Below are 70748 nucleotides of genomic sequence, written 5' to 3' on the forward strand. Positions count from 1 at the left end.
AAGAGCGTCTGCTAAATGACTTAAATGTAAATGTGAGGGTATGTAAACTTCTGACCCACTGGGAATGTGATGAAAGAAATAAAAGCTGAAAAAAATAATTCGCTCTACTATTCTGATATTTCACATTCTTAAAATAAAGTGGTGATCCTAACTGACCTAAAACAGGGAATATTTACTAGGATTAAATGTCAGGAGTTGTGAAATGTCAGAATAACAGTAGAATTTATTTAAGCTTTTATTTCTTTCATCACATTCCCAGAGGTCAGAAGTTTACATACACTCAATTAGTATTTGGCAGCATTGCCTTTAAATTGTTGAACTTGGGTCAAACAGTTCAGATAGCCTTCCACAAGCTTCCCACAATAAGTTGGGTGAATTCTGGCCCATTCCTCCTGACAGAGCTGGTGTAACTGAGTCAGGTTTGTAGGCCTTCTTGCTCGCACACTCTTTTTCAGTTCTGTCCACAAATGTTCTATGTGATTGAGGCAGGGCTTTGTGATGGCCACTCCAATACCTTGACTTTGTTGTCCTTAATAAGCCATTTTGCCACAACTTTGGAAGTATTCTTGGGGTCATTGTCCATTTGGAAGACCCATTTGCGACCAAGTCTTGAGATGTTGCTTCAATATATCCACCTAATTTTCCTCCCTCATGATGCCATCTATTTTGTGAAGTGCACCAGTCCCTCCCGCAGCAAAGCACCCCCACAACATGATGCTGCCACCCTCGTGCTTCACGGTTGGGATGGTGTTCTTTGGCTTGCAAGCTTCCCACTTTTTCCTCCAAACATAACAATAGCTATTATGGCCAAACAGTTCTATTTTTGTTTCGTCAGACCAGAGGACATTTCTCCAAAAAGTAAGATCTTTGTCCCCATGTGCAGTTGCAAACCGTAGTCCGGCTTTTTTATGGCGGTTCAGGAGCAGTGGCTTCTTCCTTGCTGAGCGACCTTTCAGTTTATGTCAATATAGAACTCGTTTTACTGTGGATATAGATACTTTTGTACCTGTTCCCTCCAGCATCTTCACAAAGTCCTTTGCTGTTGTTCTGGGATTGATTTGCACTTTTCACACCAAAGTACGTTCATCTCTAGGAGACAGAAGGCGTCTCCTTCCTGAGCGGTATGACGGCTGCGTAGTCCCATGGTGTTAATACTTGCGTACTATTGTTTGTACAGATACACGTGGTACCTTCAGGTGTTTGGAAATTGCTCCCAAGGATGAACCAGACTTGTGGAGGTCTAAACATTTTTGTGGGGTATTTTCTGATTTCTTTGGATTTACCCAAGATGTCAAGCAAAGAGGCACTGAGTTTGAAGGTAGGCCTTGAAATACACCCACAGGTACACCTCCAATTGACTCAAATGATGTCAATCAGCCCATCAGAAGCTTCTACAACAATGACATAATTTTCTGGAATTTTCCAAGCTGTTTAAAGGCAGTCAACTCAGTGTATATAAACTTCTGACCCACTGGAATTGTGATAGTGAAAGAATCTGTAAACAATTGTTGGAAAAATTACTTGTGTCATACATAAGGTAAATGTCCTAACCGACTTGGCAAAACTATATTTTGTTAACAAGAAATTTGTGGAGTGGTTGAAAAAAGAGTTTTAATGACTCCCAACATAAGTGTATGTATCTCTATCTGTATGAAGGCGTCCCATACCCATGATGCCATAGCGGAGGCTGCTCAGCTGATGAGGGAGGCGGTGGATGACATCATGGTGACCCTGAACGAGGCCGCCAGCGAAGGGGGTATGGTGGGCGCCATGGTGGACTCCATTGCTGAGGCCATGGGCAGGGTGAGTGGGGTTGATGGGGGGCAGGATGAGTGGGGTATGGTGGATTCCATGGGCAGGATGAGTGGGGGTGACGGGGGCAGGATGAGTGGGGTATGGTGGATTCCATGGGCAGGGTGAGTGGGGGTGACGGGGGCAGGATGAGTGGGGTATGGTGGATTCCATGGGCAGGGTGAGTGGGGGTGACGGGGGGCAGGATGAGTGGGGTATGGTGGATTCCATGGGCAGGGTGAGTGGGGGTGACGGGGCAGGATGAGTGGGGTATGGTGGATTCCATGGGCAGGGTGAGTGGGGGTGACGGGGGCAGGATGAGTGGGGTATGGTGGATTCCATGGGCAGGATGAGTGGGGGTGACGGGGGGGCAGGATGAGTGGGGTATGGTGGATTCCATGGGCAGGATGAGTGGGGCAGGGTGGATGATGCAGCAACACCGCTCCATGTTGTAGGACTGACAAGGAGAGGGATAGAGAGTGCTTTTGCCATGATCAGTTGCATTGTAAAGATTCAATATATTTGGCTGTGTAGGAAGAAGAAGCCTCGAATGCTGAAACATCTTGTTGCATCTCTCTCTCAACAAGTGGTCTGGTCCAAGCTGTAGAATCTGACGTGCTGTGTTTGTCTCCAATCTGCATCTATACTGCGGTTTATGTCATTTTTATTTGATTTATTTATCTGTTATTTTACCAGATAAGTTGACTGAGAACACGTTCTCATTTGCAGCAACGACCTGGGGAATAGTTACAGGGGAGAGGAGGGGGATGAATGAGCCAATTGTAAACTGGGGTTTATTAGGTAAATTGGAATTTAGCCAGGACACCGGTGTTAACACCCCTACTCTCACGAAAAGTGCCATGGGATCTTTAATGACCTCAGAGTCAGGACACCCGTTTAACGTCCCATCCGAAAGACGGCACCCTACACAGGGCAGTGTCCCCAATCACTGCCCTGGGGCATTGGGATATTTTTTTAGACCAGAGGAAAGAGTGCCTCCTACTGGCCCTCCAACACCACTTCCAGCAGCATCTGGTCTCCCATCCAGGGACTGACCAGGACCAACACTGCTTAGCTTCAGATGCAAGCCAGCAGTGGTATGCAGGGTGGTATGCTGCTGACCAGGACCAACACTGCTTAGCTTCAGATGCAAGCCAGCAGTGGTATGCAGGGTGGTATGCTGCTGGCAAAAATCATGAATGTACATTCCTATGAACTCTGTATGAATGTGTCTGACTTGAATAAATGGGGATAATCTGTTGAGATAATTTTCTGAGATAACAGCGTTCTTTAACCGGCATTTGTAGTGGAGGTGAATTCCAGGATTTAACATAGTGGATACCAGTCTATCACTATTATCGTCAGTACACATTCCAGCCAGCGTGCCAGAAGCATCCAATGTGGGAACCATTTGTGTCTTACTCTGTGTTGTGGTAAAGTGGCTGACATCATAACGACGGGTGTCTAATAAGTGACAGTATATTTACAGACTGATATGCTAATGATGGATTGGAATGAGCTAATGTGCATATTCATGATCATATTCTGAAGGTGGATACTTTGCCAGGAAGACGTTAGTAAGGAACTATGTTAAAACAGTTCAGTATGCCAAGAGAGTTCATAATGCAGGTTGAATAAGGGTTGTATGTTTGGCTTAAGGGTTGTTTAAGGGTTGGTTTTTAGTTAGAATAAGGTTTTGTATGTTTGGTTGAAAAAGGGTTGATTTTTGTTTTTTGGGAGGGTTGGAATGTTATTTATTTTTTCACGTTTGAATGAGGGTTTATTTTTGGTTGAGTAAGGGTTTTCTATTTTTGTTTCCTCTCAGCTGGACGAGGGGACCTCTCCTGAACCAGAAGGATCGTTTGTAGACTACCAGACTACCATGGTGAAATACTCCAAGGCCATTGCGGTCACCGCCCAGGAAATGGTAAATTAGATTCAGATGGAAATACCGATTTTATTTTTGTTTAACAATTTATCTCTAGAGCGATCAATCAATATAATTGTATTTATAAAGCCCTCTTTACGACAACATTTGTCACAAAGTGCTTTGCGGTAACATAGCCAACATTCGTTATCCAAACGTCTTGTTTCAGGACTCAACCCCTTTTTCTTCCTGTGGACCACAAGTCATCCACAAACGTCCTCCAGCAGGCTCTGTGTTGTATAGTTTTCTCTATTCCTTTCAAGGATTCAGGAAGTCTGGGGTTAATGTTGACTGGTCTCTCTGTCCTCTAGATGACCAAGTCTGTGACGTGTCCAGAGGAGCTGGGGGGTCTGGCCTCTCGGGTGACCACAGACTACAGCCAGCTGGCCCTGCAGGGACGTCTGGCCGCGCACACTGCAGAACCCCAGGAGGTATCCAACCACTATAGTCAATCCCATCCATCTATCCACCCATCTCTATTGTACCAATTTGACTACTATGTCACTCTAATCTGCTTTCTACTCAACAAACCTGGTACCAGAATACCTGGATTCAAATGTACAACCAGAGAGATTAATTCAATCTTTATTTTGTCACCTTATTAGGTTAGTATTAAGTTATGTCTTGGGTTGATTGGTGTCTTCTATGCTGGTACTGTCTCCCTCCAGATTGGTTTCCAAATCAAGGCTGGTGTCCAGGAGCTGGGTCACGGCTGTATCTTCCTGGTGCAGAAGGCTGGAGCGCTGCAGATCACCCCCTCAGACAGTTACACCAAGAGAGAGCTCATAGAGTGTGCCCGCACTGTCACAGAGAAGGTACTGTACTGTAGGAGAGGTCTTCCATCGGAATAAGGGGTCACATACCTGGTTTACCATACACCTTCCTTTTCAACTCCCATCAATTCAATAAGTCAATTGGAATTTGAGTAATGAAAAGAAAAATCATCTTTAAAAATAAATGACATTTTCAGTTGTTGAATTGAAATAGAAATGTAGAGGTAACCTGAAAACTACGACATAATATCTTGGCCTGCCTACAGGGTTCCCATTGCAACTTTAAAGGAACGTCTAGTAGTACTTTAGGAACTTGTGTGACACCATTCCAGTTGACTTTAAGGCCTTCGGTAGAGCCAGGGTCTCCAGTCAATTCTGTTTAATGATACATGATAAGTATTCCACTGGCACTAAATTAATACAGTGAAACATGTCAAACAAAGAGCAGTGTAAAGGTACATACGCCAATAATCTGCTTTGATGTATTCGGTGTTTCTGCTGTTATCACAGATCATCCTCCTAGGAAGGAATGCTTTATGCTTTTCCAAGGACATTGCTAAAGTCTTTGTGTGAATGTGGTAGAATTTTATTGGCTCTGCTTTAAATATCCATGTAGGGAAATGGACAGATTCTCTGTCTCTGTGTCTGTCACTCTCACTGTCTGTCGCTCTCACTGTCTGTCGCTCTCACTGTCTGTCGCTCTCACTGTCTGTCGCTCTCACTGTCTGTCGCTCTCACTGTCTGTCGCTCTCACTGTCTGTCGCTCGCTCACTGTCTGTCGCTCTCACTGTCTGTCGCTCTCACTGTCTGTCGCTCTCACTGTCTGTCGCTCTCACTGTCTGTCGCTCTCACTGTCTGTCGCTCTCACTGTCTGTCGCTCTCACTGTCTGTCGCTCTCACTGTCTGTCGCTCTCACTGTCTGTCGCTCGCTCTCTCTCTGTCGCTCGCTCTCTCTCTGTCGCTCGCTCTCTCTCTGTCGCTCGCTCTCTCTCTGTCGCCGCTTCTCTCTGCTCGTCGCCGCTTTCTCTGTCGCCGCTTCCGCTCGCTGTCGCTCGCTGTCGCTCGCTCGCTTGTCTGTCTGGCGCCGCTCTGGCGCCTGGGCGCCGCTTGTCTGTCTGGCGCTCGCTCTGTCTGGCGCTCGCTCTGTCTGGCGCTCGCTCACTCTGTCGCTCGCTCACTCTGTCGCTCGCTCACTCTGTCGCTCGCCGCTCTCTCTGTCGCCGCGTCTGTCGCTTCTGTCGCCGCTGTCTCTGTCGCTCTGTCTGTCGCTCGCTCACTCTGTCGCCGCTTCTCTCTCTGTCGCCGCTCACTCACTTCTCTGTCGCCGCTCACTCACTCTTCTGTCGCCGCTCTGTCGCTCACTCACTGTCGCCGCCGCTTCTCTCGCTGTCGCCGCTTCACTCACTCTCTCTGTCGCCCGCTCACTCTCTCTGTCTGGCGCTCGCTCTGTCTGGCGCTCGCTCTCTCTGATTTGCCAGATATTCTCTCAGCTGAGTAGGTAGCAGAGGAAATAAGAGTGCCATGTAGCTGTCATTTTGACTGGACGGGTTCTCTAGTCCCTATGGTCTGCATCTGATATGGATAGACATTAGACCAACACATAAATACATCTGAGAGCACTGCAGTGACAGAAAACAAAAGGACACAAGAAAACACACCGACAGTCACACCAACTCCCTTTCTCTGATCTAGCCCCAGTGTCAATGGAGGCTGTGATCTGTGATTGTTTGTTTGTGGCTCCTACAGGAGTCCTCAGTGTGTGTTGTCTCTGCTTGTGTCTCTCTGGATGTATTAAACTGAGCAGCTTGACTGTATCTGTCCAGGTGTCGATGGTGCTGTCGGCCCTACAGGCTGGTAATAAGGGCACTCAGGCCTGCATCACAGCTGCCAGTGCTGTCTCTGGCATCATCGCTGAACTGGACACCACCATCATGTTCGCCTCCTCTGGCACACTCAACGCAGAGAATGACGAGTCCTTCGCTGACCACAGGTGTGTGTCACTACAAGAACAGTAATGAAACAAAACTTTGAATAACTGGGGACATTTTGTTAGTCCCCACAAGGTCATGTGCTATTTCTATGGGGTCTAGAGTTAGAATTAGTGTTAGGGTTAGAATTACATTAAGGATTAGGAGCTAGGGTTAGGTTTAGGATTAGGGTTAGGAGCTAGGGTTAAGGTTAGGAGCTAAGGTTAGGTATAGGGTTAGGAGCTAGGATTAGGTTTAGGGATAGGGCTAGGGCTAGGGTTAGGTTTAGGGTTCGGAGCTAGGGTTAGGTTTAGAGTTAGGAGCTAGGGTTAGTGCTCGGGTTAGTTTCAGGTTTAAGGTTAGGTTTTTGGGTTCTGGTAAGACGAACCATCAAACAGGCAACGCGTCAATACAGAACTAAGATGATGATTACCAGGACTTGAACTCAAAACATGTGCGGACCAACTGACAAGTGTCTTCATTGACATGTTCAAACTCTCCCTGACCGAGTCTGTAATACCTACATGTTTCAAACAGACCACCATAATCCCTGTGCCCAAGATAGCGAAGGTAACATGCCTAAATGATTTGAAAGGCTGGTCATAGCTCACATCAACACCATCATGCCAGAAACCCTAGACCCACTCCAATTTGCATACCACCCCCAACAGATCCACAGATGACTCAATCTCAATCGAACTCCACACTGCCCTTTCCCACCTGGACAAAAGGAACACCTCTGTGAGAATGCTGTTCATTGACTACAGCTCAGCGTTCAACACCATAGTGCCCACAAAGCTCATCACTAAGCTAAGGACCCTGGGACTAAACACCTCCCTCTGCAACTGGACCCTGGACTTTCTGACGATGACCCTCCTCCTGTACTCCCTGCTCACCCAAGACGTCATGGCCAAGCATGACTCCAACACCATCATTACGTTTGCTGATGACACAACAGTGGTAGGCCTTATCACCCACAACAATGAGACTGCCTATATGGAGGAGTTTAGAGACCTGGCAGTGTGATGTCAGGACAACAACCTCTCAATGTGAGCAAGACAAAGGAGCTGAGCGTGGACTATAGGAAAAGGAGGGCCGAACAGGCCTGCAATAACATCGACGGGGCTGTAGTGGAGCGGGTCGAGAGTTTCATTTTCCTTGGTGTCCAGATCACCAACAAACTATCATGGTCCAAACACACCAAGACAGTTCTGAAGAGGGCAAGATGAAGCCTTTCCCCCTCAGGACACTGAAAAGATTTGGCATGGGTCCCCAGATCCCCAAATGTCTACAGCTGCATCCTCACCGGTTGCATCACTGTATGGCAACTGCTCGGCATCTGACCGGAAGGCGCTACAGAAGGTAGTACATACGGCCAGATAAATCTCTACGGCCAAGCTTCCTGACATCGGAAACTATATACAGTGGGGCAAAAAGTATTTAGTCAGCCACCAATTGTCGAAGTTCTCCCACTTAAAAATATGAGGCCTGTAATTTTCATCACACTTCAACTATGACAGACAAAATGAGAAAAAAAATCCAGAAAATCACATTGTAGGATTTTTTTATTAATTTATTTGCAAATTATGGTGGAAAATAAGTATTTGGTCAATAACAAAAGTTTATCTCAATACTTTGTTATATACCCTTTGTTGGCAATGACAGAGGTCAAACGTTTTCTGTAAGTCTTCACAAGGTTTTCACACACTGTTGCTGGTATTTTTGCCCATTCCTCCATGCAGATCTCCTCTAAAGCAGTGATGTTTTGGGGCTGTTGCTGGGCAACACGGACTTTCAACTCCCTCCAAAGATTTTCTATGGGGTTGAGATCTGGAGACTGGCTAGGCCACTCCAGGACCTTGAAATGCTTCTTACGAAGCCACTCCTTCGTTGCCCGGGCAGTGTGTTTGGGATCATTGTCATGCTGAAAGACCCAGCCACGTTTCATCTTCAATGCCCTTGCTGATGGAAGGAGGTTTTCACTCAAAATCTCACGATACATGGCCCCATTCATTCTTTCCTTTACACGGATCAGTTGTCCTGGTCCCTTTACAGAAAAACAGCCCCAAAGCATGATGTTTTCACCCCCATGCTTCACAGTAGGTATGGTGTTCTTTGGATGCAACTCAGCATTCTTTGTCCTCCAAACACAACGAGTTGAGTTTTCACCAAAAAGTTATATTTTGGTTTCATCTGACCATATGACATTCTCCCAATCTTCTTCTGGATCATCCAAATGCTCTCTAGCAAACTTCAGACGGGCCTGGACATGTACTGTCTTAAGCAGGGAGACACGTCTGGCACTGCAGGATTTGAGTTACTGATGGTAGGCTTTGTTACTTTGGTCCAGCTCTCTGCAAGTCATTCACTAGGTCCCCTCGTGTGGTTCTTGGATTTTTGCTCACCGTTCTTGTGGTCATTTTGACCCCACGGGGTGAGATCTTGCGTGGAGCCCCAGATCGAGGGAGATTATCAGTGGTCTTGTATGTCTTCCATTTCCTAATAATTGCTCCCACAGTTGATTTCTTAAAACCAAGCTGCTTACCTATTGCAGATTCAGTCTTCCCAGCCTGGTGCAGGTCTACAATTTGGTTTCTGGTGTCCTTTGACAGCTCTTTGGTCTTGGCCATAGTGGAGTTTGGAGTGTGATTGAGGTTGTGGACAGGTGTCTTTTATACTGATAACAAGTTCAAACAGGTGCCATTAATAAAAGTAACGAGTGGAGGACAGAGGAGCCCCTTAAAGAAGAGCAAGACAGGTATGTGAGAGCCAGAAATCTTGCTTGTTTGTAGGTGACCAAATACTTATTTTCCACCATAATTTGCAAATAATTTCATAAAAAATCCTACAATGTGATTTTCTGGATTTTTTTCTCATTTTGTTTGTCATAGTTGAAGTGTACCTATGATGAAAATTACAGGCCTCTCTCATCTTTTTAAGTGGGAGAACTTTCACAATTGGTGGCTGACTAAATACTTTTTTCCCCCACTGTACTTGGCGGTGTCAGAAGAAGGCCCAAAGAATTTTCAGACTCCAGGCAACCAAGTCATGAACTGTTCTCTCTGCTTCCGCACTGCAAGCGGTACCGGTTCGCCAAGTCTTGGACCAAAAGGCTCCTTAACAGCTTCTACCCCCAAGCCATAAGACTGCTGAACAACTAAACTAATTGAATGGCCACCCAGACTATTTACATTGAGTACGGGTTAGGTTTAGAATTAGGGGTTAGTGAAAATAAGAGTTTGAATGGGACTGAATTGTGTCTTCCCACAAGGTTGTGTGTGACAGATACAGCTGGAATCAGGTCTTAGGCCAGGGGTGTCAAACTCATTCCACGGAGTCTGAGTGTCTGCGGGTTTTTGGTTTTTCCTTTCAATTAAGACCTAGACAACCAGGTGAGGGGAGTTCCTTACTCATCAGTGACCTTAATTAATCAATCAAGTACAAGGGTGGAGTGAAAACCTGCAGACACTTGGCCCTTCGTGGAATGAGTTTGAGACGTGCCTTAGGCCAACCTCCACCCCTGCACGCAGTAACAGGAAGACTTATAGCCTAGTGATCAGGCAGGAGGAAGTGTCTGGACTGGAGTCACATTACAAATCATTCAGACTGGGAGGAGAGGAAGTCGCTCAGTACTTCAGACCAAACCCTTGTATTAAACACTTCAGACCTCTGCTGACCTCTACCTGACCCCTGCCTCTGCAGATGCTCTGACAAAGATCAACCTTTGATATGGAAATCTCTGAAGGTTGAATGATGTCGTCTTTTAAACACTAGAACCGCTTGGCATCTATGGACCCCCTTCAAGCTAATGAGCAGTCATTTTGACTGCAACATTCTAACAGTGTAATTAATATATTTCATGTTATAGCAAAAATGATAATTTGGTTGTGTTAATGAAGGCCTTGGGTAACACGATGATCTGATTTGTATTTTATTTCAAATTACACAGCATTTTCCTTTACTGTGATGCTCAAGCACAAAAATTCTAGTTTTGAATACATTTGATTTGTTTAGTGGTTTGTTACATCTATGAAACAGAAAGCATATGCTTAGGAGCATGACAACAGCTTATTTTTAGAAAGACAAAAGAAAATACCCCAACCACCAAGAAGTAGGGTCAAAAGACGCACGATCAAATGATGACAACATCAGTAGCCTGAACATCATTAGAAGTAGGGTCAAAAGACACACGGTCAAATGATGACAACATCAGTAGACTGAACATCATTAGAAGTAGGGTCAAAAGACACATGGTCAAATGATGACAACATCAGTAGCCTGAACATCATTAGAAGTAGGGTCAAAAGACGCACGATCAAATGATGACAACATCAGTATCCTGAACATCATTATAGGCACCAAGTGGTCTTGATAAATAGTGAAACTTGGCACAACAGCAATAATGACATTACAATGAATATATGTTAATATGACAGTAGTCAAAAATAAACTATTATTGTCAGCTCGTACTTCATCAGTTGGGTTTCATTTAGCTAGTATCCCTTGTCCTAAGCAACTTTCACTTGCTTGACACACTTGGACATACCTTTGTTTGGTTGTAGTGCGTAATAGTATCCGGTTTTCTCTTGCTTGTGTCCCGTTGTCTTGTCATTCTTCAGCACTGTTGTTGAGTACAACAGCTGTGCAGGTTTCTTATTTTGCGCAGAGGCAGGGTGCTCCCATATCTGTTTGTTCATGGTGCCTGCCATACTTGTTTTCTTTGCAAGCAACTTGTTCGCCAATGACAGTGAAGTGAAGTAATTGTCCATGGTGACAGTTCTCTCCTTGCTAACGTAAGGTTCCACAAGCCTCATCACCCCATTCTCTGAAACTTGTGCCTGCTGCGAGATGTGCATATTTCCCCAGAGATTGAAAGCTGTTCAACAATTATGCTCTCACTGTGGAGCGTCCTCCAAGTTGTCCAGAGTAGTCTCATAAGACTGGTTGGATTTGTTTTGCTGATATAGGGAACATACCATTTTGAGATGATGATGATTACAATGGATCAATACAATAGAATGGCCCTCCCTGTTCTTCATTCACAATTAGTGATTACATTAGTAAACTTCTTTCGCTTCCCCTTTCTCATCAACTCACCCATTTTCCACATCATACTTTACTTCATTTATTTCATCTGTTGTGTGTGAAATTAATTTAGGTGTAGTTTAGGTTTAGTTTCAACTTTGGACTCCACTTTCAACTGTCGGAAGAAGGAGCAGAGCAGGCCCTCCTGTTGGGAGGAGGAGCAGAGCAGGCCCTCCTGTTGGGAGGAGGAGCAGAGCAGGCCCTACTGTTGGGAGGAGGAGCAGAGCAGGCCCTACTGTTGGGAGGAGGAGCAGAGCAGGCCCTACTGTTGGGAGGAGGGGCAGAGCAGGCCCTCCTGTTGGGAGGAGGAGCAGAGCAGGCCTTCCTGTTGGAAGGAGGAGCAGAGCAGGCCCTACTGTTGGGAGGAGGGGCAAGGGGGAAAAAACATTCAAAAAATGACATGCCCTCCTATAACTGGTTATTTACACCAGTTCTGTTTGTGATATTAAGATTCTAACAACGGCGGTGTTTGTAGACTTATTTAGGAAAAGTCAAGGACGGAGTGGGCAAGAGTTAATGGCAGAGTAATAAAAACCAAAAGGATAATGAACTGTCAAAATGACTGCTTTAGGGTTCTAGTGTTAAGAGCTATCATTTTGAATGGGTTAAAATAGTTTTGACATATCTTTGTGTTGGTGGAGGGTCGTCTCATAGCAGGGTTGTAATAATTAGACCATTGGAATAAAATAAAAACCGTAATGTTTAACCATGGCCCATGGTAACTCCTGTAGAAGTTTAGAGATTTTACCATCTCCTTCGGTCTCTCTTCGTCTGTCCGTCTCTCTCTCCTCCCTCTCACCGCACCCCCTCCCAGGGAGAACATATTGAAGACAGCGAAGGCTTTGGTGGAGGACACTAAGATGTTGGTGTCTGGAGCAGCGTCCGGTCAGGACAAACTAGCCCAAGCTGCCCAGTCCTCAGCTAAGACCATCACACAGCTCACTGACGTGGTCAAACTGGGCGCCGCCAGCATCGGCTCTGACGACCCAGAGACACAGGTGACCTATTTTTCATTTTAGGTGACATCTTCTGTTCCCAGAACATTCCTTAGTGGATGAAATTACTGTACCTGTTTTTAATTAATAAAACAAAGGCCTACTGTAACTTTCCTTTCAAAGAGACTGCTATTAAAAGTAGGAAGTACTGTAGCTAGTTAGGGGGACCTATTGATGCACCCAACCTGGGATGGACTCTACCCCAGGTTGTGTCCTTAATAAGCTGATGATATGTGTGTTCTGTATAGGTGGTTCTGATCAACGCCGTGAAAGACGTGGCCAAGGCCCTGGCTGAGCTCATAGGAGCCACTAAGTGTGCTGCGGGCAAGGCTGCAGACGACCCGTCCATGTACCAGCTGAAGAGTGCTGCCAAGGTAGGAGACCCAGTGAGACCCATATTGGACTCTAAGGCCACTGTCTCTAACAGGCATTGTTGCATCATCATCACTCCTGGCTGTAGCTTTTTATACAGTTATTATACATCTTCTTGACAGAGTGCTTTTTAGTCCAGCACTAGGCTTAATCTGTGTCCGGGAAACCAACCAATTCTGTTTGAACTCTGTCTAGTGCTCTGAAATAAAATATTGTAAGATGAAATCTTGTAATCTACGCCCAGTTGTCCCCCAGAGACATGGCAGAAGTGAACGGGATGCCTCCTCAGTCTGATATGTGCATAAAGGGTGTTCTGGTGAGCACTTCCACTACACCAGATGAAGGCATGCTGTCGTTGTGTGCCATAGCAGCAGATTTCTTCCCCCTCCTTTAGGCCTAGCCATTAATCAACATCCCATCTACCTCCCCATGCTCTAATCTCATCCAGCGCTAGTCAATGACTCATCCAAATGGAAAGGAAGCGAGATCTAAAATCACTGTTAGCCACTACCTACCTAGCGCATGCGGTGGAAATGTAGTTTAACAGACTGATGGGTTGTGTCCCAAATGGTATCCTATTCCCTATATAGTGCTCTACTTGGGGCCCTGGTTATAAGTAGTGCACTATATAAATCAAATCAAATTTATTTATACAGCCCTTCGTACATCAGCTGATATCTCAAAGTTCTCTATAGAAACCCAGCCTAAAACCCCAAACAGCAAGCAATGCAGGTGTAGAAGCACGGTGGCTAGGAAAAACTCCCTAGAAAGGCCAAAACCTAGAAAGAAACCTAGAGAGGAACCAGGCTATGTGGGGTGGCCAGTCCTCTTCTGGCTGTGCCGGGTGGAGATTATAACAGAACATGGCCAAGATGTTAAAATGTTCATAAATGACCAGCATGGTCGAATAATAATAAGGCAGAACAGTTGAAACTGGAGCAGCAGCACAGCCAGGTGGACTGGGAACAGCAAGGAGTCATCATGTCAGGTAGTCCTGGGGCATGGTCCTAGGGCTCAGGTCCTCCGGGAGAGAGAAAGAAAGAGAGAATTAGAGAGAGCACATGTGGGGTGGCCAGTCCTCTTCTGGCTGTGCCGTGTGGAGATTATAACAGAACATGGCCAAGATGTTCAAATGCTCATAAATGACCAGCATGGTCAAATAATAATAAGGCAGAACAGTTGAAACTGGAGCAGCAGCACGGCCAGGTGGACTGGGGACAGCAAGGAGTCATCATGTCAGGTAAATCCTGGGGCATGGTCCTAGGGCTCAGGTCCTCCGAGAGAAAGAAAGAGAGAAGGAGAGAATTAGAGAACGCACACTTAGATTCACACAGGACACCGAATAGGACAGGAGAAGTACTCCAGATATAACAAACTGACCCTAGCCCCCCGACACATGAACTACTGCAGCATAAATAGGGAATAGGATGCCATTTGGGACACAGTCATAGTAATCCAGGGCACTCCTTTTAACCTGCTTTTGGACCTTCTCCAAGCCCTGAGGCAGACAGACGGTAGATAACAGGTTAAGTTTGGCTTATATTAACTTCAGCTCAAGCTGCAGGGTGGTTCATGTTGATGGCTGTTGTGCTGCCTGTCTTTCAGTTCCATATGGTGTTTATGTACATAATACCAACAGCACACGCAAACTGTCAACAGAAAAAAATGTTCATCTCTCCGCCCACCAAAGGCAAGATGTCTCTCTGATGCCCCCAGTGCTGTCTCTCCCACTGACATCCATGGACCTGTCTCCCCCATTGTCCCCCCTCTGGTAACCCACCAGGTGATGGTGACCAACGTGACGTCCCTGCTGAAGACGGTGAAGGCTGTGGAGGACGAGGCCACGCGGGGGACCAGAGCCCTGGAGGCCACCATTGAATGTATTAAACAGGAACTCACGGTAAGCAGTCATCTATAAAGTGATTTATTTCATCAATGACTTGATTAGGATAGATGACAATGGACATGCTCTCTCACTTCCGCTTTGTGGCCGAAACGTGTCCTCAAGCTAAGCTGTAAATGCTGTATTAGTTATGTACTATAAAAGCATTGACATATTGAATCATCAACCATAACGGTTTATATACTCGTCACTAGATGAGCTCTGAACTCTAGAACGGCCCAGGCCCTGTGTTTTCCCTGCTATCCTTATCTTTAGTAACTGACAGAGGACCACAGATCTCCATTAGATTGTGGTTCCAGCTTCTAAGCTTTATCAGTACCCCCTCAGGACAGCCTCCTAGTGCAGAGAGCCTAGAGCCAACTAGAGCCTTGATCAAACACGGCTATTACCATGGGATCAATAAGATAAACCAGAGTTAAAACTCAACAACCAGTGTTGCCACATTGGGACACATTAGTATGTCTGTTGTGTGTTTGGTCATTATAGGACATAGCCCATTATATGGAGAGCTGTTTGATATATTAAATCAGTGAGATTTTTAAGAACATATTGAGTGTTGTATTTCTTCAGGTGTTCCAGTCTAAAGACGTCCCGGAGAAGTCGACCACGCCTGAAGAGTTCATCCGCATGACCAAGGGCATCACCACGGCAACAGCCAAAGCAGTGGCGGCTGGGAACTCTGCACGACAGGAGGATGTGATCTCCACAGCTAACCTGAGTCGCAAGGCCATCTTCGACATGCTGACCACATGCAAGGTTCTGATCAATACTCCTTACTAGGGAAGATGCCCCCTACCTTCTGTCCCCTACCCTCCTATCCTGTATACTTATACCCTGACCAGCACGGCCATTTTCAACATGCTGACTATATGCAAGGTTGTGATCATCCCTAGGCCCTAAACCGTGTGGATGTTAGAGGAAGAATACATATTGATATTACTTCTCATCTCATCAATACTGACCACCTGGAAAGTGGAACATCTGACTCCTAACACTGTGTGTCTGTGTCTCTCAGCAAGCAGCTTACCACCAGGAGGTGAACAAGGACGTACGGAGCAGAGCACTGCTCTACGGGACAGAGTGCACCACAGGTTACATTGACCTACTGGAGCATGTGCTGCTGGTAGGTTGGGTGGGTGTGTCTGTGATTTGAGAATAGAGTAATAGTGATGATGGGGATGTTTTCCTCAACCACCTCTACTCTGTGTGTATCTCCAGGTCCTCCAGGGGCCTACAGCAGAGCAGAAGCAGCAGCTGGTGTTCTACTCTAAACGTGTTGCTGGGGCTGTTACTGAACTCATCCAGACTGCTGAGGCCATGAAAGGTGAGAGGAGACACTTCACTGAACTACTGTACGCCTGGTTCATGATATAGGACAGTAATGATCATTTAGCAGATATACTGTATGTATCCAGAGTGTTCTATTAACAGTCTGTTCCTGCCTTCTTTGCCACAGATGGAGGTAAGTTAAGATGTAACCAGTTGTGATTCAGGGCCGACCGTTGAATTGTCCCTCTTTACAGGCCCGTTAGTCTAACAATATCCCCATTCATCCATCATGCTCTTCATTTTAGTTTCCTTCTCACCATAAAGACATTGTGAAATGCTCATCACCATGTCCATTGCAGTGTGGATGCTCTTCATTTGCGTATTTAATGTCACTGATAAGATGATTGCGATTCAATCTTAAACACACTTAATTTGCTGTGCATGCCGTGTCATGTGGCATTTGTTCTGTCTCTGTGGTCTTCATATTGTGAGGCATGCTCTGCTGTGTGTGTGGTAACTCACTGTGTGTGTGTTTCAGGCACAGAGTGGGTGGACCCAGAGGACCCCACAGTGATAGCAGAGACGGAGCTGTTGGGGGCGGCAGCGTCCATCGAAGCAGCAGCTAAGAAACTGGAGCAGCTGAAACCCAGAGCCAAGCCCAAGGTAGGAGACTACACCACCCACAACGCACCTCACAAGCCACATGGGTATTTTTAACCCCCAATTTCTACACTAATAACATAAATGGGATGCATAAGTTGGAGCAAGAATGACAATCCTGTCAGTAATTTTGTCCTGGTGCTTGTCTCTTTTGTTGTTTGTCATTATGTGGCTGTCTGTTTAGAGACAGTCTCTCATCAGTTTTGACACTAAGATTCTGTGGTGTTCAGTCGCCGTGAGTCAGTGTTAGATCCATAGGGTGATGCTCTATTCACTATTTGAATGTCTAATACTTGTATTGTCTCTCCTCACATACAGTGAAAGTAGTGGCAACCTCTCTGTCTCTGGATTTATTCATGTTTGTACGCCTGTATGTATGTACTTTGGTATGTCTACCAGTCTATCAGTCTGTCTGTAGCTGATATCATGTACATTGTTCAGGAGGAACCTCCTACTCTATTCTGACCTTCTGCTCACCGCTCCCTCCTCTCTCCCTCCTTCACTCTGTTCCTCTTTCAATCCCTTTCTCCCTCCCCTTCCTGCTGTCTGTTTCTAACCCTTCTGTTCCTCCCTCCTCCTTCCTTCTCACTCCTTCTCCCCCTTCTCTCTCTCTCCCCCTCTTTCTCCCTCTCTCCCCTTCACTCTTTTTCCTTCAATCTCCCTCTCTTTCTCCCTCCCCTTCACTCTTTTCCTCTTTCAATCCCTTTCTCCCTCCCCTTCCTGCTGTCTGTTTCTAACCCTTCTGTTCCTCCCTTCCTTCTCACTCACTCCCTCTCTCTCGCTCTCCCTCACTTTCTCTCTCCCTCCCCTTCACTCTTTTCCTCTTTCAATCCCTTTCTCCCCCCCTTCCTGCTGTCTATGTTCCTAACCCTTCTGTTCCTCCCTTCCTTCTCTCTCTCTCTTTCTCTCTCCCCCTCTTTCTTTCACTCTCTCCCTCCTGTCCTGTAGTTCTAGTTGTAACCCATCTGTCCCTATATACTGTAGAAGTACTCCTCTGATCAGAGTATAAACCCTCGAAGCCTTCGCTGCAGGCCTCTGTCTGATATGTTTGATATATTAGGTTGTTATTCAATCCAACTATATATCAAACATATTTCTACAGTGTCCCGCCCTGTCTACAGACTGTGTGTGTGAGGGACTGGTCTAATCTTGGAATGACTTGGCATAGAATAGTTGTAAGTGTTTTGTGTTCTTATTTCGTTTAGTTTGCCCCAAATAACAGATGTTACTGAGAAGTTTCTGTAGTCACAGTCAGGATTTGTAAACAAATCTGTGTCAGTGAACTATTTTGAAATGAACAAATGCCAACATCAAAACCATTACGTTTGCCATGTAATATGATTGCTGCCTATCTTTGTCTCGTCCTGTGAGACGTCTGAGTTGTGACTGTCTCGTCTCCCTCGTCCTGTGAGACGTCTGAGTTGTGACTGTCTCGTCTCCCTCGTCCTGTGAGACGTCTGAGTTGTGACTGTCTCGTCCTGTGAAACGTCTGAGTTGTGACTGTCTCGTCTCCCCTTCAGCAAGCAGATGAAACGCTGGACTTTGAGGAGCAGATCCTGGAAGCAGCTAAGTCCATCGCTGCGGCCACCAGTGCCCTGGTCAAGTCTGCCTCAGCTGCCCAGAGAGAGCTGGTGGCTCAGGGCAAGGTGGGCTCCATTCCAGCTAACGCAGTGGATGATGGTCAGTGGTCCCAGGGTCTCATCTCAGCGGTACGTACACACACCTACACACACAATCTAAATAAAGCCTCCCAATAATGTTTATCAATCCTTTTTTTGGAAGAGCTGGAATGAACACATCACTAATTCTAAGGGATTGCATCTTTGAAATATATATGAACCGTTCTCTCTGTGTTCTCTCCTACAGGCCCGGATGGTAGCAGCAGCCACCAGTAACCTGTGTGAGGCAGCTAATGCCTCGGTCCAGGGCCAAGCCAGCGAGGAGAAGCTGATCTCGTCAGCCAAGCAGGTGGCAGCCTCCACAGCCCAGCTCCTAGTGGCCTGTAAGGTTAAAGCTGACCAGGACTCTGAGGCCATGAGGAGACTGCAGGTACGAGGATGATGAATAACAAATGGCCCCCTGCCTCCTAGGCACTCCTGTAGGTCCTACACGTCTATCTAATTGTTTCAGATCTGGAGGGGTGCCGGGGGAGACGGGGCTCAGTGTAACCCCACAAACACACATCTTGTGATTAGCATTGTGTAATAGTTGTAACATGTTATGTGGTATGATATTGATGGACTGTCCTCCCAAAGGCTGCTGGTAACGCAGTAAAGAGGGCGTCGGACAACCTGGTCCGAGCGGCCCAGAAAGCTACGTTCCACAAGGCAGACGATGACAACGTGGTGGTCAAGACCAAGTTTGTGGGAGGAATCGCTCAGGTGAGACTTCAACGCTCTGGCAGACTCCACAGTGACATGTAGACTGTTCAAACCTGATTTACTCTTGTCAAGCCTTTCAGTTCTATAAGTGGAACAACTCCAAGCATTTATCAGGAGCTGACAGCACTGTACAGTATGTTCTACAGGCTGGTTTGAATCAGGTGTTGTGTAGTAACTGGTGCCTGTTCTATCCTAGTGTTAATTAGCTAGGTGTTGTGTAGTAACTGGCGCCTGTTCTATCCTAGTGTTAATTAGCTAGGTGTTGTGTAGTAACTGGTGCCTGTTCTATCCTAGTGTTAATTAGCTGGGTGTTGTGTAGTAACTGGTGCCTGTTTTATCCTAGTGTTAATTAGCTAGGTGTTGTGTAGTAACTGGTGCCTGTTCTATCCTAGTGTTAATTAGCTGGGTGTTGTGTAGTAACTGGTGCCTGTTCTATCCTAGTGTTAATTAGCAAGGTGTTGTGTAGTAACTGGTGCCTGTTCTATCCTAGTGTTAATTAGCTAGGTGTTGTGTAGTAACTGGCGCCTGTTCTATCCTAGTGTTAATTAGCTAGGTGTTGTGTAGTAACTGGTGCCTGTTCTATCCTAGTGTTAATTAGCTGGGTGTTGTGTAGTAACTGGTGCCTGTTTTATCCTAGTGTTAATTAGCTAGGTGTTGTGTAGTAACTGGTGCCTGTTCTATCCTAGTGTTAATTAGCTGGGTGTTGTGTAGTAACTGGTGCCTGTTTTATCCTAGTGTTAATTAGCTAGGTGTTGTGTAGTAACTGGTGCCTGTTCTATCCTAGTGTTAATTAGCTGGGTGTTGTGGAGTAACTGGTGCCTGTTCTATCCTAGTGTTAATTAGCTAGGTGTTGTGTAGTAACTGGTGCCTGTTCTATCCTAGTGTTAATTAGCTGGGTGTTGTGTAGTAACTGGTGCCTGTTGTATCCTAGTGTTAATTAGCTAGGTGTTGTGTAGTAACTGGCGCCTGTTCTATCCTAGTGTTAATTAGCTAGGTGTTGTGCAGTAACTGGTGCCTGTTCTATCCTAGTGTTAATTAGCTAGGTGTTGTGTAGTAACTGGTGCCTGTTCTATCCTAGTGTTAATTAGCTAGGTGTTGTGTAGTAACTGGTGCCTGTTCTATCCTAGTGTTAATTAGCTAGGTGTTGTGTAGTAACTGGTGCCTGTTCTATCCTAGTGTTAATTAGCTAGGTGTTGTGTAGTAACTGGTGCCTGTTCTATCCTAGTGTTAATTAGCTGGGTGTTGTGTAGTAACTGGCGCCTGTTCTATCCTAGTGTTAATTAGCTAGGTGTTGTGTAGTAACTGGTGCCTGTTCTATCCTAGTGTTAGTTAGCTAGGTGTTGTGTAGTAACTGGCGCCTGTTCTATCCTAGTGTTAATTAGCTAGGTGTTGTGTAGTAACTGGCGCCTGTTCTATCCTAGTGTTAATTAGCTAGGTGTTGTGTAGTAACTGGCGCCTGTTCTATCCTAGTGTTAATTAGCTAGGTGTTGTGTAGTAACTGGCGCCTGATCTATCCTAGTGTTAATTAGCTAGGTGTTGTGTAGTAACTGGCGCCTGTTCTATCCTAGTGTTAATTAGCTAGGTGTTGTGCAGTAACTGGTGCCTGTTCTATCCTAGTGTTAATTAGCTAGGTGTTGTGTAGTAACTGGTGCCTGTTCTATCCTAGTGTTAATTAGCTAGGTGTTGTGTAGTAACTGGTGCCTGTTCTATCCTAGTGTTAATTAGCTGGGTGTTGTGTAGTAACTGGTGCCTGTTCTATCCTAGTGTTAATTAGCTAGGTGTTGTGTAGTAACTGGTGCCTGTTCTATCCTAGTGTTAATTAGCTAGGTGTTGTGTAGTAACTGGCGCCTGTTCTATCCTAGTGTTAATTAGCTAGGTGTTGTGTAGTAACTGGCGCCTGTTCTATCCTAGTGTTAATTAGCTAGGTGTTGTGCAGTAACTGGTGCCTGTTCTATCCTAGTGTTAATTAGCTAGGTGTTGTGTAGTAACTGGTGCCTGTTCTATCCTAGTGTTAATTAGCTGGGTGTTGTGTAGTAACTGGCGCCTGTTGTATCCTGTGTCCAGATCATAGCAGCCCAGGAGGAGATGCTGAGGAAGGAGAGAGAGCTGGAGGAGGCCAGGAAGAAGCTGGCTCAGATCAGACAGCAGCAGTACAAGTTCTTACCCAGTGAACTACGGGAGGACGAGAACTGAGCTATACCCTGCTGCATTGCCATGCTGCCGCTGTGTGTGTGTGTGTGTGTGTGTATTGAGTGAATTTGTACCTGTGCGTCTATATGTAATATGTTACCACACACACGAGCGGTGGCCCAAATTGACTTTCCTAGTGTGCAACAACGTTAAGTTGGCCTTTTAATGTGCCCACTCAACCAGTGGGGTCAAGCCCAGAATGGGACATGGATAGCCACTGTCTACTACACCTGTAGGGGTCTTTAACTACCAGGAGTTGTCTACTACCACTATGACTTGGCTTGTGACGGTCTATTACCCTGCATTACCTGCCAGTTAACCTACACCGGGAAAAAGTATTCTCTAGAAGCAATGGATTTGTAACAGGTGAACAAGCTGAAAAATGTGCATCATAAAAGTTTGAATGTTTTTCTCTATGGAGCTATACTTTTGATGTGATTAGATACTAGTGTTGACATTGAATCTCCAAACTAAGGGGATATTTCTAGGTGTTAGCATGGTCTTAACCTTTTGGCCGGACTTTCTTTCATAAAGGAAGAAGAGTGTGATATGTTAGGTGCATACAGTACATTAGGCATTTACACACACATTGCTATTCATTTCCTTTTTTATGAGACAGGTGAGAAATTATAGCATTTCCTAGATATTACTAGTGTTTGAAATTCCACACTTGGGTGATTTGACACGTATGTCACCTTGTGGTCTATAAATATATATATATCTCCTCCTTGTCAGACAGCAAGTAATTCAGACAGTTGAGGTATTTGGAGCATATTGAAGAATAGCTTATGGATCTTATTTCAGGGAACCATTTTTTGTTGCATTGACCGATCGGCTTGCGTAGACACTTTAAAAAAATCCTTGTTTAGATGTGCTCTTGGCACTGAAGATTGAAATGTGCCTAGTGTTGATAAATGCTTTAAATGTGCGTAAAATTGCTCGAGACCTCTTTTACAACAACCTCTTGTGATGCATTACAATCTAGTACTTTATTATTTCTGTGATTTTGAGGCGAAGTTACTACAGAATAACATTTTTAGCAAGTTAAAATACTATGACATTTACAATAAGCTTAGTTAGTCTCATCCCTTCCACTACTACAGATCTCGTAGCCCTGCATAACCTGGACTGTGGACAGTCAGTTAACTGGCTTCCTTCTACTATTCTCATTAGTTTACAGTTGATATTGAGCCATACAGCTAGAACTGATGTTCATTAAGCAATACTATGAATGCGCTGTAGGGGGCAGTGTTGGTGTCCTCTGACATGCAATGTAATGAAATGCCCTCTTGCTTGATCTTTTCAAACCTCAAACACTACAAACACTGCACCTCTGAAAACCGTTCAGATACTGTAAGAAAAAATACTAATGTAGGAAACAACTGCTGGTCTTGAAAATGTATTATGATTTAAGTAGGAGTTTTTTAAAAACATCCAGGCAATCTGAAAATATTCTCATTGATAAAGCGTGATTTCTCTACAACTCATAATGCAATCTGAAATGGACGGCTCTGATATTGTAACACCCCAGACCTCTTGAATGAATGTGAAGCAGTAAATGTTTGTTGACTATACACAATGTACTGTGCTTCTGATGGTTACCCCTGCTGTCTTACACGGGGCAGAGTCCCCCATCCCTCCATAGGGGCCTGTTGGACCACTACAGTGGATCACGTCCTGTTGATGTTCACCTGTTGAATCCGTCTCACTCTAATGGTGCTTTGTGTACCTGTAGTGGGAAGTGCTACTATTGCACTATATTTACCTTCTGTTTGCCAGGCTTGTGTTCATTATGCACCGAAAGGAGGAAATCGGAGGAGGGATTACCTAGAATTTTCCAATGGAACAACAAAGAAATCCTAATGAACACAACCCAGGTTTGGTTCTAGCGTTTGGTTTTACTAGTTTTATGGACAGTCGGTGAGTGTGAAGTTAGCAAACAAATCATTATTGTGGGGTAAAGGTCTGTCAGATGGGCTTCTGGGTTCTATTATTTTTGTAACAGAAAATGCATCTACACGACGCACTGAATGGTATTGGTATTGTGAACTGCACATAAGGACAATAACCCCTAACAAACTGCAAACGGTCCATGCTAAACATGTTTTACTCCGTATTGATGTGTAACAGTAGGCTCTACAGTTCAAACGCTGGTACAGTTCTGTCAGAGTTCACGCATCTGGTCATTGTAGTATTATGTCATTAGTGCCTTAGTCTCTAGCTCATACAGCGTCTGGTCTGCTTGTGACAACTTATCTAGCTGGATAAAGGAGTGTGGTTGGTATGAATGAGTAGGGCCTTGAGTTGTTCTTGTCATAGCCTATTACCAATACTTTTAGGTCCCATAGAGATGAAAAACACGGCCTCACAGGTACTACGGCGTTGTCCTATAAACTGTACCTCTGTCCCCATCTCTCTGCCTGATGCACCCATGGCCTTGAGGGCAGAGATGAATGTGTCGCTGTGTAAAAAGTACCATCACTATATGTATATGATATATATGAAGACAACACATTTTTGTACTGCATTCCATGGGCATGTATCAAGATGCTTCTGAACTCTATCTATGACAGAATGGAGTCTGTCGTTCGGTTATTGTATGTTACAAGTAAATCATAGGATTCACACACTCCGAACAATAGGTCTGTACTCTGCTGTCTCACAAAAGTTTTATGGATTGACTTTTTTTTTGTTCTCTCTTTTAAGCCACGAGGAATCGTTGTTTTAAGGATAAATGTGATAAGGATATTAAGATGTATAGCTGTCACTGTTAATGTAGTGTGACACATTTCAATGGTAGGGAGAAACTGTTCATACCTGTGTGTTTGTCCCATAATGAATTCAATGATAATTAAAGTGCAGTTCTATAAGAAAGATAGATATAAAGTGACAATGACCTACAGTATGGAAACTATTTATCTGGCCACAAGAAAACAACATATTTTTTGTATTCACTGAAAATAAAGGGTTTCAAAGTAATATGGCCTGCAGAATTGTGTTTTTACCTGGTTTGTTTTTGTTGTCTTGTTGAATACAGGAGTGTGATCATGAATGGAAAGGCTAACATTGTGTCTGATTCCAGCAGCCTTCTCCTAGACTAATCTACATTCTCAGGTTCAGGCCAGCTGGAAATGAAGTCACAGATGACCGAGAAGTTGTTGTTTAAAGATGAGGTGAAAGCCTGTGACAGACTAATGACATGTATACTGTAGTAAAGCTTTAATAATCACACATCCTAGCATCACATCCTGCACATAAAAACATGCACTACTAGTGCAATAACAGAACATGATCCTGTGGTTTGAAGAGACCTACTGCTGTAGAGGTGAATTTTTCATGCAGGGTCCCTTTAAGCAGCTCCTCTGTCAGTGAAGGTAGATGGTATTTCTGAGTCAGCAGTGAGCCTTGTGCTATATTTAGCTGGGGTTGGTTAGAGCTGAGACAGGTACTAATTCTGGCCCGCTCTAAAATCTGAGGAGGGAGGTGATTTGTACATTTTTATTTTTTTATTTCACCTTTATTTAACCAGGTAGGCTAGTTGAGAACAAGTTCTCATTTGCAACTGCGACCTGGCTAAGATAAAGCATAGCAGTGTGAGCAGACAACACAGAGTTACACATGGAGTAAACAATTAACAAATCAATAACACAAAAGGAAAGAAAAAAAAAGGGGAGTCTATATACATTGTGTGCAAAAGGCATGAGGTAGGCGAATAATTACAATTTTGCAGATTAACACTGGAGTGATAAATGATCAGATGGTCATGTACAGGTAGAGATATTGGTGTGCAAAAGAGCAGAAAAGTAAATAAATAAAAACAGTATGGGGATGAGGTAGGTGAAAATGGGTGGGCTATTTGCCGATAGACTATGTACAGCTGCAGCGATCGGTTAGCTGCTCAGATAGCAGATGTTTGAAATTGGTGAGGGAGATAAAAGTCAGCAGAGAACTGGAACGAAAGGCGGCCAAATGAGGTGTTTGCTTTAGGGATGATCAGTGAGATACACCTGCTGGAGCGTGCTACGGATGGGTGTTGCCATCGTGACCAGTGAACTGAGATAAGGCGGAGCTTTACCTAGCATGGACTTGTAGATGACCTGGAGCCAGTGGGTCTGGCGACGAATATGTAGCGAGGGCCAGCCGACTAGAGAGTACAAGTCGCAGTGGTGGGTGGTATAAGGTGCTTTAGTGACAAAACGGATGGCACTGTGATAAACTGCATCCAGTTTGCTGAGTAGAGTGTTGGAAGCAATTTTGTAGATGACATCGTCGAGGATCGGTAGGATAGTCAGTTTTACTAGGGTAAGTTTGGCGGCGTGAGTGAAGGAGGCTTTGTTGCGGAATAGAAAGCCGACTCTTGATTTGATTTTCGATTGGAGATGTTTGATATGAGTCTGGAAGGAGAGTTTACAGTCTAGCCAGACACCTAGGTACTTATACTTAAATTACACTGGCACAGTGTACATGGGGCAGAGTCCCCATCCCTCCATAGGGGCCTGTTGGATAATACCCATACTTCTTGGGAGGAAGGGTGAATCGCAATACCATAATCACTGATCTCAAGGTGCTGGACAGGTGAAAGCAAAATGGCACCCATCCGATTCTTTAAATCAGTGAAGTAGGACAATCTACTGGTTCACAATTGGAGTTCTGTAGCCCCATAAAATACAAGCTTTATATGGTCATGTCTCGCGGGGCCGCCCAAATCTGGTCTTGTTGACACGTGAGAAGCCTGGGCTATATGTGGTTCAATGTGTTCCCTTCAATCAGTTTTGAAAGGTAACTTCTCTGTTAGAACATATTGGGAATTAAAAGACAAGAAGAGTGTAGGTCCTTTTTTTGAAATGTATAGTGCCACATGTCACAATAAAACTTCCTGAATCAGCTGTTGTCTTTTGTCTGAGGCAAGCTAACTCTTAGAATCCTCCAACCCCAACTCTTTGGCATACATGCTGCCACAGAGGGAAAATGAGACACCAATGACATAAAGTTCCCAGACCAGCTGCAGTCACCCTTTTGAATGCTGCACCAAGAGCTACACATAGACATCACACATGGATGTTATCTGTGGGTGGATGAGGTAGCAAGGTTCTGCTCCACCCAAACCACATTGTAAATGAGATGGGTAGCTGTTGTCAAGCAATCGTTTAGTGTGTCGGTCTCTGTCTTTCGAAGCACCCACATGGTGTGAAAATGAACAGGAATTGTTCAACTATTCTTGACATTGTGAAGATGAAATCATCTGCCTTTCTCAAAGAACTTAAACTACAGTGAAATGTGGGGGTTCGAAGAAAACCTCTCTGCACCCATGTGTTACAATACAGGCACATATGGAAGCCTTTGGAAGGAATATAATTTAGCTATTGATCCCATTGTGGAATTGTACTACCCTGAGAATGTAGACGGTCTACTGCATTTCAAGACCCTTTTCACCTGACCCATTGTGCTATTTTTAATAAAATACCAGAAAGTCCTGGTTAATGAAGAGGACTGCCAGAGGTCTGTAGGGTTCACATAGTTATTACCAGAGACCATTACACTGACACACTCACCCACAACCGCGTTACAACCGACCGCATTACAGGACGCATACTTCCCACCAGCCTGAGAATTCTAGCGATACTCTACTCACCCCAATGCTATTGTCAGACCAGTGGTGTGGGATTGAGGAGTATACTGTTATGATGGGCTTAGAGACATCAAGGAAGCACATGTATTACATGACTGACAGAGATACAGTACGTTTTATGTTATCCCAAATTCCCAGTAATGGAAGGCCATAGAATCATAGGGTCAGATACTTCAGTAGTAAAAGGGTTTATCACTTCCCCAGTAAGAATACCTAAATAGAATTGACACAGTTCAGTTAACTCTGTGTACATTTAATTCCATGTACTTTGTTTTGGTCCAGCCTGGTCCCTGAGCTATTTTGGAGTTGGCTATACAGCACAAACAGATCTGGGACCAGGATTTCAGAGTTCCTAGTGTCACGCCTTGGTCATAGTGTTTTGTGTTTTCGTTATATAGTTGGTCAGGCCAGGGTGTGACATGGGTTTATATGTTGTGTTTCATATTGGGGTTTGTATTATTTGGGATTGCGGCTGATTAGGGGTGTGGTATAGGTTTGGCTGCCTGAGGCGGTTCTCAATGAGAGTCAGGTGCTTCTCTTTGTCTCTGATTGGGAACCGTATTTAGGTAGCTTGAGTTCGCGTTGTATTTCGTGGGTGATTGTACCTGTCTTTGTGTATTCACCAGATAGGCTGTATAGTTTCACGTTCCGTTTGTTGTTTTGTATTCTCACAGTTATTTCATGTATCGCTATTTCCTTTATTAAAGCACATGAGTAACCTACACGCTGCATTTCGGTCCGACTCTCTTTCCACAAACGAAGAACGCCGTTACACCTAGATGCTTGGATAGACTTTCTAAAGCATTATGATGAGTTGGCCAGGTACTGTGTTTATGTATCTGTGTCTAGTATCTGTCTCCATTAGCCCCAAAGGTCCTGGGAAAGCATGGCTTCTGCTCTGAGCCTCTCTGATCTCAGTATGAGCGGTCTATGTGGTCTTTAATCTGTGTTTATGAGCGGCATGCTGTGCCTGGCAGCAGTTGGACAAAACCCAGGCTAACAAGAGAATGACAGCTGCCTGTGTAGTGCCTGCCATAACATGAGATGGGCAGACACCACAGGGAGAACATTAGTGATCACTGCAAACTATTCATCTAATGCTTTAGTTTGCTTCAAAGTACATACAGTGCCTTCAGAAAGTATTCATACCCCTTGACTTATTCCACATTTTGTTATGTTAGTCTTACTTTCTAAATGGATTCATTTTCTCACCCATCTATACACAATAACCCGCAAAGTGAAAACATGTTTTTAGAAATTATTGCAAATGTATTGAAAATGAAATGAAAGTATTCACACTACTCAGTCAATACTTTGTAGAAGCACCTTCGACAGTGATTACAGCTGTGAGTCTTTCTGGGTAAGTCTCTAAGAGCTTTCCACACCGGGATTGTGCAAAATTTGCACATTATTCTTTTAAAAATTCTAGGATTCCACCAGGATTTTTCCTCAAGGATTTGTCCTGTGCTTAGCTCCATTCTATTACTTCTTTATCCTGAAAAACTCCCCAGTCCTTAAAGATTACAAGAATTCCCATAACATGATGCAGCCACCAGTATGTTTGAAAATATAGAGAGTGGTACTCAGTAATGTGTTCTATTGGATTTGCACCAAACAACTCTTTGTATTCAGGACAAAAAGAGAATTGCTTTGCCACATTTTTGCAGTATTACTTTAGTGCCTCGTTGCAAACAGGTCTTTTGTAATATTGTTTTGGAGTAACTACAATGTTATTGATCAATCCTCAGTTTTCTCTGTAACTGTTTTAAATTCACCATTGGTAAAATCCCTGAGCGGTTTCCTAACCTAACAAGATTTATATATATATATATTATACAGTTAATTAACAAATGTGCACGACAGTATTCATACCTTGGTTTTTGTGGTAAATGTGAATAAAAAACTGTTCACTTTTGACAATGGTTTTTATACACATCCAGTTGATGTTGGAAGTTTACATACACTTAGGTTGGAGTCATTAAAACTCATTTTTCATCCACTCCACGCATTTCTTGTTAACAAACTATAGTTTTGGCAAGTCGGTTAGGACATCTACTTTGTGCATGACACAAGTAATTTTTCCAACAATTATTTACAGACAAATTTACAGGTCTGATGAAACAAAAATAGAACTGTTTGGCCATAATGACCATCGTTGTGTTTGGAGGAATAAGTGAGAAGCTTGTAAGCCAAATAACACCATCCCAACCGTGAAGCATGGGGATGGCAGCATCATGTTGTGGGGGTGCTTTGCTGCAGGAGGGACTGGTGCACTTCACAAATAGATGGAATCATGAGGGAGGAAAATTAGATGAATATATTGAAGCAACATCTTAAGACATCAGTCAGGAATTTAAAGCTTAGTCGCAAATGGATCTTCCAAATGGACAATGACCCCAAGCATACTTCCAAAGTTGTGGCAAAATGGCTTAAGGACAACAAAGTCAAGGTATTGGAGTGGCCATCACAAAGCCCTGACCTCAATCCTATAGAAAATTTGTGGGCAGAACTGAAAAAGCGTATGTGAGCAAGGAGGCCGACAAACCTGACTCAGTTACACCAGCTCTGTCAGGAGGAATGGACCAAAATTCACCCAACTTATTGTGGGAAGCTTGTGGAAAGCTACCCAAAATGTTTGATCCAAGTTAAACAATTTAAAGGCAATGCTACCAAATACTAATTGAGTGTATGCAAACTTCTGACCCACTGGGAATGTGATGGAAGAAATAACAGATTAAATCAATCATTGTCTCTCCTATTATTCTCACATTTGGTGATCCTAACTGACCTAAGTCAGGGACTTTTTACTGGAATTAAATGTCAGGGATTGTGAAAAACTGAGTTTAAATGTATTTGAGTTTAAATGTAAGGTGTATGTAAACTTCCGACATCAACTGTATTTGTAGTTGTCCACATAATATAAGTCAGAACCGTCCAGAGTAGTGATGCTATTCGGGCGGGAGGGTGCGAGCAGCAATCGGTTGAAGAGCATGCACTTAGTTTTACTTGCATTTAAAAGCAGTTGGAGGCCTCGGAAGGAGTGTTGTATGGCATTGAAGCTCGTTTGGAGGTTTGTTAGCACAGTGTCCAAAGAAGGGCCATATACAGAATGGTGTCGTCTGCGTAGAGATGGATCAGAGAATCACCAGCAGTGATTTGACACACTGAACTCTATCTGAGAAGTAGTTGATGAAGCAGGCGAGGCAGTCATTAGAGAAACCAAGGCTGTTGAGTCTGCCGATTAGAATGTGGTGATTGACAGAGTCGAAAGCCTTGGCCAGGTCTATGAAGACGGCTGCACAGTACTGTCTTTTATCGATGCTGGTTATGATATAGTTTAGGACCTTGAGCGTGGCTGAGGTGCACCCATGACCAGCTCAGAAACTAGATTGCATAGTGAAGGTGCGATGGGCCAACATGTGATCTGCATAACATTCATGCGACAAACCAATACCAATTGTACATACCTGTGTGTGCCTCCTCGTCAGTATACCTGCAGACACAGGCACACACAAATAAGTTGGCAGTTTAGTCATCTGCCCCTAATGCAGCTATAGCTTTCAACATATTCTTACATCTGTTGATTGACATCCACTGAATTGTGTCTATTTTCTGTTTTAGAACTAATTTTAAAAGCGAGAAAGTGCCAAACACAGCCATTTGCACAAATATGAAAAGATAGATAGTATCACCAAAACAATATCAATTTAGATCATACAAGGGAGAAACCTTAAATTGAGGAGATCTTCCAAATGTTTAGTTAAGTGCCTGAACCTGCTGTTTTCTCAAATTCAAATCCAAATGTTTCTGTTGGGCAGTTAGGCACCTGCAAGAACCCCCAAGAACTAAGGAGGTTCTTTGATGAACCCCACCTCCTATAGGGTTCTTGGAAGTACCTTTTGGGGGCATTTTTCAGTGCCAATAACCCTAAGGTTCTTCAACAAACTTTGAGGATCTTAGAAGAATCCTTGTTGAAGCCTTATGTACAGTATGTAACAGGTGCAACTTGTGCAAACAAGACGTTCCTAAAAATACCCCTCAAGAAAACATGGGAGGAACAGAGAGGACAATAAAAAGAGGTTATTTGAGTAGATGTCACTGAGCCAACCCAGGATATGGTGATATAAAGATGTCATTGTTTGTGTTGTTGTTCTGTTCTTCTCCTTTATGGGGTATAGGCCTACAACAGCAGTACCTTTCACACACATATCACCTAAAGTTTAAACCAATGTTCTGTACGTATTAGTACTGTAAAATGTACTATAAATGTAAGTACTAGACCACATTTTTTCATTATCTTCCCCATAAAGATATATCCTAGAAATGATTTAGGTAAAAGTGAACTTGAAGGTATATGTCCATACCATGCAGCCAATCACAGTGTGTTTGGACAGGTCTCTGGTTCCTCCTCCACTGTCCATGTGTGACAGCTGTGACTGACTCCCCTGGACCTGTGAGCTGTCACAGAGGAAGAGGGGCATTGCTGAAATGCCAAAGCACTCGTTTCTTACCCTGTGGCCATTTTGAATGAACTCCAAGGCACTTATAAGCTCGATGTTATGCCACTGTTGAATATAACACTATATGATGCCCCTCTTCAGACTGTGAACAATATCTTGAGGGACTTGTTGTCGTGCTCCTCTCATCTCTACTGTGCGTATCACTGACAGAACACTTCAGCATAGATAATATGACACCCTTCCCAGGGACAATCCCTTTTAAAACATTACACTACATTTGTCTGCTTTAATAACCGTTTATTTTGTCGTTGGAGATCAGAGTTACATGACCCCATCTCTCAGGTGTTATGATTCATAGTGTGGGATACACAATTATTTTAAACATGAATTTGGTTGGAGGAATTGGTAACATATACAACAATTACTATGCCATTATTTATTCATATATATATGACTCTATCAATCCTTCTTTGAACTGCTGTGTTGATCAAATGTAAGTTATACTACCAGAAAGAAATGAGCAATTCCAGTCAAAGATCATGTTGTTGTTCACCTTCACTTCCTTGGGCATAAACTGACCCCCACTCCCCAAACTGACTTCCTTGGCTGTAGCCTACGTCTAAGAACAGTGTTTGAAAAAAGAACAGATGTCTTTGAGGGGGTGCCACTTTCTCGCCCATAACCCATACATAGTCTTATCAACGGTAAAATGTACTGGATCAGCGAATCGCCGAAGAGAGCCATAACAAATGCAGGCCCAGCGGAAGAGAGCAGCTGCCGTTGTTTCCCCAAAAAGGTTTTGGTATCCATGGGGATCTAGTAACTCCTCTGCTATAGTGCATATTTGACAAGCTACAGTCGGCTCGAGCTTGCACTCCAGCTTCACGTTCAGTGTGGTTTAGACGCGCAGAGCTTCTCAGCGTTTTAATTCAGTTTGTTTTTTGTCAGTTGGTGAGGCCACCCCAACAACACAGCAGTCATGGACGCCATCAAGAAGAAGATGCAGATGCTTAAACTAGACAAGGAGAATGCCCTGGACAGAGCTGAGGGAGCTGAGGGAGACAAGAAGGCAGCGGAGGACAAGAGCAAACAGGTTGGCATCCATAGAGAAATCGGGTTCTGTCTTATTTCGCACGGGTGCGTCAAATGTTTGGGCAACGGAGTGCTTTGGAGCGTTCTCTCTCTCGATATGAATTAAATTAAGTCTCAGAGGATGAGTATGAGGATCAGTATTTATTGTTGTATTTAATCGTATTAGGAATATATTTGTTTTTAGGGCGTGACAATATTTTATTATTGGACTCCAGGAAGTTTTAGAAAAGATTTCCTGTTTGACCGATTCATTTATTATGCAGGATTAAGCCTACTATAAACTAATATTCTTTGATCAGCGTTAGATTTTTTTACCACAAAACATGAATAGCGTAGTCTATTGATTAAAGTATGCCACTCTAGTGTTGTGAGTGGATTGAATAAATTAAATGTAAATTATTGTACAAAGACAAAGATATAATGAAGCATTTGTAAGTGTTTGCCTTCTGTCCATGACTCGTGGCTTTTGTTTTCTTTCTTTTTTTGTCTGTTTCTGGCTGTGCGTCCACTCTGTGGCACACCCCAATTGACTGATGATATTATCCACCAACTATCAGCTTGAGGATGACCTGGTAGCGCTGCAGAAGAAGCTGAAGGGAACAGAGGATGAGTTGGACAAGTACTCTGAGTCTCTTAAGGATGCCCAGGAGAAACTTGAACTCGCCGAGAAGAAAGCCACAGACGTAAATTGGCATAAACCTGTCCGAAGTGTTAAAGTACTTTCAGGGGAACCACGAACAGTCTGCTAACATTGAACCTCAACATTTTTCATTCTAGGCCTAGTCATCATACATATTAGTTAGGCTTATTTTATTGTTACAGTTTGGAATAGCCTACATAATTGTTTATGGTTAATAGCTGCGTCTTCATTAGGCTCGACCATTGGCCATATTCCACATGTGTTCATTGAAACCGAATAAGACTGAGCAGACCAACTGTAGGCCTAACAAATGTGCCTTGTGTGCCACCCTCCTCGAAGATGCAAGCAGAAGGTTAAATTTAGCTGTGTACCCTGTTTGGTTAAAATAGAACTTAGAACTTCAGTTAAAAGTTTGGTGGAAGTTTTTGAATATTTTAAATACCTTTAATTTAGATTTGTAGGTGTCATACATTATATTCCACTCGTCAAATGAAAACGGTTCCTTTTCCTCTTATTGAGAATGTTGTAGGGGACGCCAATAATTACACTTTGTTCTTATAGGACACATGCATCTTATTGTGTCAGTTTAGAAAGAACACCAAATTATGATAGTAATTATAGTAATAAAAAAAAACATTTAAACAAAAATGGTACCAAAAATATTTATACTTTAAGTAACCTATAGATCTATCATTATTATGAATTGGGATAATCATGTTACTTTTGTACTTACGTAATCGATTTTTATTTTGATATACAATTAATATCTTTAAATACATTTTAAATGCTTATTTTAAAACGTTTATTATAGGTTAAATCCCCCCATAATAAGTGAATATCCCAGATATGATGCGCAATCACAGCACCACTAGCATGAGCCTGTAGGGGGAAGGGGGTTGGGGTGCTTTGAGCAGAGTGCCCCTTATAGGCTAATGGCCAATAAGTCATTATGACATAATCATATTATCTCACTATAATACAATACATAAAAACCTCTTTAATAAAATATTTAGGATATTTTGAGGCAATTTTGCGCAATGTATGAAATGTGTTACTTCCGGTGTCATTTAGCGCAAGTCCCAGCCTCCCCAGTAGCTGTAGGAAAAAAACACAGAGACGTGAGCAGATTTTCTCATCCCGGCATCGTTGCGCGTTTCTGTCCCGAGAACCGTTAGAAAAAGACGTAGGCAATAGAAAATAGGCAGTAAACAAGCGAAATGGCCGGGCTAACGTCGTTGGAAGCTGTAAAAAGGAAAATTAAAGCATTACAAGAGCAGGCTGACGGTGCAGAAGAGTCGGCAGAGAGGCGGCAGAAGGATCTGGGTCTGGAGAGGGATGCGAGAGAATCCGTAAGCCCTGGCTAATAATTTAAGACAATTAGTCTGCAGCCTGCCTGACGACAGTATTAGTATAAATCTGATCAACACGCTTGGTAGAACGATAGACAGAATATAGATGATTTTACGGTACTAAAAAAAACCTATATTTTGTCTGTCAATGTGATGTGCTAAAAGGATGGAGAAATGAGACAGTGAGAATCAATTTAACGGTACAACGTGCCAGGCAGGAAGGCTCCAAAATAAATACATTATCTTAGGCTGCTGCAGTTTCAGCATGCTCTAGTCGATCATACACTAACATCCTACACCTCAGGTAGCTACAAACATTTACATAATTGTTAGCTTATTATGTTTATATTGGTCAGTGCCTTTCCAAACATACCAATTAGACCTATATAAATGTATATTTTATACAATCTTGTCTATAGAATGTTATATATAATGCTGGAGATGAGCATGAAATTACAGGGGCTCCCGAGTGGTGCAGCGGTCTAAGGCACTGCATCTCAGTGTTAGAGGGGTCACTACAGACCCTGGTTCCATTCCAGGCTGTATCACAACCGGCTGTGATTGGAAGTCTCATAGGGCGGCGCACAATTGGCTCAGCGTCGTCCGAGTTAGGGTTTGGTTGGAGTTGGTCGTCATTGTAAATAAGAATTTGTTCTTAACTGACTTGCCTAGTTAAATGAAGGTTAAATAACCACAGTGTGGTCTGGGCCCTTATCCCTTTCTCACACATTTAAACCTTAATCCCCTATAGTGTTAAGAATCCCCCCCACAGAAGTGTCCAAATATGACCCCCAACCTCCTCCATTACACATCTCTCCTACACATCTCTCCAGATACTGTATCATGCAAGAAAGTGTGACTGTCTGAGTGTGCATCAGGTTGACATTGTGGTTTCCCCATGTTGTGCTCACTTAGGCCGAGGCTGATGTAGCTTCCCTGAACAGACGTATCCAACTGGTTGAGGAGGAGTTGGACCGTGCTCAGGAGCGTCTGGCCACAGCTCTGACCAAGCTGGAGGAGGCTGAGAAGGCTGCTGATGAGAGTGAGAGGTGAGCAGAGCAGAGACTCCGACTCTGTATCATATACTACACTCTTAGACAAAAAAGGTGCTATCTTGAACCAAAAATGGTTCTTTCAGCTGTCACCATAGGAGAAGCCTGTGAAGAACCACTTTTGTTTACGGGTAGAACCCTTTTGGGTTCCATGTAGAACCTTTTCCACAGAGGCCTCTACATGGAAGCCAAAAGAGTTCTACATGGAACCTAAAAGGTTTTACCAGGAGTCAAAAAGGATTCTCCTGTGGGGACACCCTTTTGGAACCACTTCTTCTAGGAGTATAGACACAGCCATCATCAGACCCGCAAACACAGCCATCATCCCGTCAGTCTGTCTCAAACACAGCCATCATCAGTCTGTCTCAAAAACACAGCCATCATCAGACCCGTCAGTCTGTCTCAAACACAGCCATCATCAGACCCGTCAGTCTGTCTCAAACACAGCCATCATCAGACCCGTCAGTCTGTCTCAAACACAGCCATCAGACCATCAGTCTGTCTCAAACACAGCCATCATCAGACCCGTCAGTCTGTCTCAAACACAGCCATCATCAGACCCGTCAGTCTGTCTCAAACACAGCCATCATCAGACCCGTCAGTCTGTCTCAAACACAGCCATCATCAGACCCGTCAGTCTGTCTCAAACACAGCCATCATCAGACCTCAAACACAGCATCATCAGACCCGTCAGTCTGTCTCAAACACAGCCATCAGTCTGTCTCAAACACAGCCCCGTCAGTCTGTCTCATCTGTCTCAAACACAGCCATCATCAGACCCGTCAGTCATCAGACCCGTCAGTCTGTCTCAAACACAGCATCAGACCCGTCAGCCTCAAACACAGCCATCATCAGACATCATCAGACCCATAAACCGTCAGTCTGTCTCAAACACAGCCATCATCAGTCTCTGTCTCAAACACAGCAGTCAAACACAGCCATCATCAGACCCGTCATCTGTCTCAAACACAGCCATCATCAGACCCGTCAGTCTGTCTCAAACACAGCCATCATCAGACCCGTCAGTCTGTCTCAAACACAGCCATCATCAGACCCGTCACTGTCCAAACACAGCCATCATCAAACACAGCCATCATCAGACCCGTCAGACCAGACCCGTCAGTCTGTCTCAAACACAGCCATCATCAGACCCGTCAGTCTGTCTCAAACACAGCCATCATCTGTCTGTCTCAAACACAGCCATCATCAGACCAGCCATCAGTCTCTGTCTCAAACACAGCCATCATCAGACCCGTCAGTCTGTCTCAAACACAGTCATGTCTCAAACACAGCCATCATCAGACCCGTCAGTCTGTCTCAAACACAGCCATCATCAGACCCGTCAGTCTGTCTCAAACACAGCCATCATCAGACCCGTCAGTCTGTCTCAAACACAGCCATCATCAGACCCGTCAGTCTGTCTCAAACACAGCCATCATCAGACCCGTCAGTCAGCCATCATCAGTCTGTCTCAAACACAGCCATCATCAGACCCGTCTCAAACACAGCCATCATCAGACCATCAAACACAGCCATCAGACCCGTCAGTCTGTCTCAAACACAGTCTCAGACCCGTCTCTGTCTCAAACACAGCCATCATCAGACCCCGTCAGTCTGTCTCAAACACAGCCATCATCAGACCCGTCAGTCTGTCTCAAACACAGCCATCATCAGACCCGTCAGTCTGTCTCAAACACAGCCATCATCAGACCCGTCAGTCTGTCTCAAACACAGTCATCAACACCAAACCCATATAGATGACATCAATCCACATGACCACAGTAATAATATTATCATTTCACTCTTAAACGTGTTCAGTAAAGGATGCATTATAAAGGGATTGTATAATTTCAGCCAGTAGTTTTAGAAGAAGCCAAGCCAAAATGGATCCCCGCAAATTGTGCACAATTGTGTACAACGACATCCATTTCTTATGATATGTTAAATCCTGCATTTTTTTTTTTTTTTTACAATATTCTGCAATTCATATGATACAGTATGTTATGAATTCCAATAAGTACAATATTTGACAAATTTGTAAGTGCTTAAGATCAAGTTCAATCTCTTTAACTAGCACACTTATTGAGAAGAGTTCATGTAAAATATGCATAAGCACACTGTACCAGATTTATTGTGTTACAATAGACAAGTGCCAAATGTAGTTATGGCCCCCACAGTGTGTGGACTGTTGGGCTGCAGATTAATGTCCTCCTGTTCCTTTTAGTTGATCAACATTTTATTTCTTTAAAAAACAAGACAACATGCAATGTCCTCCTATCCCTGACATATGTTCCCCCTGTTTATTCCGTCCTCCAGAGGCATGAAGGTGATTGAAAACAGAGCATCGAAGGATGAGGAGAAGATGGAGCTGCAGGAGATCCAGCTGAAGGAGGCCAAGCACATCGCTGAGGAGGCTGACAGGAAATACGAGGAGGTGAGTTTCCTAGCATTCCTTAGGCTGATACTTTATGATATACAGTACCTTCGGAAAGCATTCAGACCCCTTTACTTTTTCCTCATTTTGTTACGTTACAGCCTTATTCTAAAAATGGATTAAATAAAAATAAATCCTCATCAATCTACACACAATACCTCACAATGACAAAGAGAAAACAGGTTTTTATATATTTTTTTCCAAGTTATTAAAGATAAAAAACAGAAATACCTTACGAAATTGAACTCATGTGCATCCTGTTTCCATTGATCATCCTTGAGATGTTTATAACTTGATTGGAGTCACCTGTGGTAAATTCAATTGATTGGACATGATTTGGAAAGGCACACACCTGTCTATATAAGGTCCCACAGTTGACAGTGCATGTCAGAGAAAAAAACAAGCCATGAGGTCGAAGGAATTGTCTATATAGCTCCGAGACAGGATTGTGTCGAGGCACAGATCTGGGGAATGATACCAAAAAAAATGTCTGCATTATTGACGGTCCCCAAGAACACCATGTCCCTCATCATTCTTAAATGGAGGAAGTTTGGAACCACCAAGACTCTTCCTAGAGCTGGCCACCCGGCAAAACTGAGCAATCGGGGGAGAAGGGCCTTGGTCAGGGAGGTGACCAAGAACCCGATGGTCACTCCGACAGAGCTCTAGAGGTCCTCTGTGGAGATGGGAGAACCTTCCTGAAGGACAACCATCTCTCCAGCACTCCACCAATCAGGCCTTTATGGTAGAGTGCCCAGACGGAAGCCACTCCTCAGTAAAAGGCACATGACAGCCCACTTGGGGTTGCCAAAAGGCATCTAAAGACTCAGACCATGAGAAACAAGATTCTCTGGTCTGATGAATCCAAGATTGAACTCTTTGGCCTGAATGCCAAGTGTCACATCTGGAGGACACCTGGCACCATCCCTACGGTGAAGCATGGTGGTGGCAGCATCATGTTGTAGGGATGTTTTTCAGCAGCAGGGACTGGGAGACTAGTCAGGATCGAGGGAAAGATGAACAGAGCAAAGTACAGAGAGATGCTGGATGAAAACCTGCTCCAGAGTGCTCAGGAACAAAGACTGGGGCGAAGGTTCACCTTCCAACAGGACAACGACCCTAAACACACAGCCAAGACAACGCAGAAGTGGCTTCGGGACAAGTCTTAGAATGTCCTTGAAAAATTGAAGGGGTCTGAATACTTTCCGAAGGCACTGTACTTCTGAGGTCTTTGTGTGTGTGTGAGTGTGAGAGAGAGAGAGAGAGAGAGAGAGAGTGAAACAGACAGCATATAGACCTGTACATGAAACTAAACATATTGATTGCTTGGTTCATTGTCCTATTATGGGTGAAAACAGGTCGCCCGTAAGCTGGTCATTATTGAGAGTGATCTGGAACGTACAGAGGAGCGCGCTGAGCTCTCTGAAGGGTAAAAACCTTGGAACCAACCACAAAATACAGCACAATTTACTGCTTTGGAGACAACCTGCTGTTACTCTTATTGTGTGCTTATTGCCCTGTTATAACTCTTGTTTCTTTCCCCCGTCGGTCCTCCTATTGCATTCGTTCTTTCTCCTCCTCTGCTCCTTCAAACATACATAAAACACCAGCAAATGCGCTGAGCTTGAGGAAGAGTTGAAGACAGTCACAAACAACCTGAAGTCTCTTGAGGCTCAGGCAGAGAAGGTAGGTGTCTGTTTAGACAAATGTATCTCTTCTCAGGTTGTTGCAGTCAGTTATATCCCCATTGCCTGCTAGTATAGCCATAGAGATAAAGGGAGGTAACTCTATTGAGTAGGCCCACACATTTATGCCTGTTATCCCTTGAACCATGTCGGTAGTGATGTGATGATGACTCTCTGACCTGTGCTCCACTATGTCACTACAGTACTCACAGAAGGAGGACAAGTACGAGGAGGAGATCAAGGTTCTCACAGACAAGCTAAAGGAGGTGAGTTCCCTTTAGCATTAGCAAATTAGCCCCTGTTCCCATTCACTTTACCATTAGCTAAAGTGGGACATTAGCGTTAGCATGTTAGCCACTAGATCTTCTGTAAAGTGGGACCATAGAAAGGGTGGAGAACACTAGACATTGTATTATATATCTATGTTGGAACATGTTTTGGTGTGGTGAGGATGGGAGACACTCATCACATCTTGTCTTCCTCTTGTGCCACAGGCTGAGACCCGTGCTGAGTTCGCTGAGAGGTCCGTGGCCAAGCTTGAGAAGACCATTGATGATCTGGAGGGTATGGACCTTTTTTCTTTAATTTCATATATTGTGAAGCATTTTCTATGTGAGAATGTGAGGTAAGTTGTATAGTAAAACAGGACATACAGTGGGGAGAACAAGTATTTGATACACTGCCGATTTTGCAGGTTTTCCTACTTACAAAGCATGTAGAGGTCTGTGTCTCTGTGTCTTTTATACAGGTAACGAGTTCAAACAGGTGCAATTAATACAGGTAATGAGTGGAGAACAGGTGGGCTTCTTAAAGAAAAACTAACAGGTCTGTGAGAGCTGGAATTCTTACTGGTTGGTAGGTGATCAAATACTTATGTCATACAATAAAATGCAAATTAATTACTTAAAAAATCATACAATGTGATTTTCTGGATTTTTGTTTTAGATTCCGTCTCTCACAGTTGAAGTGTACCTATGCTAAAAAATTACTGACCTCTACATGCTTTGTAAGTAGGAAAACCTGCAAAATCGGCAGTGTATCAAATACTTGTCCTCCCCACTGTATACAGTGCCTTCAGAAAGTATTCACACCCCGTTGTATTGTGTTACAGCCTGAATTTAAAATTGATTACATTTTGTCACTGGCTTACACACAATATCCCATAATATCAGAGGAATTATGTTTTTAGAAATGTTCACAAATTCATTTTAAAAATGAAACGTTGAAATGTCTTGAGTCAATAAGTATTCAACCCCTTTGTTATGACAAGCCTAAATAAGTTGAAGAGTAAAAGTTTGCTTAGCAAGTCACATAATAAGTTGCATGGGCACACTCTGTGTGCAATAATAGTGTTTAAAATGATTTCTGAATGACTACCTCATTCATCTCTGTACTCCACACATAAAATTATCTGTAAGTTCCCTCAGTTGAGCAGTGAATATCAAACACAGATTCAACCACAAAGACCAGGGAGGTTTTCCAATTTCTTGCAAAGAAGGGCACCTATTGGTAGATGGATAAAAATAAACACATGCATTGAATAACACTTTGAGCATGGTGAAGTTATTAACAATACACTTTGGATGGTGTATCAATATACCCAGTCACTACAAAGATTCCTAACTCAGTTGCCGGAAAGAAAGGAAACCGCTCAGGGATTTCACCATGAGGCCAGTGGTGACATTAAAACAGTGAGGGTTTAATGGCTATGATGGGAGAAAACTGAGGATGAATCAATAACATTGTAGTTACTTCACAATACTAACCTAAAGGACAGAGTGAAAAGGAAGCCTGTACAGAATTAAAATATTCAAAAAATGCATCATGTTTTCAATAAGTCACTAAAGTAAAACTGCAAAAAAATATGGCAAAGAAATGAACTCTATATCATGAATACAAAGTGTTATGTTTGGGGCAAATCCAACACATGGTGGCTGCATCATGTTATGGGTATGCTTGTCATCTGCAAGGACTCGGGAGATTTTTAGGATAAAAATAAACAAAATAGAGCAAAGCGAAGGCAAAATCCTAGAGGAAAACCTGGGAGACAAATTCACCTTTCAGCAGGACAATAACCTGAAACACAAGGCCAAATATCCACTGGAGTTGCTTATCAAGATGACATTGAATGTTCCTGAATGGCCTAGTTACAGTTTTGGTTTGAAAATCTATGGCAAGACTTGAAAATGGCTGTCTAGCAATGATCAATAACCAACTTGACAGAGCTTGAAGAATTTTAAAAAGAGTCATGTGCAAATATGGTCAAGTCTAAACTTTCATCACCCCCTCTGTGGTGTCATCAGATAATGTATCTACATTCTACACAGTCAGTTCTGTGCTAGGCAGACTAGGTCAGTGCCACAGGTGACATTATGCAGACCCACAGTCAGTATTTGTTAGGCTAGTGCAAGCCAGGGAAAGAAATGTCTCATGCTGTTATTGGTGTGACTGTGATGCTGTGGAATTACAAAGCATTCACAATGGAGCTTTATATAATTTGGTTGGAGACCATGTTGTCATTTCCTTCTGGAAAAGAAAGCAGCGACACACTATACCACTCAAGGTTTCAGTTAGTCATTTCCTGATTGGTCTAAACAATCTAACAGGGCATTAGTGGCCTGTGCACATCCTATTGTTCCCTTATTCTTTTTCGGTTTGACATTCTATTTTATTTATTTGTTCTCTGACAATCCATTGTTTTTTTCCTACCTTTTCCCCTCCTTTCTTTGCTCTGTCTATCATCTCTGTTGTTGTCCCCAACCTCCTTCATTATCACCCCATCGATGTCATCTCCTCCACCTCTCCTCCTCCTCCACTCCACCCATAATAGATGAGTTGTATGCACAGAAGCTAAAGTACAAGGCCATCAGCGAGGAGCTGGACCACGCCCTCAACGACATGACCTCCATGTAATCTATCACCTGCTTGTGTCTGCTTGTGCGTTGTGCGTAGGTCTCACCCACTCACAATTGTTTTTCTACTGTATACTCCCTCTAGTGGCATATTGTTCTGTATGTTTCATTTGTTTGGATTTTTCCGACTCACATTTTAGTTTCAGTGCCAACTAATCTGACTCACTTTACGCTTCTGCCATGCAACAGCAAATAGCTTTTGCCTTTTGTAGTTAACTAGTGTTTTTTTTGTTAGGCTGAGAAAACTATATAGAATATAACATGCATTGTACAATTAAAGTTGTACAATCAGTTTTTACATGCTTTTAGAAACATCTAAATTGAACTTCCAGAATAGTGTACCTCTCAACCTTTTTGAGTACCTGGCTCTGCTTTCTGTTCTGTGTGCTGTGGTTTCCACCCTGCATGTCATATCAGTCACGTGTCTTTCTATGATTTGTCCCCCCAACGCATTTTGTTTTTCCTCTCATTCTTTTCCAGTTAAATTGTTTACATCATTTCACAACCATCACAGACGCCACCTGCTTGTTGAGAGGCCTCTCTCTACTACAACTATGTGGCAGTATCGCCCAACATCCTGTCCCCTATGTCTCCACGTCTCTTCTCTACCACAGCACATTGGGTCTCTGCTGCTGCTGCCATCCTATAGACCACCTTTTGTACAGAACCCTGACTCATTTTGCTTTCCGTAAAATAAACTTTACATCCATCCATGTCAGCCGTCCTTACCCTTCAAATCCGTAGTTCTTAATTTCCTTCATTTAATTTCCTGTCTTTAAATGTTTCTCTGTTTATTTTATTACTGAGCAGCTTTGAATAAAACCGAAAGCTCCTCTTCACAAACTTATGTTTTTTGTTTTTGATTTGATTTCCATCACAGCATTATGGTACTATGGTAGTAGTATGAACAAAACATGTGCTTACATTTGGACAAAAGCACATCCACAGAGCGTATTTAAAAAATAAAGTATACAGGTGTTTATTGACAGGGATAGGCAAGAAATTAAGAGTGAGAGAGATGGATAAAAATATTGTGTAGAGGTGTGGTGGGATTTGACCCCACTCAGGCAGTGGATTGTGTAAGTGCAGATGTGATCCTTTAGGCAGAGGGTAGAAAACAATGGTATTTGTTGTGTGTGCTGTTGTGGCATCTTTCTGTACTAACACACTTTGTTCTCTCTATTCTATTTTCTCTTAACCTGCTTTCTGACTGCAAAGACCCTCTGTACCGGCAGCTTGAGAAAAATCTTCTTCTTTCCAATGAACTGAGAGTGGTGTTAAATCAGGATTAAACTATTACTGGATGTGTTGTGAAATTAGCACTGTGCTCAAATTAGAAGAAAGGCACTTTTCATTTGTGGCGCAAAATGAAAATACCCTTATTGTCTTGGCATGTCATTGGCCGTAGACATTTGTCTGATGCTGTGATGGAAATATAGGTTAATGTGTGTTTCTGACACAAACCTAAGAGTGAGGCAAAAACATATACATATTGGATAATATTTATCGGGAAGAATGAATTGGACTGTAGTTAATGCGGAGCATCAGAGAAATGAAATGCATGTTCACATTGCAGGTGAAGAGGGCAGGTTTCACAGACTCACAGATGGATTTTAGTTTAGTTAACCAACATCTGGAATTTTTATTTCATGAACAGCAATTTGATTTAGATAACATAAACTGGATCACTGTCTATAAGTCTATGACTGAAAGATTGTCCATTGTACAGGAGTAATTCTGGGCATAACCTGGGTCTGTGAAACTGACCCACAATGTATGATAAGGCTTGATATGAGTGTGCATTATAACAATATCTACTGACTGTGGTTGACTAAGGATATACACAGGGACCACCTTTTAATGTTTTAACTATAACAATCTTCATTCAATATTATTGGGTCTGTGAAACTCTTGGTTAAGTCATTTTCATTGTGGTCAAAAATTATAGTCTGCAGGCTTCATTTTTATGTTCCACACATAGTGATGAATTTAACATGTTTAATGGTACTGTATATTGACAGACAAACTCTATCAGGCTAATGATGAGAACTTTGATATGTGTCAAATGTTGGATCAGACACCCATCATGAACCTCAATAACATGCAACAACATGGTCCATTATCACACAAGACTGTGACCTGGTCCAGCATTACACCATGATCACACCAACACTCACCTGCTGTGACCTGGTCCAGCATTACACCATGATCACACCAACACTCACCTGCTGTGACCTGGTCCAGCATTACACCATGATCACACCAACACTCACCTGCTGTGACCTGGTCCAGCATTACACCATGATCACACCAACACTCACCTGCTGTGACCTGGTCCAGCATTACACCATGATCACACCAACACTCACCTGCTGTGACCTGGCTGTGACCTGGTCCAGCATTACACCATGATCACACCAACACTCACCTGCTGTGACCTGGTCCAGCATCCAGATCATTACCTGCTGTGACCTGGTCCATGATCACACCAACACTCACCTGCTGTGACCTGGTCCAGCATTACACCATGATCACACCAACACTCACCTGCTGTGACCTGGTCCAGCATTACACCATGATCACACCAACACTCACCTGCTGTGACCTGCTGTGACCTGCTGTGACCTCCAGCATTACACCATGATCACACCAACACTCACCTGCTGTGACCTGGTCCAGCATTACACCATGATCACACCAACACTCACCTGCTGTGACCTGGTCCAGCATTACACCATGATCACACCAACACTCACCTGCTGTGACCTGGTCCAGCATTACACCATGATCACACCAACACCACCTGCTGTGACCTGGTCAGCATTACACCATGATCACACCAACACCTGCCTGCTGTGACCTGGTCCAGCATTACACCATGATCACACCAACACTCACCTGCTGTGACCTGGTCCAGCATTACACCATGATCACACCAACACTCACCTGCTGTGACCTGGTCCAGCATTACACCATGATCACACCAACACTCACCTGCTGTGACCTGGTCCAGCATTACACCATGATCACACCAACACTCACCTGCCGTTGCCATGGAGGGCTCCTCCGTGCCCTCTTTGTGGAGATCTCTGGGGATTGACTGTTTTCTCAGCTCTCAGAGGGGCTGAGAAAACAAACACAATGGACTTCAACTGGATGTTAGCTAGACAGCAAAGCAGTCATATGGCTGAACAGTCACTTGACTCATATACCATTTATTTTTGTATGTTAAAGTGAGATTTAATTGACAAAATGTGCACGTGATTTATTCAAGCTATTATAATGGACAGGATTACTCTTGACCAATTAAGCCATAACCGAAGCCAAGGTTTAACATTTGTACTTTTTTATTCTGCTTTTGTAACTTGTTCCTTAGTTATTTATTGTCCATGTTTCTTTATGTACATGTTTCATATGTATGTGCTGGTGCCTCAGTGATATACAGTACTTATATTTAAAAGGAAGTAAGCATGTGCAAGAAAGTAAGCATGTGCAATATGTACCTCCAGCATCTAGCGAGGCTGGAGGTACAGTATGTTCATTTAATCTCAAATAGATCGACCTAGATCATTTCATGTCCGGTGTCACTGCCACAGGAATGCTTTTTGTTGTCAAATATCATACATGTTTGATTTGATGGTGTTTCTTGTTAATTTTCTTATGTGAATGTAATATATAAATAAAAACCCACAATCACATTTATGAAGTGTCACTTTCAGAAAACATGTTGACATCTGTAATCTGTGCTATTATTTTACAGTGGTTACACTGTAGATAAGGGGTACAGTTAGAATCGTAGTCCAGTCTCCACTAAGTCAACTGTGATTTTGTTGAAATCCATTTGACTTGTAAATGCCATTTAGAAAGATCTGGCTCATATTTTTTTTTACAAGTGGAAGCAGATGTAGTCTGTGAAGACTACACTCTAGTGTTGGTGTGATGCTACTGCACAATGATCATTAACTCGCTCTCCAAGTCTGTGTTTAGACATGCATCCCATTTCTGAACTTTTTCCACTAATTGGTCTTTTGGCCAATTAGACAAACTTTTTTTGCCCCAAAAAATCTGAAATAGGTTGCGTGTGTAAACACAGTCTAATACTACTTACAAAACATATAATCATTATAATCAACCAAGGTGGTACCACCTTGAATTTATCCATTTAATTTAAAAAATGATATTTCCAGGACCATGCATAGCCTACTATTTTTGTGTTATTTTGCAGTGATATAGAAACAAAACAAAAAAAACTTTCTTTGGAGTGATAAAATAGTGTTTTTTATGAGGATAATTCTTTCTCAAATGCCAATGCACTGAAAATGTAAACCATGAATATATGACACACACAGATATATATATATATAGTGTATATATATATATATATATATATATATATATATATATATATATACACACACATATTATGTGGTGAAAGGACAACAACCTCTCCAGACAAAGGAGATGATTGTGGACTACAGGAAAAGGAGGACCGAGTACGCCCCCATTCTCATCGACAGGGCTGTAGTAGAGTAGGTTGAGAGCTAGTTCCTTGGCGTCCACATCGTCAACAAACTAACATGGTCCAAGCACACCAAGACAGTCATGAAGAGGGCACGACAAAACCTATTCCCCCTCAGGAGACTGAAAATATTTGGCATGGGTCCTCAGATCCTCAAAAGGTTTTACAGCTACACCATCGAGAGCATCCTGACGGGTTGCATCACTACCTGGTATGGCAACTGCTCGGCCTCCAACCGCAAAGCACTACAGAGGGTAGTGCGTACGGCCCAGTACATCCCCGGGGCCAAGCTTCTTGCCATCCAGGACATCTATACCAGGTGCTGTCAGAGGAAGGCCCTAAAAATTGCCAAAGACTCCAGCCACCCTAGTCGTAAACTGTTCTCTCTGCTACCACACAGCAAGCAGGCGGTACCGGAGGGTCAAGTCTAGGTCCAAGAGGCTTCTAAACAGCTTCTACCACTAAGCCATAAGACTCCTGAACATCTAATCAAATGGCTACCCAGACTATTTGCATTGTTGGTCTTGGGCTTGTAAGTAAGCATTTCACTGTAAGATCTATTATACCTGTTGTTTTCGGCGCATGGACAAATAACGTTTGATTTGATTTATACATACTAGGCAGATAAAGTGTACTCGCCACTAGGTGGCAGTAATTGTGTACTTTCTCCCGAAAACTGCTTTCGATATTTAGCTATGCAATTTGCATTAGTGAAAGGTCAAAAGACAAATCCGTCGCTAGCTGCCAAGATCTTGCGAAGGAAATATGGATGGAAATAAAGACTTTTCTGGCGTTTCGGATGAATGCACGGCAGAATACATTCTCAGTAATGTGGCAGAAGTAGTGGAGAGAATTTTGATGTTTGTACCAACCAAATCCCTGCTCCAAATTGCTTGGTAAGTGACTAGCTAGCTAGATTAGCAACGGTCCGTGCTATCGGGGCACAGTGGGACGTCCCCCCCGGTAAGGGTAGGGTTTCTGGGGGGGTAGGGATGTCCCAATGATTCTGGATAACACTGACCGATTAGCCACAGTCAGCTAGCTAGCTAACGTTAGCAAGCACAGTGTTTTATCAACAATGGCAATGCACGTTCCAAGTTCTAAACAGGGCTGGAACTGAATATATGTAGCTAACTAGCAATATACACCAAATGTGTCTGTTAGCTGTATACGTTTTGCTTGCCATGTGAAACTAGCATACGTTGGCTAGCTAGCTAACAGGTAGCACAACAGTATTTGAGTAATAATCTTGTATTACAGATGTGTTTGACGGCTAAATTAGCTAGCTAAGAAATGCTTGGAATCTAGCTAACGTTAGCTAGTTATCCTCAGACTGGTCGTAGGTATCATGTTATTTTAAACAACTTCCTTGTCATGCCAGGATGAGTGAGAGATAACGACGACTGTCTTCCTTATTGTGCAGTGTTTGCAGACTGTGGATGAACTGTGCACGGAGAGTACTGAGGGTCCAGCAGAAGTTGACGTGGGTGTCTGCCTCTGGACCGTCCAACTATGACGGCCATGCTCTCTGCCACAGCCTGGCTGAAGAAGTGGAGGTCAGTTTGACTACTGAAAATACACAAATTACAACAGGGTCTCTTTCAGGAGATCATTCATGAATTGTTGATAGAAGTGTCATGAATAGAGCTGACATGATTGCATGCCAGAGAGTAGTATCTCGTGAACAGACTACATAAACATAAATGGTCCCGTAGATCTGTCTTTATACTATGAACGCTGATTGATAACTTGCAGAAGTAGTTCCAGTTTTTCGTCACTGGTTTTATATTTGGACAAATCAAGATTTCGCAGGTGTTACCATATTTTCTCATTTTGGAATGGGAGGGGACATCTGGCCCATACATTTACCCATAACTTGCAAAGAGTGGATCTCCTCAATCCGGTTCCACTCCTCATTCTAGCATAATCTAATAATCTAATCATTCTACCTTAATCGAGTGTCTGACCAATTACGCAAGACTTTAGTTCTGGGTTAACTGAGATTAGCCAGAGGCATGCTTGTTCAACATTATGCATATCTATCTGTATGCTGTTGCAACAGTCCTACAAGTAGGCTAGTAGAACACAGTAAAGTTATAGCCTGGCTCCTACAGTGGAAGACAGTCTGTGTGCAGTATGTGGAGTCTGACATTATTGAAAACTGTAGAAACACCTCTCTCTTAATGTTTGCAGAATGTATACCTGCTGCCCAAAACAGTCTTGGTTATGGTGGACAGCGAGACCTTCAGTGGACAAGACTCTTCCTACAAGCAGAAAAAGGGTAAGATGTAACATGTACTACATTTACTACTCTGTAGTAAAGCACACTAATAATGCTGGGCCGAGAAGTAAAAAGTACTGTGGCCTCTTATCTACTAGCTAACTTCCATTTAGTTTATGTTACTAAACACGTGGTAAGTTATTAAAAGTTGAAGGCTAAGTTGTGAAACCTGCTGCTTATATTAGAGTCCCAGTCAGTAACAATCTAATTGTAAGGCATGTTCTAACCTGTATCCCCTCTTGCAGCACGCAAGACCCACCACAGTCCAGACTCAGTGGAGGAACTGAACAGGCTGTTCCCCAATGGATGTGACATCATGGCCATCACCACGCCTGGTGTTGTTTGTAAGAACCACATTATTTTCATATTTCCATTCCTAATGACCAGAACACCGTGTGGTAACTATTCCATTGGTTATAATATGTTATAACACATAATTCCTACAACACTAACCACTCATAGCTAGCTCTTGTGCCATAATTCATGACACAGGCTGCTGCCGGTGCATGCCGTTCAGGTCCTTTCCTCTTTGATACGTGTTCTGCATTTTCATCTACCAGTTTTTGAATGTTCACCAGCTCACTTAAGCGTATCACAGAGGAATGGGTCACCTGTCAACAGGGGATGGTCCACATTAATCTCCCCCTGCCTTATTAGCATAGGGTGCTCTGCTTTGGTGCTGGGAAGAGAAGCATGGCGACTAGATATGTCGATTGATAACCTAGTATTCCTGACAACAGGATTTGTGCTCTGTATTCCTCTATATAATCACTAAGCTGGAGAGAAGTGACACTCCATCAACCAACTATGCAGATAGTGTCTTTGCTTGTGAACTGAAAATCTAGCTAGATAATATTGATGTGTTAAATAGTGTTATGCCACGTAGATTAAGTGCTTAAGACAACCAGAGAAGTGGAACGCCATGCAATATGTTAAAATGCAATTACTGTTAGCTAGCTAACTACTTTAAATGTACATCATACAGGTGATACATTTACCAATATAAGGAAAAGGACATTGGTTGACAGTATGATTTGTCCTTCTGCCTTTTCCCACAGTAACCCTGAAGAAGGCATTTGCCAAAATGTAGATTTTTTTTAAGCAAACTTCCAATGTCCTCCCAAGAGTTGCTGCTGAGTCTCTCTTCATCTTCCCCCACAGTAACTCCCAGTGGCTCCCACTCGGGTCCACCGAAGGAGTTCCAAGAAGGAGAAGCTGGCTATGCTATCATGTTCCCTAGGATGGAGGGAGTGGACATCCGCCCCTTTCACTTCTGCAAACGCACCATCTCAGAGTCACACCTGGAGGAAGCAGGTTGGTGTGACCGAGTTGAAGTTATGATGACCAGTTCAGAAATATACTTTTCTCCGCCCTGCCACATAGGGGTACCACAGTCAACCATTAAGCTGGTCAGTGCAGGTCTTGTTCTAGCCCAATACAAACCCTGCAGTGTAAAGTTGATACTAGGATTAGTATATGAGTGTGTGATAAATACCAATATTTACAGAAAAGAGATGGCAACAAACATTTCTACAGTATGCTAAACACATCCATGGCTCTAGCCAACCGTCCACCATGATATGATTCCATCTCTGACCCCTCTCTGTTGTCGTCCTGTCCCCTCAGGGCTGGTGAATAACCCTGATCTGCGTGTGGTGCTGCTGTTTGGCTATGAAGCCTACAAACCCGGAGCAGCCCGCTTCCTTAACCAGGTCCTGGAGCCTTTGGCACGCAGCAAGGCTCTCATCGCTGGGGGCCATGTGGAGAATGTCTTCTCCCCAGAAAGAGAGTGGTGAGTATCTGAGTGATCTGTAACATGTACTGTTCTTTTCAATGCTGAGAAGGGTCAGGAGTTCTCAAACATGGGTCTGGGGTCTTATTTATTGCGACCTCCTAGTAATCTACCAAGCGGCAAAACAACATATTTTTTAAGGTAGTGGGGGTCCTCAGCTGGAGCCTCATCATATTCAGAGGGCCCTGACATGAAACGTTTGGGAATCCCTACTCTTACTATGCAGCTGTGACTTTGTTTTTGTCTGTCCCGCGATCGTTCTCTGTAACTGTTGCTGGGGCTGGTGCGGTGGTGTAGGTCTGGCCCTGAGTGGTCCCGGGGTTAGGGTTTAGCTTATAGTATTACTATATAGTTATGTGACAGTGGTCTGTCTTTCTCCGTAGCTGTGGCCGGGGGTCGTACGGCGTGGTGGGTCTGGCTCTGAGCGGTCCAAGGATCCAGGGGGCCAGTGTTCTCCTGGAGCAGGACGTGAGCAGCCCCAAGGCAGCCGAGGCCACCATACGGAGACTGAAAGCCGCCAACCTCCCAGAGAGGAACACCCTGGGCTTCATGTTTGCCTGCGTGGGTCGCGGACACAACTATTACAACAACCAACGTAACGTGGAGGCTGACACCTTCCGCAAGGTGTTCCCCAACATCCCACTGTTTGGCTTCTTTGGTAACGGGGAGATTGGGTGTGATCGTATCGTGAAGGAGGACTATACTCTGTGTGACACGGATACGGACAGTCTGCAGCATGGATACACCACTGTTATGACCCTAGTTCACCTTGGCTGAGGAGTCGATGGTCATATTTACATTCAAACTACAGTTTGTTTTGTTCACTTCAGGTTCCTATTGATTAGGTACAAAACAGAAGAAAACCGGAAGAAGCAGAGAGGTACTATCATAACTGGTCCAATAAGAAACACCTATTTTACGTTGAAAAATGTTTTGAAACGGTGTACCCTAATGAATACAGCCCTGGTGTCTAGTTCAGAAGACTGTCTGTGCACGTAACAATCAGGATCAACAACATTTTGGTTGTAGAATCTTATCTCTCAGCCATGATGGTATGTGATGCTGTTTGAAGTGGCTTACAACATGTACATGTATTTCTTTTGGTTGTGTTCAACTTTTCCCAATGTAAAGTTTTAACTTTGTTCATTTTTAGGGGAAATGCAATGTTTTATCTGCTGCAATAGAGGCAAAGAGTTACTTGATCCTGCATTGATCAGTTTGAAACTTGAATAGGAAATATTGCTGATATGTTAGTGAGTTTAACAAGGTGCTGATGGGAATCACAGAAGAAAATACTGTCCCTTCATCTCAGTCCTCTGTTACAAAATAATACAGTGGACTTCCCCATTTAAAACACATATATATTATCCTGAATTACTCACCAACTGTTACGCTCATATTCAAAACAAAGAACTGAAACTAACTAACTAATTTTGACCAGATGGTTTCCTACACCTTATAGTGAAAATCTACTGACACTTGATGTCCAATTAACAAATATAATTGTTATTAATTATTATAAATAATTGTTGAGATTACCGATCAGGCACATTTTAGTTAAGAAGATAAGGAAAGTAACATGTTTTGAACCTTTGAGAAAAATTCAGTTTGTCTTGATTTCAATGTTTTCTCCTGTATGTGCTTTGACACATGCCCCTCTTTTAGTGTTATATGGAGAAACTCTTTTTGAAATGCAATTAAATCGAGGCCTATTCCTACTACCTTTATAAGACTATTTCACACACTGGGCAATTCCACGATAACAGAGTGAGGCTGAGACTCAGAATTTTCACTTGAAATGTTATGTCAAACAGAAAGCAATGATTGCAAAGTTAAACCAACCATACAACTCTATGGATAAGGATGACTTTTATAAAGACATTTACTTGAAGAACAGAACAGTGCACAGTGAAAAGTGGGGCGGCAGGTAGCCTAGTGGTTAGAGCGTTGGGCCAGTAACTGAAAGATTGCTAGATCGAATCCCTGAGCTGACAAGGTAAAAATCTGTCGTTCTGCCCCTGAACAAGGCACTAGGCCGTCATTGTAAATAAGAATTTGTTCTTACATTTTTTTTTTTAGATGAAGTCTTTGGTAACAGAATGAGGGTTTTTGCTGTTATTGTGGAATTGCCTCACTAGCTTCTATTTACTCAAATGGATTCCGTGGTTTAGACAAAATCTTTCTCTCTGTTGTGTCGTTCTTCATATTTGTTGCTTCATTGGAACTGATGGTTTTAAAATGTGTTATTTTACATGTTCCACTCCCAAACAGGGTAGTCCAGCCATTATATGATTGTGATGAACATACCATGTACAAACAGTTTTGTAGTTGGGATTCTGTACAATATTCTGCTTCATTCATTGAATTTACGAACATATTATAATTCTGAAGACATTCTTGATGACAGTATTTGTTTTGTTTATGAAGGTATCAGGTAGATGTTCTGAAAATAGGTATGAAGGTATGAACACATGAGAAATGTTTAGGAAGTTGAAAACAGTTCTTTGGAGATGAATGTGCAATTTTACCAACTTATATGTTTGGCTAAATGGTTTTGATTGCATTGTTTTTTTATTTAGAATAAGCTATTTTAAGGTATAACTTTTCAGTATAGCCTGATACTCTGTAATGGGGGAAATGTAAGATCACTGTTCATAGTTTTCTGTGACCTAACTTTTCCCAAATAATACTGTACACTCAAGGTTTTCATCTGGATAACAAACTTTTTTTTATAGCAGACATATTTTAGGAACATGCATCTTTGTTACCTTATACACTTTCATTATGTTCATTAGACAACACAGTAATGTTACCACACAACCATTTTGTGTAGAGCTAATGGGATTATTTTAAAATGGTTCTTTAAATCGTTTTCCCTGGAATTAATATGATGAGCAAAATGTTTAAGGTTACAAGCACTTTTCAACTATGTGTGCCAAATATGTTTGATTTATTTCAAATTCAATACATTTAAATAAAGGACTGCCATTGAAATGTCTCCTCACTCTCTGGCTTTCTCTAGGTTTAGGTATCCTGATTTATCATAATGGAGAAAAAATGTGCATCTAATTATTTTCAGAACATCTTCCAATATCATATTCTACAACCAATGTACTCATATTAACGTTTAAATGAAAGAATAACAGAATAGTAAAACCTGCCATTTATATATATGTTTTCTTATATAACAGTCCTAATTGTTCAGAATTGCTCTATCATAGACTACTATTATTTCATATCGACCATTTCCGAAAGCCTAACCTTGACAAGCAGGCGTGTTTGATATAAGGCTGCGAAGACGCTATGAGATTGATTGATGTGCGCTCTAACCATCGACTGGCTATTCCTGGTGAATGACAAACTGTTAAGCCAATTGGTAGAAATACCATTTATATTCCCATAGTATCTTGAATTTCCGAAACGATAAAAAACGTAAAGCCTATGGACATGGAGAAAGGCAGCTCGGGAATAAAGCTATAGGCCTACAAATCAAGTGAGGTGACTGTACCTCAGTTTTCATTCGGTTATCAGGATTTGGAACTAGAATCAACAGAGAGCAAACATGTGATTCGTGACCGAAGCAAGCAATGACAATGTTATAGCTTCGATACTGCCCCTATTCGGCAAGAAAATAAACGGCAATGTTTTTGACGTTGTTTCGCGGGGATTGTGCTACTATTCTCGGTTTTGAAAGGGAGAGAGCAGCGCAGCACTAGAGAAGCCGGAGGTTAATCACGTTTTCAGCACCTAGACAGCTCCTTGTGGAAGAAGAGGTCTATATTCGGCAGCAAGGAGTCCCTTCTGCGATCGCGGGGGAAGCCCTCAACCCTCACTAGCAATTTTGGAGCCGTGTAGCCAACAACACACACAACGTTCTGACCTTTCTTCCTCCACTCTCCAATTATGCCGGTTATTTGGTGGTCAGTCAGGGACACTTAATATAATCTTGCTGAACGACGATGGTGCTTTCATTTCGGCTCCAGTCTTTTCGTTTTGCACAGGATTCTAAGCAGCAGCAGCAGGGGAGCTTGTCCAATGTAAAAGTGCTAAGGAAGGCAGCAGCCTACACATCGCCACGAGCTTGGAGCACGAGCCTCACTCACGCTGATCATCACAGAGGGAGACATTATCACGAGCACGCGGCCAACGGGAGGCTCGATTAGACTGTCAACAATGTAAATCAAGACAGGTAGGAAGGTTCTTCTTTGGTTGAACTGAATAATAGATTAGTTGTACATTGCCGGGGCACTCCCTCGGTGTAGCCTACAACGGGGACCACCCCCGCTTTACGCACTAGGCTACTATAGTCTCTCGAGTCTCTGCTTCTATATTCAGGTACCACAGCGACTAAGTATAGTCCTAACGTGGATTAATGCTTGGTTTAGTCCGTTTCAATTACAATTTCCAGTAGGGTTACATTATTATTAGTTCCTGAACAGGGAGGCAAACATTTGCATGTCAAGCTACCTGTCAGTTTGGTTTTGACGTGGATATGGGGCTGAGTTATGCTTTGAGTTTTATGCAATACTACAGAAAAGCCGTGTAAAATGAAGTAAGTGTGAAGAAACCTCAGTTATGAAGTAAGGGGGCCGTTAGCCTACTTTACTATTCAATGAACTGTGTGAGACCCAGCGCATGTTCCAAATGGCCTACATAGGCTCACTTAAATGTAGTGCACTATATAGTACGTAGATTAGAGGCGAGATGGATCTGAACTGATAGGCTCCAGTAGCTTATTAAGGTCATGCAGAGACCAGTGGACAGACCTCTACTTGATATTTTGTGCTGGTCAGGCAAAGCACAGTCTATGAACTCTCACCATTCAAACACCATGGTCGAAAAAAAAGGTATTCAAGAGAATTTGCTTAACATAACCCTTTATACAGTAAGTTGGGATGTCCTACAACTTCCAGTTGTTGTAGTCTTTAGTAGAAGTCTCTCAATATACCTTCTCACCAGCACCATCTGACATGTAATGATGGGCCACACAGAAAGATTTCACCTGTAATGTCTCTCACATCTTCTCCATTTAAAGTATTGGTACTGTAGTGTATGTCTTCCATTTAAAGTATTGGTACTGTAGTGTATGTCTTGCGTTTAAAGTATTGGTACTGTAGTGTATGTCTTGTGTTTATGTCTTGTGTTTAAAGTATTGGTACTGTAGTGTATGTCTTGTGTTTAAAGTATTGGTACTGTAGTGTATGTCTTGTGTTTAAAGTATTGGTACTGTAGTGTATGTCTTGCGTTTAAAGTATTGGTACTGTAGTGTATGTCTTGTGTTTAAAGTATTGGTACTGTAGTGTATGTCTTGTGTTTAAAGTATTGGTACTGTAGTGTATGTCTTGCGTTTAAAGTGTTATTGAATGACTCATACATAGCCTACCATACTCTCAGGGGATTGCCATAATAATGTGTCACTGTCTGTCATCAATCATATCTAAATAAAGACCAAGCACCTGGGTAGGTTTTCACTCATGCATGTCCTGTGTCAAGCGTAATGGATTTTCCCAGCAGTAACTCAACAATGGACTCATTCTATGGTGAGAGCAGCTCTTTGGGAGTATTATCCAGCAGACATGCAGGTGATGTGCTCTTACCATAGACATAGAATGAATCATCTTTTACTTTGAAGAATTGCTGTTGTAGGTTACTCTTCAAGCTACAATTATAGTTCTTCATTGTTTCAATATCTGGTGCCAGTATACAATGTTTTACTGAACTCATAAACATCTTAGTGTAATACGGATGTAATATGGTTGTAGTACATGTCAGGTGTAATTGATATTTAATTCAATCCCCAGGTTCAACATGAGTCCAGCAGAGTCTATCTGGTGTGGTGATCTCAGAAACTAAGAGAGGCATAGCCTGACTGAGAACTGAGTGAAGATCATAGCCTCCTCCTCTTCCTCTCTCCATCACCATCCACCAACATGGCTAACCCTCAGTAAGTATAGTACATTACACCACCCAGTGTGTGTATCTCCTCTCTGTCCCCCCGCCCCCCCATAACATGACCTGTGCTCAGTAAGATCTCTCTCCCCCCATAACATGACCTGTGCTCAGTAAGATCATAACATGACCTGTGCTCAGTATGATCTCTCTCCCCCAGAACATGACCTGTGCTCAGTAAGACCCCCTCCATAACATGACCTGTGCTCAGTAAGATCTCTCCCCCCAGAACATGACCTGTGCTCAGTAAGATCTCTCCCCCCAGAACATGACCTGTGCTCAGTAAGATCTCTCCCCCCAGAACATGACCTGTGCTCAGTAAGATCTCTCCCCCCAGAACATGACCTGTGCTCAGTAAGATCTCTCTCCCCCCATAACATGACCTGTGCTCAGTAAGATCTCTCTCCCCCAGAACATGACCTGTGCTCAGTAAGATCTCTCTCCCCCCATAACATGATCTGTGCTCAGTAAGATCTCTCTCCCCCAGAACATGACCTGTGCTCAGTAAGATCTCTCTCTCCCAGAACATGACCTGTGCTCAGTATGATCTCCCCCAGAACATGACCTGTGCTCAGTATGATCTCCCCCAGAACATGACCTGTGCTCAGTATGATCTCTCCCCCAGAACATGACCTGTGCTCAGTATGATCTCCCCCAGAACATGACATGTGCTCAGTATGATCTCCCCCAGAACATGACCTGTGCTCAGTAAGATCTCGCTCCCCCCATAACATGACCTGTGCTCAGTAAGATCTCTCTCTCCCCCCAGAACATGACCTGTGCTCAGTCAGATATCTCTCCCACCCAGAACATGACCTGTGCTCAGTAAGATCTCTCTCTCCCCCCAGAACATGACCTGTGCTCAGTCAGATATCTCTCCCACCCAGAACATGACCTGTGCTCAGTATGATCTCTCTCCCACCCAGAACATGACCTGTGCTCAGTAAGATCTCTCTCCCCCAGAACATGACCTGTGCTCAGTATGATCTCTCTCCCACCCAGAACATGACCTGTGCTCAGTAAGATCTCTCCCCCCAGAACATGACCTGTGCTCAGTAAGATCTCTCCCCCCAGAACATGACCTGTGCTCAGTAAGATCTCTCCCCCCAGAACATGACCTGTGCTCAGTAAGATCTCTCCCCCCAGAACATGACCTGTGCTCAGTAAGACCCCCTCCATAACATGACCTGTGCTCAGTAAGATCTCTCCCCCAGAACATGACCTGTGCTCAGTAAGATCTCTCCCCCAGAACATGACCTGTGCTCAGTAAGATCTCTCCCCCAGAACATGACCTGTGCTCAGTAAGATCTCTCCCCCAGAACATGACCTGTGCTCAGTAAGATCTCTCCCCCAGAACATGACCTGTGCTCAGTAAGATCTCTCTCCCCCATAACATGACCTGTGCTCAGTAAGATCTCGCTCCCCCAAAACATGACCTGTGCTCAGTAAGATCTCTCTCTCCCAGAACATGACCTGTGCTCAGTATGATCTCCCCCAGAACATGACCTGTGCTCAGTATGAACATGACTCCCCCCCAGAACATGACCTGTGCTCAGTAAGATCTCCCCCCCCAGAACATGACCTGTGCTCAGTAAACATGACCTGTGATCTCTCTCCCCCAGAACATGACCTGTGCTCAGTCAGATATCTCTCCCACCCAGAACATGACCTGTGCTCAGTATGATCTCTCTCCCACCCAGAACATGACCTGTGCTCAGTAAGATCTCTCTCCCCCAGAACATGACCTGTGCTCAGTCAGATATCTCTCCCCCAGAACATGACCTGTGCTCAGTAAGATCTCTCTCCCCCAGAACATGACCTGTGCTCAGTATGATGTCTCCTCCCAGAACATGATCTGTGCTCAGTAAGACGTTTCCCTCTTTACCAGACTTCTCTGACCTCCTCTCACCTCTCTTCCTGAATAATAAATATGGTAGTGTACACACAGGCATGCACGCAAACACACTGACACACACGCACACACACAGAGAAAGTGAGAGAGAGATAGCGAGAGGGAAAGAGAGACAGAAAGGGAGACAGAGACAGAGAGAGGCTGAGCGAGAGGGAGAAAGAGAAAGGGAAATTACAATGGCCTGTTACAGAGAGAGGCAGAGCTCAATGATATTGCAGAGGGGCACCTCATCGGTCAGCTCATTTGGAATTCTGCAGTCTAGCCACTCTTTCACAAATTCCTCTTACCTTGCCATTTTTTCTTGCTATCCTCAAGTCTTTTGATTGGTTGATTTATTGATGAGTGTGTGTGAGAGAGAATGTGTTTGTGTGTGAGATAGAAAGAGAGAGCGATAGATAAAGAGATAGAAACATACCCGACTAATGAACAATTGCTTATGCAGTGCTGATCTTCTTAGTGGTTACTCCCAGTTGCGTGATCAGTAGGGATGGTGAGAGGCCAGGACAGGTCTGGTCTAATGGAGACGTGTAGTGTAGGGCGAGAGGACCAAGGAGACTGAAGAGGAGGCTTACGTCTTTAGGCCTGATCTTGACTGTGGCATCTATAGTTCCTTGCGCTTATTTGGTCTCACTTGACTTAATTATTAGTCTTCAGCAGGCTGTATGTAACTAGCCATGCTCATTATCCAAACCTGTAATACATTAATGGTAAATGAAAAGCACTCCTTCACTGTTCTCTGTCCGTTTGTGTGACAGCCAGTCAGCGGAGTGGATTTATTCTGTTCCCTGTCGGTCCGATTCTATTCTGTCACTCTGTCCTGCTCAGTCAGTGGCGTAGGGCTGTAGCCTATCTCTGGGCCCAGTTGTTTAAGATTCTGAAGGGTTGTCGTTGCAGGACAGCACCATTCATCTTTCTCTCCGTCGCTGTTTGCCCTGTTGTTTATTCAATGCCAACAGGAGGGTGGGGAGGTTGGAGGGCTCTGCCTCTGTTGTTCAGCATGCTGAGGTTGACAAGCACATGGTGTCTGTCTGAGCAGGGGCATGTTCCTGTGAGTCTTTTCCAAGCAGAACAGTAACACAGGGATGGATGCTTGGGCCAGCTGATCTATTAGACCTCATCTATTACAGAAGATAACAAGGAATCTGTTAGGAAGTCTCCATTAGATGCATCTAGATTTAGTAGACGGAAACAAATTGTTTTTGTTGTTGTTGTGAAGAGGGTGCTATTTCATGCTGTAGGTGAGTCGCATCTTAGCAAATGTCTGGATTGAAACGGTACTTTATTTCATTCCTGATGATTTTCTGCCTAGAAAATCCTTTCTGGAAGTTATATCGTTTAACATATTACAAATCAAGTCTATATCGTAATACAGCCCATTCCCATTTCACTGATCACTTTTCTACGCTTTTCGACTCTTTAGCTTTGAGCCTCAGGTAACCTCAAACACACTGCAGTTCAGTCCGACTGTAAAGAGCCAAGACCTTTCCTCTGCTGACAGTACAGCACAGCAGCTCTCCAGGAGGGTCTCTCATCATCAGTGTGTCTCCCAGTCCTGGTATCTGTAAAGGTCAGATGAGACTGGTCACACTGTGCCTGTCTGAAACATGCCATGCCTACACCTTCCTGAAACCAGACTCATTTATCATTATGGAGATTTCCTGCATAAAGTCAAGGCTGATGGAGTGTACACATAGGCTAGCACATACTGTAATATTAGGAAAGGCATCAAGACAAAGCCTAAGAGGAAGAGGTGAAGGAAGGTTTAGAAAGCAGATTTGTGTGTCTTTGTGGATGGGTTGAATGGAGTGGAGTGAGCATGTACATGGGTTGAATGGAGTGGAGTGAGCATGTACATGGGTTGAATGGAGTGGAGTGAGCATGTACATGGGTTGAATGGAGTGGAGTGAGCATGTACATGGGTTGAATGGAGTGGAGTGAGCATGTACATGGGTTGAATGGAGTGGAGTGAGCATGTACATGGGTTGGATGGAGTGGAGTGAGCATGCACATGGGTTGGATGGAGTGGAGTGAGCATGTACATGGGTTGGATGGAATGGAGTGAGCATGTACATGGATTGGATGGAGTGGAGTGTGCATGTACAGTGCCAGTCAAAGGTTTGGACACACCTACTCATTCAAGGGTTTTTCTTATTTTTACTATTTTCTATATTGTAGAATAATAGTGAAGACATCAAAACTATGAAATAACACATATGGAATCATGTAGTAACCAAAAAAGTGATTTTTTGATTTTAGATTCTTCAAAGTAGCCACCATTTGCCTTGATGACAGCTTTGTACACTCTTGGCATTCTCTCAACAATCTTCACCTGGAATGCTTTTCCAACAGTCTTGAAGCAGTTCCCACATATACTGAGCACTTGTTGGTTGCTTTTCCTTCACTCTGCGGTCCAACTCATCCCAAACCATCTCAATTGGGTTGAGGCCGGGGGATTGTAGAAGCCAGGTCATCTGATGCAGCACTCCATCACTCTCATTGGTCAAATAGCCCGTACACAGCCTGGAGGTGTGTTGGGTCATTGTCCTGTTGAAAACAAATGACAAGTGCAAACCCACATATCGCTGCAGAATGCTGTGGTTGCCATGCTGGTTAAGTGTGCCTTGAATTCTAAATAAATCACTGACAGTGTCACCAGCAAAGCATGAAATTCGATCATGGGGCGGCAGGTAGCCTAGTGGTTAGAGCGTTGGACTAGTAAAAGAAAGGTTGCAAGATCAAATCCCGACCTGACAAGGTAAAAATCTGGCGTTCTGCACCTGAACAAGGCAGTTAACCCACTGTTCCTAGGTCATCATTGAAAATAAGAACTTGTTCTTAACGGACTTGCCTAGTTAAGTAAAATAAAACGAAGGCCTGATTCACGCAATGTCCTCTGAACAGTTGATGTTGAGATGTATCTGTTACTTGAACTCTTTGAAGCATTTATTTGGACTACAATTTCTGAGTCTGGTAACTCTCTAATGAACTTATCCTCTTCAGCAGAAGTAACTCTGGGTCTTCCTTTCCTGTGGTGGTCCTCATGAGAGACAGTTTCATCATAGAGCTTGATGGTTTTTGCAACTGCACTTGCAACTGCAAAGTTCTTGACATTTTTCGGATTGACTGACCTTAATGTCTTAAAGTAATGATGAACTGTCATTGCTCTTTGCTTATTTGAGCTGTTCTTGCCATAATATGGACTTGGTATTTTACCAAATAAGGCTATCATCTGTATACCACCCTTATCTTGTCACAACACAAGTGATTGGCTCAAACGCATTAACAAGGATAGAAATTCCACAAATGAACTTTTAACAAGGCACACCTGTTAATTGAAATGCATTCCAGGTGACTAACCTCATGAAGCTGGTTGAGAGAATGCCAAGAGTGTGCAAAACTGTCATCAAGGCAAAGGGTGGCTACTTTGAAGAATCTCAAATATAAAATATATTTTGATTTGTTTAACACTTTTTTGGTTAAACGAATCAAATATGATTCCATATTTGTTATTTCATAGTTTTGATGTCTTCACTGTTATTCTATTATGTAGAAAATAGTAAAAATAAAGAAAAACCCTGGAATGAGTAGGTGTGTCCAAAACTTTGACTGGTAGTGTACATGGGTTGGATGGAGTGGAGTGAGCATGCACATGGGTTGAATGGAGTGGAGTGAGCATGCAAATGGGTTGAATGGAGTGGAGTGAGCATGCACATGGGTTGAATGGAGTGGAGTGAGCATGCACATGGATTGCATGGAGTGGAGTGAGCATGCACATGGGTTGAATGGAGTGGAGTGAGCATGCACATGGGTTGAATGGAGTGGAGTGAGCATGCACATGGGTTGAATGGAGTGGAGTTAGCATGTACATGGGTTGAATGGAGTGGAGTGAGATGTGCATCAAGTGTCTAGAGATGCTGTACACATGGAACACACTGTTAGATATGGTGGAGCCTTGAACACTAACTCATACTGATGGCTAGCTTCTCCAATGTTCTCTGCAGCAGCTGGTGGTTACAATCAGACAGCTGCTGCTTTTTACTTGGCCAGGTTGGGTGGGTTTAGCTCTGCAGGGCTTTCCACAACCTGAGTACTTTAAGGTGTGTTGATCACATACTGTAGCCTAGTCCAACCAACCCAAGTACACTAGAATATGGATTGGTGTTGCTTTTCTGGATTATGAAACTACGGAAGGTTGGTGGCACGTTAATTTGGGAGAAAGCGCTTGTGGTAAGGGTTGGAGCAGAGTCAGTGGAATGGTATCAAATACATCGAACACTTGGTTTCCATATGTTTGATGCCATTCCATTTGCTCTGTTCCATCTATTACTATGAGCCGTCCTCCCCTCAGCAGCCTCCACTGTATTAAACACTGATGTGTCTGTCCAACTTACACAAACAGTACTTTGCAAGTGGTGCGATGATCTTCTTTGTGGTTGCTCCCAGTTGCGTGACCTTCTGTATGGTCAGTGGACTGCCTTAAGCCAATTATGCAACATGAATAATGACCTTTTCGACCTGGCCCATAACACTTCTAATTCTATCATTTGGCTGAAGGGGCAGGCTGTGTGTATGTGTCCCAATGCCCCAAGGGAGACTCTGCTTGTCTTTCCCACTAATACACATAACCTCTGCAGAGTGCCATGGCTTTTTCCATTGTCTTAGAGTGAGTTCTATGTATTGTATGTATGTACTGTATATAAAGTATTCTTCTGAGCTTTTCTGCTGTGTGACTTTGTAGTACACATATGTGATCCCTGTGGGAATTTAACTCACAGTCTCTTACCAACTGAGCCACACAAGACGACAGGAGTCTTGGGCCACTACTGTCCATATACTTCCATTGGCAGCTAGCCACAACACTGGGTCCCTGCTTTACATGCAGTTGTGCTGGGATGAGATGATGAGGTGTGGGGATCTGAACAGCTTGTGTCTGCCATGACTGATCAGATGGCTGTGTTGATCAGTAGGGATGGTGAGAGGCCAGGACAGGTCTGGTCTAATGGAGACGTGTAGTGTAGGGCGAGAGGACCAAGGAGACTGAAGAGGAGGCTTACGTCTTTAGGCTGATCTTGACTGTGGCATCTATAGTTCCTTGAGTTTACTTGGTCTCACTTATAGTCGAATAGTAGTATTTATTTGAATTTTTCTCCATTTTATAAGGTCATTGTCTCATGTACACAAACCCACACTGGGAAACACTCAGGGTCACTATCATTTAGGCCTACTGTGTTCAAGTAGTGTTTTTATCCAAGACGAGATGCTGTATATTTTCTCTGCTGCTGCCAGCACCATTCCAGGTATATGTAAATGTAATTGGTGAGTAAAGGTGATATAGTCTGATTTACTCCTCACTTCCTGACTAGTATTTCTTCCCAGAGGTCTCTGTGTACTTGGGAAAAGAAAAGCAGTGTTGGAGGGGAGCATATTAAGTAGGGATTAGTCATAATGCTGGCCTTCAGACATAGACCACATGAACATTTCAGATGGGGGTTCAGCTCGGGATGATGCGTGCCAAGCTCGTAAGAGAGAGAGAGCTTTCTCCACTGATTATGTGTACCATGTAGCCTCTCTGTTTCACAAGACAGACACTGTTATCCGTCAGGCTTATCGTGAGAATGTCCTTACAAATCCTTGTTAACCTCTTGAACTATTTCTTATGTGAATGTGTGTCAGAAGAACACACCTGGATATGTGTGTGTGTGTGTGTGTGTGTGTGTGTGTGTGTGTGTGTGTGTGTGTGTGTGTGTGTGTGTGTGTGTGTGTGTGTGTGTGTGTGTGTGTGTGTGTGTGTGTGTGTGTGTGTGTGTGCGTGCGTGTGCGTGTGCGTGTGTGTGTATTCAGTGTGTGTGTGTGTGTGTTTGTTCGTGGACATACAGTAGGAACCACTCCAGGTGTGGTCTGCTCCCAGTCCGTCGTGTCCGTCGTCCTTGTGAAGGTTAGTGAGTCACTGTAGAGATTAGATTGGTCCTGGGTGCCTCCGAGGCCACTGACTCCCCACAACACAAGCACTTTACTGCACACCCTGGTCCTAGTGATGGTGATGGGGTACTGCCCTCCAACTGCACAGGTCAACCCTGATCCTATCAACAGACCATTACTGTTGACTTATCTCTTAATACTTATAATGGAACTACAAGATGGTTTTCTTTCATTATGTAGGAGGTCGATATTGTTTTACTTAGCCTTGAGGAGTTGGAAGTGAAGGTGGAGGTGGAGGAGGAGGGGGAGGTGGAGATGGAGGAGAAGGTGGGGGAGGAGAATGTGTGGGAAGAGGAGTAGAAGGTGGGGGAGGAGTAGAAGGTGGGGGAGGAGGAGGAGGAAAATGTGGGTGAGGAGGTGGAGGAGGAGGAGTAGAAGGTGGGGGAGGAGGTAGAGGAGGAGGAGGAGTAGAAGGTGGGGGAAGAGAAGGAGGAGAATGTGGGTGAGGAGGTGGAGGAGGAGAATGTGGGTGAGGAGGAGGAGTAGAAGGTGGGGGAGGAGGTAGAGGAGGAGGAGGAGGAGGAGGAGTAGAAGGTGGGGGAGGAGGTAGAGGAGGAGGAGGAGGAGGAGGAGTAGAAGGTGGGGGAGGAGGTAGAGGAGGAGGAGGAGGAGGAGTAAAAGGTGGGGGAGGAGGTAAAGGCAGATGAGGTAGAGGAGCAGGTGGAGGGGGAGGTGGGGGAGGATGAGAGGAGGAGGTGCAGGAGGGGGGGATCAGATGAGGAGGAGGAAGGGGAGGAGGAGGAGAATGACTGAGCTAGAGTACAACTGGAGCACTGTCGGAGCGCCTCACAGTACAGCCCAGTGGAGCGCCTCACAGTACAGCACAGTGGAGCGCCTCACAGTACAGCCCAGTGGAGCGCCTCACAGTACAGCACAGTGGAGCGCCTCACAGTACAGCCCAGTGGAGCGCCTCACAGTACAGCACAGTGGAGCGCCTCACAGTACAGCACAGTGGAGCGTCTCACAGTGGAGCGCCTCACAGTACAGCCCAGTGGAGCGCCTCACAGTACAGCACAGTGGAGCGCCTCACAGTACAGCCCAGTGGAGCGCCTCACAGTACAGCACAGTGGAGTGCCTCACAGTACAGCCCAGTGGAGTGCCTCACAGTACAGCCCAGTGGAGTGCCTCACAGTACAGCCCAGTGGAGTGCCTCACAGTACAGCACAGTGGAGCGCCTCACAGTACAGCACAGTGGAGCGCCTCACAGTACAGCACAGTGGAGCGCCTCACAGCACCTCACAGCTCCTCACAGTACAGCACAGTGGAGCGCCTCACAGCTCCTCACAGTACAGCCCAGTGGAGCGCCTCACAGCTCCTCACAGTACAGCCCAGTGGAGAACCTCACAGTACAGCCCAGTGGAGCGCCTCACAGTACAGCCCAGTGGAGCGTCTCACAGTACAGCCCAGTGGAGAGAGAGAGGGAGAGAGAGAGAGAGAGAGAGAGAGAGAGAGAGAGAGAGAGAGGACAATCACTGACTGTGAATCAGTGGGAGACTGCTTACAACCTCCCTCTTCTCTCCCTTCTCCTCCTCCTCTTCTCCCACTTCTGTTTCTACTCCTCCTCCTCTTCTCTCGTTCCTAACTTCACATTTGTAAGAGCTCCGATCCACTCATCTGACAATGGGAGGCTTGTGAGGCACTCCACTGGGCTTGTGAGGCACTCCACTGGGCTTGTGAGGCACTCCACTGGGCTTGTGAGCGTAGAGGAGAGCAACGTCACAGCAGACATGATACATCCGCATCTGCTCTGGTCTAAAAATATGCACCACAGGGCACAACTGAGGCTTGTGGATGGGCTGTGTGATGGGCTGTGTGATGGGCTGAGTGATGGGCTGTGTGATGCTGCTAGAGGCCTGGCCCACAATATAAACTTCTGATGTATTACAGTATACATACTCTGGAGGTGCTGACACAGCTGTATAGAGGTGTTTAACTATACTACAGAGGAGAATGAAGCGACAGTATCAGGTGTTGTGCTTTGTGCTCCCTCGGTGTGTGTTTGCAAAATCAGTTGGCGTACACTCTTAGAAAAAAAGGGTTCCAAAATGGTTCTTCAGCTGTCCCCATAGGAGAACCCCTTTGGGTTCCATGTAGAACCCTCTGTGGAAAGGGTTCTACCTGGAGACAAAAAAATGTTATTCAAGGGTTCTCCTATGGGGACAGCCAAATAACCCTTTTAGATTCTAGATATAACTTTTTTTTCTTAGAGTGTAGGTACCGATTTAACGTCTATAAGTTCAGTCTGCCTGTTTGATGAAATGCTAACACTTGGCAGGAGTGAGACAGAATAATGTTAATGTTTGTTCTATTGTGCGACAGGACAGATCTTTTTCAATAACTTTCTGTTTGTATCATTTCAACTTTTGTTCCACCCCAGCGGAGGAAGTCATGCATATCAGACAATAATCCATGTCAAATCACTGGATATGCTCAGTTTGTTCCCTTTGTCATGGTGCTCTGCTACCTCCCTACAGAAGAGGCTCAGCCTCTACCACTACTCAGGTCACTGTGTGTGTTTCAATCAGATATCATTGATGCACCAACTCGCCAATAGCCAAGTTGGTGTTTTTCTACATAACTTCAATGGACTTTATTTCCCTGTTTTGTTTGTTTCAAAGTAACACATGAACACCATCATCTCATAGTTTTGATTCTCAGACTTTGATATAGGATCTGGATCTCCAGCAACCCACAACATTGTGTTTAGGGATATGGTTGAGCAGGCGGTTGGGTTGTAGGACCTGGAGGTAAATGGTTGAGCAGGCGGTTGGGTTGTAGGACCTGGAGGTAAATGGTTGAGCAGGCGGTTGGGTTGTAGGACCTGGAGGTATTTGATTGAGCAGGCGGTTGGGTTGTAGGACCTGGAGGTAAATGGTTGAGCAGACGGTTGGGTTGTAGGACCTGGAGGTAAATGGTTGAGCAGGCGGTTGGGTTGTAGGACCTGGAGGTATTTGATTGAGCAGGCGGTTGGGTTGTAGGACCTGGAGGTAAATGGTTGAGCAGACGGTTGGGTTGTAGGACCTGGAGGTAAATGGTTGAGCAGGCGGTTGGGTTGTAGGACCTGGAGGTAAATGGTTGAGCAGGCGGTTGGGTTGTAGGACCTGGAGGTAAATGGTTGAGCAGGCGGTTGGGTTGTAGGACCTGGAGGTAAATGGTTGAGCAGGCGGTTGGGTTGTAGGACCTGGAGGTATTTGATTGAGCAGGCGGTTGGGTTGTAGGACCTGGAGGTAAATGGTTGAGCAGATGGTTGGGTTGTAGGACCTGGAGGTAAATGGTTGAGCAGGCGGTTGGGTTGTAGGACCTGGAGGTAAATGGTTGAGCAGGCGGTTGGGTTGTAGGACCTGGAGGTAAATGGTTGAGCAGGCGGTTGGGTTGTAGGACCTGGAGGTAAATGGTTGAGCAGGCGGTTGGGTTGTAGGACCTGGAGGTAAAATGGTTGAGCAGGCGGTTGGGTTGTAGGACCTGGAGGTAAATGGTTGAGCAGGCGGTTGAGTTGTAGGACCTGGAGGTAAATGGTTGAGCAGGCGGTTGGGTTGTAGGACCTGGAGGTAAATGGTTGAGCAGGCGGTTGGGTTGTAGGACCTGGAGGTAAATGGTTGAGCAGACGGTTGGGTTGTAGGACCTGGAGGTAAATGGTTGAGCAGGCGGTTGGGTTGTAGGACCTGGAGGTAAATGGTTGAGCAGGTGGTTGGGTTGTAGGACCTGGAGGTAAATGGTTGAGCAGGCGGTTGGGTTGTAGGACCTGGAGGTAAATGGTTGAGCAGGCGGTTGGGTTGTAGGACCTGGAGGTAAATGGTTGAGCAGGTGGTTGGGTTGTAGGACCTGGAGGTAAATGGTTGAGCAGGCGGTTGGGTTGTAGGACCTGGAGGTAAATGGTTGAGCAGGCGGTTGGGTTGTAGGACCTGGAGGTAAATGGTTGAGCAGGCGGTTGGGTTGTAGGACCTGGAGGTAAATGGTTGAGCAGGCAGTTGGGTTGTAGGACCTGGAGGTAAATGGTTGAGCAGGCAGTTGGGTTGTAGGACCTGGAGGTAAATGGTTGAGCAGGCGGTTGGGTTGTAGGACCTGGAGGTAAAGGGTGAAGCCAGAGCCAGTGGAGTTAGAAGGTGAAGAGGCTTGAGCTCAGTGGGCTAACACAGTCGTCTTCTCTCCCTGTGTGTTTAGTGACGTGGTGGAGCAGCAGGCTGGAGGCCTATCAGACCTGGAGATCATCTCCCAGCCAGACCCAGTGGAGGAGCATGGTGTGCAGGAGATGAACCCTTCCTGCATGACTCCTGTCCAGCTGGTCAGCTTCGGCTACAGGGACCTTCCTCTGGCCCACCTGGATCTCTCCCTGGCCGGATCACAGCTCCTCTCTAACCTGGATGAGGACGACAACAGGGAAGGGTGAGGCAATACAACTGTATTCATCCATTGAAAGGCACTGACGCGTTCTGACTGTACAGTAGGTAGCTATTGATTACACCAATAGGTCCGAACCTCAATAGGGAAGGGTAAGACGCTGTGGCTTTATTTACAGACTTCAGCCATTACACAAACAGGTCCAAACCTTGCACGCATCTACAACGGTTCATAAGGGTTTGCAAAGATCTTGGGACCTGGCAGACTTTTCTATTAATGACTTTCCACACCTTGGAAATGATCAATTCCCAGTTATCCTCAGAAACGACCTGCTTCTGGTTTGAGAATGTGAGACGAAATGATGTAATTGAATATGGTGTCATGTATAATTATGCAGTACATCAAGCATTTAACAGAGTGAAGGCTGGGAAGGAGGGCAGGAACACACCGCCATGTACCGTGTCAGTTATGCTAATGGTACATTGGCCAACACAGAGGGACAAGTATGGATGATGTTCAATCTCATGATACATTGGTCCTGTTTAACTCACAGCCAGGACTGTAGCTACAACACAGGGGATGTCCGTCCGTGATAAACAGATTCAGAATTGCTATTTGGTCTACATATATTTCCTATGCAGGTCTAAACGCATCCCCTGAATGTACTGTGCTCCTCCAAGACCTATATGGCAACATCCATAGATGACCTTACTTGTGACACTGCCAGTTTCTACCCTTAACCAGAATTGTAAGGTTGATGTGTGATGGATGAGGTCCCAGGCTATTTTAGCTGCCCTGCACGTCTGTTACTGTATGGTCTTAACAGATTGTCTCTTTCATTATACAGTACAAACACGCTCCCTGTATTGCCGTATTGCAATGGCATCCTGTCCAGTAATAGTGACTCAGACCTGGTTCTTCCCGTGAGTCCAGATAAACAACACCATATGCTTTAGCTTTACGATCCAGCATCCCAAACAGACACATACCTTCCCTTCCAAGCACTCCGTTTGACACCAGATCAGGTCTCACTCCACTAGGCTCAGTGTTCGCCAGCTATCAGCCGTTGCCCCTTAAACAGATGGATCCTACAGACACACAGTCAACAGTGGGCAGTGCAATGCTGACACTAACACATTACTGTTGTTGTCTCATCATGATGCTGTGAGCTCACAGGCTACGTCTCTCGTTTGCCCCATTTTCATGTCAAAAGTGCAACACACAGTAGCTAGCTACTCCCTGTCCCTGCTGCACAACAGAGAATGCCATGCCTATGTCACACTGTGTTTGTAGTTCTGCTTGTTGTGAAATCTGCTGGCTGTGTATGGGCCCAAACACAGGAATTGTCCATCATTGGTTTGAAGGTGATTTGATCTGTATGTTACCACAGCAGTACTTCTTCAACTACATTA

At 44.0% G+C, this 70748-nt stretch overlaps 4 protein-coding genes across 10 annotated transcripts in view; all 4 read left to right on the plus strand.

Annotated features, from left to right (window-relative positions):
* Window positions 1-24292, plus strand: part of LOC115117595 (talin-2-like) — a 155010-nt gene extending 130718 nt beyond the window's left edge. The window contains exons 42-57 of one of the 2 annotated variants that reach the window (XM_065013202.1): window positions 1657-1803; window positions 3617-3718; window positions 4030-4149; window positions 4387-4533; window positions 6315-6481; window positions 12358-12541; window positions 12787-12912; window positions 14694-14810; window positions 15384-15569; window positions 15829-15936; window positions 16032-16137; window positions 16621-16745; window positions 18263-18451; window positions 18609-18791; window positions 18998-19123; window positions 21188-24292. In XM_065013202.1, coding sequence (XP_064869274.1) covers window positions 1657-1803; window positions 3617-3718; window positions 4030-4149; window positions 4387-4533; window positions 6315-6481; window positions 12358-12541; window positions 12787-12912; window positions 14694-14810; window positions 15384-15569; window positions 15829-15936; window positions 16032-16137; window positions 16621-16745; window positions 18263-18451; window positions 18609-18791; window positions 18998-19123; window positions 21188-21316 — 2262 coding nt within the window. In that variant the 3' untranslated portion in view covers window positions 21317-24292. Of the gene's footprint in view, window positions 1-1656; window positions 1804-3616; window positions 3719-4029; window positions 4150-4386; window positions 4534-6314; window positions 6482-12357; window positions 12542-12786; window positions 12913-13154; window positions 13668-14693; window positions 14811-15383; window positions 15570-15828; window positions 15937-16031; window positions 16138-16620; window positions 16746-18262; window positions 18452-18608; window positions 18792-18997; window positions 19124-21187 lie in introns of those variants that run through there. The other variant, XM_065013203.1, reaches the window with a different exon arrangement.
* Window positions 24293-32084: 7792 nt separating this feature from the next.
* On the plus strand, window positions 32085-44943 carry LOC115117594 (tropomyosin alpha-1 chain). 6 transcript variants are annotated; one of them, XM_029646080.2, is made up of 10 exons: window positions 32091-32495; window positions 33052-33177; window positions 35399-35532; window positions 37852-37969; window positions 39328-39398; window positions 39580-39655; window positions 39858-39920; window positions 40149-40218; window positions 42485-42563; window positions 43047-43775. In XM_029646080.2, exons 1-10 carry the CDS (start codon window positions 32382-32384, stop codon window positions 43048-43050), a joined length of 855 nt encoding a protein of 284 aa, XP_029501940.1. In that variant the 5' UTR covers window positions 32091-32381; the 3' UTR covers window positions 43051-43775. The 6 variants fall into 6 exon arrangements, with proteins under 6 accessions (XP_029501941.2, XP_064869276.1, XP_029501940.1 ...); XM_029646081.2 differs by lacking the exons at window positions 42485-42563; window positions 43047-43775 and adding an exon at window positions 43785-44702 and having other exon boundaries at window positions 32085-32495; XM_065013204.1 differs by lacking the exon at window positions 43047-43775 and having other exon boundaries at window positions 32090-32495; window positions 42485-43040.
* Window positions 44944-47769: 2826 nt separating this feature from the next.
* On the plus strand, window positions 47770-54156 carry LOC115117593 (F-box only protein 22). The gene is made up of 7 exons (XM_029646079.2): window positions 47770-47981; window positions 48509-48641; window positions 49279-49366; window positions 49612-49710; window positions 50528-50680; window positions 50993-51158; window positions 51542-54156. The coding sequence occupies exons 1-7, from the start codon at window positions 47851-47853 to the stop codon at window positions 51933-51935; spliced, it is 1164 nt and encodes a 387-aa protein (XP_029501939.1). The 5' UTR covers window positions 47770-47850; the 3' UTR covers window positions 51936-54156.
* An 11587-nt stretch (window positions 54157-65743) lies between these two features.
* The window catches only part of LOC115117596 (transmembrane protein 266-like), an 82233-nt gene continuing 77228 nt past the window's right edge, over window positions 65744-70748 (plus strand). The window contains exons 1-2 of the mRNA XM_065012579.1: window positions 65744-66369; window positions 69160-69381. Coding sequence (XP_064868651.1) covers window positions 65744-66369; window positions 69160-69381 — 848 coding nt within the window. The remainder of the gene's footprint in view (window positions 66370-69159; window positions 69382-70748) is intronic.

The sequence above is a fragment of the Oncorhynchus nerka genome, linkage group LG28 (assembly GCF_034236695.1).
Source record: "Oncorhynchus nerka isolate Pitt River linkage group LG28, Oner_Uvic_2.0, whole genome shotgun sequence".
Taxonomy (NCBI): domain Eukaryota; kingdom Metazoa; phylum Chordata; class Actinopteri; order Salmoniformes; family Salmonidae; genus Oncorhynchus; species Oncorhynchus nerka.

What these genes read in the sequence shown, in the direction of transcription:
- LOC115117594 (XM_065013204.1), top strand. Translation starts at nt 32,382, where the DNA reads ATGGACGCCATCAAGAAGAAGATGCAGATGCTTAAACTAGACAAGGAG. An exon ending in CTGACAGGAAATACGAGGAG is followed by an intron (nt 37,970 to 39,327) that starts GTGAGTTTCCTA and finishes GGGTGAAAACAG; the next exon opens with GTCGCCCGTAAGCTGGTCAT. An exon ending in TTGAGGCTCAGGCAGAGAAG is followed by an intron (nt 39,656 to 39,857) that starts GTAGGTGTCTGT and finishes ATGTCACTACAG; the next exon opens with TACTCACAGAAGGAGGACAA.
- LOC115117593 (XM_029646079.2), top strand. Translation starts at nt 47,851, where the DNA reads ATGGATGGAAATAAAGACTTTTCTGGCGTTTCGGATGAATGCACGGCA. An exon ending in GTCACACCTGGAGGAAGCAG is followed by an intron (nt 50,681 to 50,992) that starts GTTGGTGTGACC and finishes CTGTCCCCTCAG; the next exon opens with GGCTGGTGAATAACCCTGAT. An exon ending in TTCTCCCCAGAAAGAGAGTG is followed by an intron (nt 51,159 to 51,541) that starts GTGAGTATCTGA and finishes CTTTCTCCGTAG; the next exon opens with CTGTGGCCGGGGGTCGTACG.